This window comes from Notolepis coatsorum (assembly GCF_963971535.1).
Source record: "Notolepis coatsorum genome assembly, chromosome: 17".
NCBI lineage: Eukaryota > Metazoa > Chordata > Actinopteri > Aulopiformes > Paralepididae > Notolepis > Notolepis coatsorum.
In genome coordinates this window covers 60,294,503-60,366,591 of record NC_140181.1, presented here as the reverse complement: position 1 = coordinate 60,366,591, position 72,089 = coordinate 60,294,503, and the positions used below count along the sequence as shown (strand labels likewise).

General features: G+C 45.1%; 1 protein-coding gene across 1 annotated transcript; it reads right to left on the bottom strand.

Annotated features, from left to right (window-relative positions):
- Positions 1–23,576: 23,576 nt before the first annotated feature.
- On the bottom strand, positions 23,577–71,186 carry LOC311244354 (endothelin-3-like). The gene is made up of 4 exons (XM_084333820.1): positions 71,057–71,186; positions 70,637–70,874; positions 23,863–24,006; positions 23,577–23,681 (listed from the first exon to the last, which is right to left on the bottom strand). Exons 1-4 carry the CDS (start codon positions 71,121–71,123, stop codon positions 23,627–23,629), a joined length of 504 nt encoding a protein of 167 aa, XP_084189946.1. The 5' UTR covers positions 71,124–71,186; the 3' UTR covers positions 23,577–23,626.
- Positions 71,187–72,089: the final 903 nt, after the last annotated feature.

Sequence of the window (72,089 nt, the reverse complement as noted above, 5' to 3'; positions counted from 1 at the left end):
CCACCAGGCCCTGGTGCGTGATTACACAAACAAGCCGCATTTCTCGGAGACGCTCTCTGATTGGCACTGACGCGTTTGGCCAATCCGTGACGAGCTGTGTCTTTGCCCATTTCCTCGTCAAATAGCCTGCAAACTACCTGGCGTAATATCGCCATGCTCTAAGACAAACTCTAACCTTAACCAACTTTGAAAGAGTGCCTAAGCTTAACCGTCGAAAGAACTTGCCGTCACGCTCTAAGACAAACTCTAACCTTAACCTACTTCGAAGAGTGCCTAAGCTTAACCAGTGTAGAAACAGGCGTCGGCCAATCAGAGAGCGTCTCCGAGAAATGCGGCTTGTTTGTGTAATCACGCGGCCCTGGTCCACCTGCATCACTGAGAGCTTCTCAGCTAGCCGGAGTGACTGGATGGTGATGAAGGCGCTGAACATGACTCTTGCGGTGCTATGCGGCCTCTCCAGGTGTGTGCAGGCTCTGTGGAGCATGTACAGATCCAGCTCTTAAAAATCGAACCTCTACTGCAAGGGCGCAGTATCGTTAACGCCTCGCTAACAGCACTGCCAGGTTAATGGTGCATGATTATCGCAGTAGCAGAGCAGAGCAGAGCTCGGAGACCTGAGAGCTGCATCTGTAGATGATGGTGCAGGGAGTCAGTTACCAGGGGCTTGATGTGCTGCAGGACCTCTCAAAGATCGTCACAACATGTGACATCAGAGCACCAGGCCTGTAATTATTGAGAACGCTGGGGGTGTCCCTGTTTGGGTACCAGGACAATGCAGGAGGTCTCTCGGAGCTTGTAATATTCATGCCTTGAATATGTCATTTACGACAGGCTCGCTAGGCGCACCTTTCTGTTATGAATACCTGCACACGGGGTCCTGATGATCAGTTGGCTGCTAGCCCTGGATAGAGTCACACTCATGTTGCTCACTGTGCAATAAACAAGTTAACGTAATCTCCTCGTCCTGAATGATTATTCTCTAAAGCTCGAATACGACATGGTGTCAGAAGCGGGATGAACATGGATATCAACGGAGTTCCATCGCCACGGATGAATTGGGATTCTCTGGACTTGCCGGGAGAATGGAAGAAGTTCAGACAGCACGCAGAGCTAATGTTTTCGGGCCCACTTAAAAAGAAAGGAGAGGACGAGAAATGTAGCTACCTGTTACTGTGGAGCGGAGAAAAAGGGAGAGACATTTACAACACATGGACTCTCAGTGCAGATGAAGCAAAGGTATTGAAAAGCTACTATGACAATTTCGAAGCATACATACTTCCAAAAAGGAATACGATTTTCGCTAGGTACAAATTTCATGAAAAAACCCAGCAACCTAGCGAGTCGTTTGAACAATTTGTCACTGCATTGAAACTACTTGTGAAGGACTGTGCATATGTGAACAATGATGAGATGGTTAGAGACCGTATAGTGTCACTCAGCAAAAGTAAGAGAGAAACTTTTAAATGTCGGATCAGAGTTGTCGTTAGACAAAGCAATAGATGTAGCTAGAGCCCACGAGCTAGCACAATCTCAGATTAAAAGTTTTACTGGCGCCACGAGCAGCGAGCATGAGCAGCTCGTGCACGAGGTGCACAGACATGAGCAGAAGAATGCCGCACAGAGGTATCGCCCCAGAACAGAGTGGACAGAGAGAGTGCACAGAGCGAGTGACACAGACACACGAAGGAACTGTGGATACTGTGGGAACAGAGCACACAAGGAAGGAGATAACTGTGCGGCAAGAGGAAAACAATGCACGAAATGCAGAAAATGGAACCACTTTGCTAAAGTTTGCAGGGCAGGTAGCTTCCAGAAAAAGTCAGTGCATGAGGTTAGCATGCGCCCTGAGTCAGGCGAAGAGTCAGACGAACTGTATGTAGACACCGTAACAGACAGACGGTTTGATGAAACAGAACAAGCTTTCGTAGACATACAAATAAGAAAACAGGGCACAGAGCTTAAATTTAAGCTAGACACAGGTGCACAAGTAAATGTAATTCCCTTGAGAGAGTATCACAGTTTGCAAGATAAATGCAAAATCCAGCCTACTTCACGCAGACTGACAGGATATGGTGGAGAGAAGCTCGTAGTAAAGGGCACGTTGAATTGTAAATACAAAGAGCGTGACATGCTATTAGACTTTTACATTGTAGACACTCAGGCACCCCCAGTTCTAGGTTTACAGGCATGCCTGAATATGGACCTCATTAAACTAGTGTTGTCAGTCACTGCGTACACAGACAAACAAACCATCATGGAAGAATACCACAGAATGTGTTTAAAGGAATCGGACTGTTCCCGGGAGAGTGTCACATCCATATAGACCCAGATGCCACGCCAGTGGTCTGCCCACTGAGAAGGACACCGCTCGCCCTGCGTAGCCGCCTGAAAAAGGAGCTACAACATATGGAAGACACACAGATCATCACCAAGGTCATTGAACCAACGGAGTGGGTCAGTGCACTGGTCATTGTTGAGAAACCACGCACAGGCAAGCTCAGAGTATGCTTGGACCCAAAGGAGCTAAACAAGGCTATCAAGCGTCCGCACTACCCTCTGCCGACACTAGAGGACATCACACCCAGACTAACAGGTAGAGATGTTCCGATACCATTTTTTCCTTTCCGATCCGATTCCGATACCTAAGCTTTGGGTATCGGCCGATACCGATATTTATCCGATACCAGTGCATACATTAAAAAAATATATATATATATATAAATTATACTTTTTTTTTTTTTTTTTTTTTTTTTTTTACAGATAGCCTACTGTTATACTGTTTTTTAGTAATAACTAGAAAGTAATGGTATTTATTCAACAACAGGTGATTGTATAGATTTGTATTAGTATCATTAATCAATGAGTATGGGGCTGCAGCACTGCAGATATACCCTACTCCAATGATCCACACGGACATTAAACGGTGTTGCACTCGCTACCCAGTGGCTCTGCAGATATACCCTACTCAGTCTGTAAGCTAGTGGCAGATAGAACGTTCGAATGTTGTGATTTTCAATGCAAAATAAATATTCAACATTCTCTTTTGAAACTCCGCCTCAGACTCTTATCCTTTGGCACTTGGAACTTGCTGTACTTTGCTTGCAGGTCTGCAGCCATTATTGCTGGATTATGAATAGCACCAACTTTAGACACGGTAACGTTATCAAGCTAAGCTAGCTGACCTAGCTCGTCTTCCCGCATTGACATTTGATAACGTTAGTCAGCTAACGCTAGTCAGTAGCTACTTAACTTAAATACGATTCACCATGGGTGCATTATTGTTGATAGACGGTCACGGACAGTGTCAGGTCCTGGAGAAAGGACAGGCGATCATCTGATTTGATGTAACGGGCGGATGTTGTTCCAACTAGCTAGCTTTTCAGCTAATGCTATCATAACACCAGCAAAACACATCCCGTCCGAGCTCCCCGTCACACCGCACTGTCGGGGACAATGGAATTTAAGAAAGTGTATCTGCTGTTAAAATGACACAGCATCACACTTTAAAACACGTTCATTTTATAATCCTCACTCTCCGCAGGACTCGGCAGGAGATAAATTACATCATGGGATCGGAGGCTACAATTCACGTGTATCGGCCGATACCGATACCAGCATTTTAGGCAGTATCGGCGGCAATATCGGAACAACTCTACTAACAGGTGCACGCTATTTCAGCGTACTGGATGCAAGATCAGGATACTGGTCCATCAAGCTCTCTACAGAATCATCAAAGCTGACGACGTTCAACACACCATTTGGACGGTACAGGTTCCTACATTTACCGTTTGGACTCGCATCTGCTCAGGACGAATTCCAATGAAAAATCGACGAGACATACGAGGGTTTAAACGGAGTAGCAGCTATAGTAGACGACATCCTCGTCTATGGCGCGACCAGAGAGGAGCACGACAAGAATCTCCATGCAATGTTAGAGAGATCACGGGAGAGAGGCGTCCGGCTCAACGCAGACAAATGCACCATCGGAGCCACCGAAGTGAGCTACTTCGGGGCACGTCCTTTCAGCTGACGGCATGAAGCCTGACCCAGGCAAGATAGCTGCCATCAAGGAGATGGAAGCGCCAAAGAGCCGTGCAGAGCTGGAGACCGTATGGTCAACTACCTGGCAAAATTCGCCCCGAGCCTCTCCGAGATCAACGCACCCATGAGACAGCTGCTGAAACAATCAAATGAGTTCCTGTGGGACACACAGCATGATGCTGCGTTCCAGAAGATGAAAGACATACTCACCAGTGAACTGGGGCCGGTCCTCATTTATTTTGACCCGGAAAAGGAGCTCAGCTTGCAAGTAGACGCATCAAAGTATGGGCTGGGTGCTGTGCTGATGCAGGAAGGAAGGCCCATTAGCTACGCATCCAGATCACTCACAGACAGCGAGGTCAACTACGCACAAATCGAAAAGGAGATGTACGCAGTCCTGTATGGATTCAAACGTTTCCATCAATATGCCTATGGTCACCATGTTATGGTGCAATCTGACCACAAGCCCCTGGAGTCGATCATGAAGAAGCCTATCGCTGCAGCTCCACCAAGGCTACAGAGGATGATACTACAACTACACAAGTACAACTTCACGATCGTGCATCGCCCTGGGAAAGATATCCCAGTTGCCGACACGCTATCCAGGAAATCACTCGCCTCTCACGACGACGGACTCAGTGAAGGGATGGACCTTCAGGTACACATGGTGTACAACAGCCTACCTGTACACGACGACAGACTACAGGAGATCAGAGAAACAACAGACAATGACACACAGCTCAGGCTGCTTAGCCAGGCTATCATGGAGGGATGGCCTGAGGAAAGAAAACAATGCCCCCAGAACATCACTGAATACTGGAACCACCGAGATGAACTATCCAAAACGAATGGAATCATCTTCAAAGGGGAGAAAATAGTCATCCCTACCATCCTCAGAGGAGAGATGCTGATCAAGATCCATGCAGGCCACATGGGCATGGAAAAATGCAAACTGAGAGCATGAGACATCATGTTCTGGCCTGGAATGGGTAAGCATATAGAGCAAATCGTGGAAAAGTGCTCAATATGTCAAGAGCGCCGCCCATCAAACATCAATGAGCCCATGATGCCTCATCGTATCCCAGACCGTCCCTGGCAGGTTGTAGGGACAGATCTCTTCAACTGGAACAACCAGGACTACATTGTGACCGTCGACTATTACAGCAGGTTCTTCAAACTAGACAGACTCCACAGCACCACATCAGCGGCTGTAGTCCACAAGCTAAAGGCAGCCTATGCCAGGCATGGCGTCCCGGAGACCATTGTCTCAGACAATGGACCACAATATAAGTCTAAAGAGTTCGAGGCATTTGCCAAGTCGTGGGAGTTTACACACGTCAAGCCCACATTATCCGCAGAGCAACGGACTAGCGGAGAGAACCGTAAAGACAGCAAAATCACTCATGGACAAGGCTAAAGCAGACGGGAGAGACCCCTACCTAAGCCTCCTTGAGTATCGTAACACCCCAGTCGACAACTTCAAATCGCCGGCACAGCTGTTGATGAGCCGCAGCCTGCGCTCAACCCTCCCAAGCACCAACCAACAGCTGCAGCCAGGGGTAGTCAGCCCCAAAGATGGACAGGACAAGCGAGTGCAGAGACAACAGCACCAGAAGAAATACTATGACAGGTCAGCTAGACCACTGCCCCCACTACACAGCGGAGAGTCTGTCAGACTCCAAGAGTATGGACGCTGGAGGCCAGCAGTAGTCATACAACCAGCCGACACTGCGTGGTCATACCACGTTCGTACCCAAGATGGACGCGAGTACCGCCGTAACCGCAGGCACCTAAGGGACACAAAAGAAGAACACTTCCAGGACAGCGACGGTCTGCCAAGTACAGAAAGCGTCGATCAACCACCTGACACCAACGCCCCTGAACTGTCAGAGGACTCAGAAGCGAACTCAGCTTCATACTACACCAGGTCAGGCCAAGCAGTGAAGCCTCGGGACATACTAGACCTGTGAATGTACAGGGTGTAGGCGGATCGCTGCCCTATTGAAAAAAAATTTAAATAAAAGTGAAATGTAACCTTAATACTGGTCTTTACCCCATAAAAAAAAAAAAAAAAAGGGGAAATGTAACTGAATATTAATGTCTACTGAAATGGATGACTTACTATGTTACTGAAATGGATGACTTACTTACCCTGTTTACCTGTCGAATATGCTCCCATTTTTAGCAGGTTATTCTGTGAATAAGAGTTGCATACGGTAAGAGCTGTGAGACAGACTATACTATAAGCTTTGAGTACATACCTTATTCACTGCTGAATTGTTCAAATATTCAAGCAGGCTGTTCCAGATTAAGAGTGCACACGATACGAACTGTAATACCTTTGATACAAGAATATATATATATTTTTTATGTTTAACATATTAATGCTTACCTGTTTACACTGCCTGGTCCTGACACAGTGTAACGCACATGGTTAATGTTTACAAAGAATGTCTTACATAGTAATGCATAATCTTTCTTTATTTCAGTCTCTGTTCATAGCTCATAAAGCTTTCTTTAAAAGAAGGAGGATGTAATATTCATACCTTGAATATGTCATTTACGACAGGCGCGCTAGGCGCACCTTTCTGTTATGAATACCTGCACACAGGGTCCTGATGATCAGTTGGCTGCTAGCCCTGGATAGAGTCACACTCATGTTGCTCACTGTGCAATAAACAAGTTCACGTAATCTCCTCGTCCCGAATGATTATTCTCTAAAGCTCGAATACGACAGAGCTGGGGTACCTTCTTCAGCCTTAGGGAGAGGCTGAAGAGGGGCTGGAACACTGCTGCCAGCTGCTTGGTGCACGTCTATACAAGATGAATTTTCAAGTAACATTCTGTGCATTTTGCATTCATTGACAAAAATTTGCTAGGTCTGGTGTATACGCACATACGCCTGTCAACTGGGCTCCCTCACTGTACATGGTGACATGCATCTTTTACAGATATTAATGAGCTGGCAAAATGTAAACATTTTGGGAATTAGGTATGTTTTTAATTTAAGGTTTGGTTATTGTTCTAATATAACTCAAATCCAGTAAGCGGATGTCACTGGTGGTTGTGTTGGAAAGCAGCCTACATTGCGCTTTCTCAAGCCTGCAGGAATACTTTTCCTCTACTAACCCTGTCTCTCCCTCTCCCTAGTGTCTCTCTCCTTGTGTTATTCCCCTGCAGACCCAGCAGACCCAGGCTCCTACTTGCAGTCCAATCTCCCTGTGTGTCACCAGCTGTCTTCAATCAGTCAGAATTACGTAGTGGCCGCCCTGGCCTCTACCGCTGTGTGCTGGACTGAACCGGTCCGACCCATGGGATGCCTGTCTGTAAAGGGTGGGCACCTTCCCGGACTGGAAGCCTGGGGACGAGGCACTGGGGAACTCAGATCGGAGTGCCTCTCTGGAGGCATGTAGGAGAACCGTGTTGGGTGAATCTGTGATGTCGCCAGACTAGTTGAGGTAACTCACTTTCCCGGCGGTGACAGTGTATCCACCGTGATGCTGCGGGTGGGCTGCTCTGTGAGAGTGGCTTCTTCTTCTGGATGAAGCTTGATGTGAGAGGAGGGGTGAGACTCAGCTGGCCGGTGTTGAAGGTGGCGGTCTAGGCGGGCCTCTGCCTCTGCCTCTGTTGCATGTTAGGTAGTTGCTATCTCATCAAAGCAGACCCGAAAAGACCTTTCCTGAGAGAGGGGACCGGTGAAGAGTCTGGTATTCTGTGTCCCAGTCAGAGTAGTCTGCGAAGTGAAGCAGGGTCATTGTGTACTGTGTCAGTTGTGGCTATTCAATGACAATGACACTGTTGTAAATTCCTCACTATTTGTTATGCTGTGTATTGTTATTTCCATTCAGGCACTTCTTTGATGGCCCAGGGGTCCTATTATTTATAGTCTGGCATCTCTCTGGACAGCCCAGGGATCCTAATGGGTTTAAATACAGCGGCCATCTTGCCGCCCATGTGTTCCATTGCTGTCTGCTTTCCCAGTGAGAGAGTGCGTTCATGAAATAAGTAAGTCACCAATAGCCTACAAATATAGTGCCTATGGTAATGATAGATACATGTCATATGTAGCCTGCCTTGTGTGTTGAGATACTGTGACATGCATGTGTGACTATGATTTGGTTTGCTACGTTGTGTTGATCCATGCTGCTAATTGAGCTATGCTAATGCTAATAATGCTATAGCATCTCTTCAGTTGTGTGTATTCTGGATGCCATTGCATTCTGCCAATTACTTGTGTTATGTTTGGTCCATGCGGCCAATGCTAATATGCTAGATAGCATCTTTAGTTGTGTGTGTGTTCAGGTTATGATTAGTAAGTATGTACCTCTGTTAATTATTGTATGTTCTGCTTATCTGTTGCAGAACACTCACTCACTCAATCACTCACTCACTCAATCTTTCTTTGTTCCATCCAGCACTCTGAGATATCACTCTCCTTCCATCATGTGATCCTAATTAAACTACAAAGGACTGTTCTCTGTGTCTGTGTCCGCTCTCTGACCGGGGTGTGCCGTCTGGATGAAGTGGCTCCAGCAAACATTGCAAACAAACATTATATCTTCAATAGACACTATGTAACAACCCATCATCTACACTCACGGCGCACACATCCACATGTACACACTCACTTTAAACAAACACTCACCTTAACATCCACTTTACTCACTTTAGATACTTTAACACAATACTTTAAATTATATTCATATATTATTAAAGAGATTTGCACTACATTCATACCTCATTTGCACCTTACCCTAAGTCTCCTCATTTCTGCATTGTACCTCACTGTTAGTCATTTTACTCTGTGTATGTATATTGAACATTCCTTTACTTACTTTTTACCTACTTCTTAATTACTTTTGTACTTACTTTTTTTTACTGTATGAAGCACACTCTCAGGGGCTCATACAGAAACAAGCATTTCATAAAGTATTCTGTATTTTATTGTGACAAATAATAAACAAACTTGAAACTTGAACTTGAACTACCAGCATCTGGGTCAGGAGGAGAATTGTACCAGAAGTCTTGGTCTATATATCTAGCTCCCCAGAGCTCAGCATGTCTTTCTCCCATTGCCATTGATGACAGGGCAGAGGGCAGCAGACGTATGCTGTTGGCAGCTGCTCTGCTCTAAGCTGGACAAGCTGCTGGTGCAGCCACTGCTTGGATTGTGGCTCCCTGTCTGGATGCCAAACAACATCTGGATACAGAAGGGCAGCCGGAGAGTTCTCCAGGAGCAGGATACCCACTAACTGGCTAGACATTCGCTTGGCTAGGGCGGAGTGGGGCACTGGAAGGAGAATCTCATTCACTGCCAACACAGCAGCCATGGTCAGCTCTGGGAAGTCGAGGCAGAAGCAACTAGAGAGCTGGTGGAGTCAGCGATGTCGTCTTGCTCCTCCTGGACTGTAACAGGGGCCAAGGCACCAGAGGCGGGGTGAGTCGACGCCACTGTCAATCTTGTCGCTGCACTCATTGTCAAGGGACGAGAGGATAGCTAGGCACTCCCACATTCTGCACCAGAAGATCTGGAGTGCCACTTGCCAAGTCTCCTGTACTTCGACAATGTTTTTGGGGATCCTAATAAACATAAACATTGTCGGAGTACAGGAGACTTGGCAAGTGGCACTCCAGATCTCCTGGTGCAGAATGTGGGAGTGCCTAGCTATCCTCTCGTCCCTTGACAATGAGTGCAGCGACCAGTGGCGGCTGGCCACTAGGGGCGCTCGGGCGCCGCCCCCCCCCCCCCCCCTGGTTAACCCTGGTTAAAAGATTTTTTTTTAGTTTTTTTTTATAGCCCTATAAATAATATAAACATGTTTAAAATGAATAATATTTACTAATTTTAAGTGTTTGTGTTTCCAATGCACAATATAACGTTAATATATCAAATATAAATAATCGTTTTCCTGAACAGGAAGTGACTCACTGTCTGATAGAGAATACGTTCCGTTACCGTAGCCGCATTTCTCCTCGCCGCATTTCTCTCGGGCTAGACGCAATATCGCTTTGAGTGCGCGTGCACGCCGTGCACTGTTTCATCGCTGTATCCGTCGCAGCCAATCAGTGCGTAACGCGCTGTGCGTTGAAATATGATGTATTATGATGGAACACGGGCGCGTTTTGAAGCGGTCTAAGCAGCAGCGTCTATAATTTCCGTAGCCGCATTTCACGGAGACGCTCTCTGATTGGCCGACGTCAGTTTTTTCCGTAGCCGCATTTCGCGGAGACGCTCTCTCTGATTGGCCAATGCCAGTTTCTGTTGTAGCTGTTGTGTTATTGTGATGCAGCTATTTGTCTTAGAGCGTGACGGCAAGTTCTTTCGACGGTTAAGCTTAGGCACTCTTTCAAAGTTGGTTATGGTTAGAGTTTGTCTTATAGCATGGCGATAGGAACGCCAGGTAGTATAGCTATATATGGATGCAGTGTGGACATGCATGGACAATGGACATCAACACAGTCTGGACAGTGGAGTGGATATACTTTATCAATGCTAACAAGCTAATAGCTGGATGCAGTCTCGACCACGTAAACAGTGAGTTAATTCGGTCTCTCTCTCTCTCGCTCTCTCTCTCTCGCTCTCTCTCTCTCTCTCTCTCTTTCTCTCTCTCACTCTCTTTATGCTGTGTTTTTGTTTTCGTCGCGGGTGGATCATAATCAATTAAGTGGATTATGGCTTGTTCAATATCGTCTATGTTTGAATGAATGAATGAATGAAAACTTTATTTAACAGATTGCAGAATGGGTACAATACAGTACGGCTCAATACACACAATTGTTAAGGGGATGCAGACCAGAGAAAGACGTTTGTCTTGTTTACATCAGGGTCCCCCATTTTCGATTCATATCGATAGTTTAATAGCTAGCCTTGGCTCGTTTAACAATATGCAAAATATATACAGCCCTGTACCCATACTGAAGTTATTCTTGGTATATAATACTACACATACACTAGGTCTGATTGTGTAACCAATCGATTCCACGTCGCGCTGTGTGTGAGAGAGAGAAAGAGAGAGAAGGAGAGATAGAGGGGGATACTAATGAATTCCGCCCCCCCGTGAAGAATTCACGAGCCGCCACTGGCAGCGACTGCAGTCATCTCATTCAAGGGTACTACGACTATGCTTGCACCTCATGGTACCAAAGCACCTCAAAGGCACTAAAAAACAAATTACAAACATCTCAAAACAAGCTAGTCAGACTACTACTTGACCTGACTCCTAGAACCCACCTCACCCCTGCCCACTTTGACAACCTAGGATGGCTTAGAGTAGACGACAGAGTACAGCAACTTGCAATGGGCCTGGTCTACAAGATACACTACGCGACCAAGGTACCCATGTACATGTCAAAATACTTCCCAAAGGTCAGTGAATACCACGATCACAACACCAGAGGGAGCTCCACAAATCATGTAAAACCCAGATTCGGCTCAAACAAGGGACTAAACACGTTTCGCAATTATGCCACATCAATGTGGAACGCCCTGCCTAAAGCTGTAAAGGAATGTGAATCACTACCCACCTTCAAAAACACTCTCAAAAAACACCTACGTGAGACTGCAATTCGAAACTGGCCCCTACAAATGTCCTAACCTAGTTGTACAGTAAATGACCAAGTAAGGCTTTGTCAATATTCCAATGTACAGTGTAAAATGTGTGTGTCCCCTTCCCAACCCCCCCCCCCCCCCCCCCCACCTCCAATGTACAGCCCTCACCCAACCCACCCAACCCCACCCAACCAACCTCCTCCAATGTACAGTTTCTATGCCAAATGTATATACACTCCTTTGCTGGACACTTTTGTATCACAAACAGTACTGTATTTGCAAATCTGATATGTCATAAATGTATAGATGTAGCAGTACTGTCTATCTGTATGTCATGTATGTCATATATGTTATGATGAATTGAAAATGGGGGACCCTGATGTAAACAAGACGAAAGTCTTTCTCTGGTCTGCATCCCCTTAACAATTGTATGTATTGAGCTGTACTGTACCCATTCTGCAATCTGTTAATAAACTTTTCAATCAATCAATCAATCTGAGTCCAAGGCTCACCTATAGGCACACCAGGCAGCAGAGAAGGAGATCGCCAGGATTCAGGACCACCGGACAGGAGGCGCTACAAGATTAGTGCCTTTGGCCCTGAAAAGAGCTGTTGGGACATGTCACTCTTCATTATCTTGAAGTCACCATTGAAGAAGAGGAATTAATGTGTGGTGCAAACCAATGTGTGAAAGGAATGGGGGTGGTGATTTCCGCCGCCTATTATAGCAGGTCAAGTGAGTCCTGGTAGGTGATTGGTGCACGTCAAATTATTTCAGCATAAGGCGGAACTCACACAGAAGGTCCACTAGGCAAAGCAAGATGAGAACAAGTGAACTTTCTCTGTAGTATCGTTTTACTTGAGTTGAGTTTGTCAGTATTCTTCTTATCTCAGATACTGGGTAGTGTTAGATTGGAGTCATTATTTGCCAATGTTTCATTTTCTTTGGTTTGAGACACCTTGTAGATTTGGTGATGTAACTCCCTGACTATGCATGCTACAGCATATTACATTTACACACGTTTCATTGTGTGATCCACACCTTTCCCACAAGCCCTCATTGGTGTTTCTATGACAATCCATGGCAGAGTTACTACGAAGTAAATTAGGGTAATGTGTTTATATATAATTTCCTATATGCATCAAGATATTAAAATCCAGAATACAATCAAATAAATGTTTCCCCTATTAGATACTACTAGCATGTCAAGTGTGAAAACATGAGTTTATATAGGGTGTATAACAATCTATCTAGATATGTCAGATATTATTGGCATTAAAATGTAATATCAGAAATTATCGGTATCGGTTTATAAAAATAAATAAAAATGTAACCTTTATTTACCCAGGCAAGCAAGTAAGAACAAATTATTATATACAAAAGCAGCCTGACCAAAAAGCTAAATCCTTTTGAGGGAAGGGGGGTGGGAGGCTGCAACAAAAACAAGGTTATGTACATGCATACAAGTAAATAAAATACATAATCACTGTAGCAATAGTATACAAGGAAAATTACAATAAATAAGGGAGAGAGAGGGAAAAAGAGAAAGGGAGAGTGAGAACCAGAGGGAGAGAGAGAGAAGAAAAGGGGAGATGCACAGATAATGTTTACATTTAGAATGCCTTGTTGAATACATCCAGTGAAATTAACCCATCAATGCATATACTTTTATTGTCAAAAGTATGCATAATGTTGTGTTAATTCCACGACAAGAGATATGCAATATAATATCGGTATCGGTTGATATCGGTATCGGAAATTAAGAGTTGGACAATATCGGTATATTGGATATCGGTAAAAAAGCCAATATTGAACATCCCTAAATCTATCAATTAAAAAATGTTGCAGTAAAATATTTTCATACAAGAATCCATTTCATACTGTAACTGTATTATGGGAGACCTGAGAGATGAGGAAAGTGTGTTTTGTTCTACTTCCGGTAGGGGTATCTCAAAAACGAAGGCCCTTTTTGACAGTTTGCCACTAGGCTACATCATTCCTTTTCTCACTGACATCTGACTGACAAAGATTTGCGATATAAACACCACTTTCACAGTCTCTTGGAATCAAATGGAAGACTGTAAAAGAGGCTACATGACCGCTTGTGAAACAGAGGATGGCAACCCATAATCTGATTCGACATCTGTTGCTTTGTTTAGTCCGAGACCTTCATCTCTCTCCTGTGTAGTATATGGAAAACGGTGCTAACCACCTTGCCACCATCAGTCAGTAGGCAGGCTGGGTATGAATCCTCCTCCACTCCCTGGACACTACAGCAAGTAGTATCATTGGTTGACTTCATCCCGAAGAATTAGAATGGTTGCTTGAGCTTTAAACACCCCCTTGCATGTTACATTATGTGACCACGACCTGCCACATGTCTCCAATTTCATTTTCCCGATTTTTCCAGATTGTGAAAGTACAGAATTTAAGCTTTAAAATGATGTGTCATATGTTGAAATCTGAGAATGTTTGTAGAAGATCATTTGAATCTTGTAATACAACCAGCCCAGCCACTCCCCTCAACTGAATAGCATTAAGTATGTCAGTAAGTAGGGCGGCTGAGTGGCGCAGCGGACTAAGCCCTCGTCACCAACGCGAGAGACACTGGTATTGAATCCGGCTGTCAGCGTTGCCTCCGGCTTGGCCGGCCGTCATACTGGCTCAATTGGCAGAGTCAGCGGGAGGGAAGCCGTGGGTGGGTCCGGGTCGTTGTTAATAGCGACTCCTACAGTTCGGTCGGGGCGCCTGCACAGCGAGGGAAGGATCTGGAGGGAGGTAGTGTGACCTTCCACACGTTACACTCTCCCAGTGAGAGTCCGTGCTGCCAGGTGAAAAGAAGTGGTGGCCTGGGTACACATGTGTCGGAGGAAGTATGTGATAGTCTCCGCCCTCCCAGACCGACGGTAGGGGGTAGAGTGCGCAACGACCAGGAAGGGGATTGGAAATTGGCATAACGACTAACATTGATTTTTTTTTTTTTTTTTGTATGTCAGAAAGTGTCAGTAAGTGCTGTCACAGTAGATACTGTCATGACTGTGAAAATAGCTGTTATACAAGCTTAAAATAAAATAGACGCACATTAGACACTGGAACAAGTTCTCTATTGGTTTTGGTCAAAATATGCCCCCCTTCTTTATTGTCTCTGTCCATAGGGCAGTCACAATAGCTGCTGTTCACTCAAGGAGTGGCCAGGCACAAGTACTGTGATAGTTTGTGATTTGGCTGCATGCAGTAGCCCATACAAGGCTGCTTAGAGGCAGCAGAATGTAATAGATGGCTGGGTGAGTGTGGTTAGCGCCCGTGCTCCCTCAACATGTTTCCCTTGTGTTCAAAGAAAATAAAAGAAAAAGCAGCATTTGAGAGAACACATTTTCTCGAAAGGGCAATATTCCATTGAAACTCACTCAAACTCCCGCCATCACTCCTTTAGTATCATCTTTTTTGGCAAAGCAGAGGGGGCTCTCCAATTATTGTCAACAACCTGCCATTTGTCCATTTCATGGTCACCGGTGGAGTGCAGAAAAGGCCATACATTTTTACTGAGCAGCTGCTTGTGCCCGAATACAAAACAACAAGCTGTAAGCCTTGGTAAGGGACCACAACGCATGGCCGGGAGGTCTGCACAGACCTTTCCCAGGGTACACTGTGGGAATGAGGCCTTGTTTACAGAGCAACTTTATTGGTACTCACTTCAAAAGTTCATACTGGGGCTCCGGGGAGCATTTAGCAGACTTAAGGAGACATTCCAAGATGATAGGTGGCATTAGCGGTCCAAAGGGTCTAGTAGGCTCCATGTTCTGCGTGATGAGGTATTCTGTCTACACACGTACATGACAGAAATACATCTCTGAAACCATGAGCTGATTTTCAACAGTGACCAAAAGTGGAATTTAAATCTACCACTGTGTGTTTCCCGCAGAGGTTTTCAGGATATTTAATGAGATCTGTAATTTCCCTCGGCCTGAATAACAAAAGAACAGAATAAAATTAAAAAATTAATAATAAAATAAAAAACTAATTAAAAGCAACATTCATACTGGAAGGATACAATGTAATCATTGTTTCATTAGCTTTAGAGATGCCTTGCTTCAGATAAATGCATTTAGTAGGCAATAGCCAGTGATTGGTGATTTCATACCTGGTTGCACTGTGTTTGAATGACGCCACGTGCACGCGCGCTCCTGGGCACGTGCGTGCGCTCCCGCGCATGCGCATACATGTTCCCTCGCGTGCGCACAGAATAAAGACAATGCCTAATTGCCTCTAGGAATGGAATGTAACACATTTCATTCACAAGTTTTGTGTGAATGTATCTGAGGACGTATTTGAACACACCTGACGACCTGAGCTATTGTTATGCAAAGTAGCCAGGTGGGTACTTGGCAAGTTGGCGCATCAGTCGAGTGCAGCGCATTCTTGTGTGCACGGGCCTGCACATCTGTGCATGTGCGCGCACATGCTCCTGCTCACAGACCTGGTTGAACGGCGTGCAACCCTGTCCCATGACCAACGCTCCACTGGCAATAGCTTATTCATAATAATGCACAAAAACATTAAGTGCAAACTGTGATTGGTTAGAATTGGTTAAAGGTCCCATACTTCACTAACTTCCTGTGTAGCTTATATTCCCAGCTCAATAAGATACTGTACACTTCAGATGAACTGGGTAGAAGTAGCCTTGACATTAGAAAGGCTTATGATCACAATGTGGTCAATTCAAATCCTCAGGCCTGTAAGGAATTTTGGTCTGGGTTATGAAACTGGAGCCTGGGGAATTCTAAGTCAATCTCCACCCATAGATAACAATAAGCTGCCATTGAGCAAGGCATGTAACTCTCAGACTGCTTAATTTGAGTCACAATACTTTAAGTGTACGTGCAAGTGTGAGCATTCCCCCAGGATGCTGTTAATGAGTTTCTAGTCCATTTCTACCAAGTAAAACAAGGGTTAAAAGACTGCAGTTGACCTTATAGATTTAACCCTCAGATAGGTTCAGCAATAAAGCCCCAGGCTATCCAGCTGTGCATTGTACTGTACCTCCCACAACAAGACCACCATTTCCCATGCCATGACCCCAAAACCTCAAGTCAATTACGCCCAAGATGTTTGGTCCGCTCAAGCAAATTTCGACGGGTTTCTTGGACATTTTAAAAGTTTGCAATATAAAGAACATTATATTATATTATTATATTATCATTAGGTTGCCTTGAAATGTCGTATTAGCATAGTTAGCATTTGAAACCTTGGGACACAAGTTGCATTCAAGTGGGAACTGAGTAGTTTCCAATGTAATGACCTTGGAACTCCAATCTCCAGGCGCTCAGGAAAACCTGGAAACCCTGATGCAGGCTATGATTGTTATTATTAAAGAGATTAAAGATTAAACTGGACTTTTTGAAGAAGTCTTTATTAATTGTACACATTGACATGTCGTCATGCAGCGACACACATGCGATGGGCGGAACACAGGACACACAAATGCAATTTATTTGGGTCGCCGATAAAATTTAGTCTCTGTGCTTTACCCATTCGGTCGTCCTTCCCCCCCCAAGGGCAGCCAGGAGCAGACATGGGCTGCGGCGTGGGGCCGAGCCCGGGGGCCAATCCAAGTGCTCCTGTCCGTCTTCGTCAGGGACGCAACAGCGTTAGCGATCTGTTCTGCATGTTTTTCCATTGGGTTTATATTCTGGAGGGGAAACCCTTGTGAGCACGGGGAGAACATACAAACTCCACACAGAAAGGCCCAGGAGATACCCCACCTGGGTACCTGGCAACACGGTGGTCCCCAAGCGGGAATTTAATTGGACCTTCTAGCTGTGAGGCGACAGTGTTACCACACTACTTCTGTAGTGTGGTAGTGAAAGGGTAACCATCTATAAATGATAAACAGTGCATTTATATAGCGCTTTAGATTTTTTTTTGTTCCACACATTCACACACGGAGGAGCCAACCATGCAGAGGCAACCATGCAAGGTGCCAACCTGCACATCGGGAGCAATTAGGGGTTAAGTGTCTTGCTCAAGGACACTTCGACACGCTGCTCTACCTCCTGTCGCCCCCGTCTGTAGTGTGGTAGTGAAAGGTTAACCATCTGTAGTGTGGTAGTGAAAGGTTAACCTTTTGTAGGGTGGTAGTGAAAGGGTTAAGACACAAAATGGCTCACGTTTCAGAACATGTGGTTGAGGACCTGGTATAGTTTGATAAGCTTTGACGGCTGTAAATTGTAAGGCCCCCATACTATATTCATATTCAAGAAATACATTCATGTTGCCAATGTTAATACAAAGCTGTGTGTGTGTGTGTGTGTGTGTGTGTGTGTGTGTGTGTGTGTGTGTGTGTGTGTGTGTGTGTGTGTGTGTGTGTGTGTGTGTGTGTGTGTGTGTGTGTGTGTGCAATGCATGAAGCAGTTATGGTGTTGGTTTAGGACATCTGTTTGTGGTGGTTCTGTCTGATATTATGGCGTGCCATGACAAACAAGTCTATATACGTTATGGTCATTTCCACCATATGTCACCATGAATACCGTGTATTTCCGTATTTGGCTGCCTGGTGCGCCTGCGCTGTGATGTGATCAGCGCAGGCGCACCAGGCAGCCAAATACGGAAATACACGGCTCGCTCTGAGTACCACTCGTTTTATAAAAATGATTTAAAATGTTTATTAGCAACTCCGAGCTTTCAGACCCCAGCGCGTTGGTGTGTGAAACTCTAATTGTACGCTGGGTACCTTTGAAATTCATATCTGATATATTTTTTACCCACCCCGAGCTTATAAGCAGTGCTTGGTGGTCCAAATGAGCCTGCGAGCTATATAGCTGCGAGTGACTGCGGATTCAAAAGCCCCTGGCTTGCACATAGGAGTCACGGAAGGGGCTAGGGTCCTAGTGCCCCCCCATGTTACACTATGTTATGCACATGTATTTTATGTTAATAAAATTGCATTTATCTATAGTCCTAATTCTGTCACTGTTTGATGTCACAAAGAAGGGTGTATACGAAAGCTGTCTACAACATTTGTAACAGGTGATGAAAAAGTAAACAAATAATTAACTGTATTAGACATTTGTTAATGATGAATAGGCTTCACTTCAGATTAGGGCACACAATAGCATCTGCAAATGATTTATAGATGAATGTCTTAAAAAATCATTTGTTGAACATGAACAAATAAATGGAGGTACAGTATAGTAGTTTTTTCATATCCATTTTTCAAAGCATCTACAAATGTGTTACTACACATTAAACAACATTATTTAATGATGAACAAATCAAGTACAAACAATGTTGATAATGAGTTATAAATAATGTAGAACTAATTTGTAAATGTTATACAAATATAGTTATAAATGATTTAATAATTAACGAATGTATATAAATGATTTGTTCATGATTAGTTCATCTACAAATACCTTATAAAGGTCTTATAACTGAGTGTTATTATAAAGTGTTACCGACCTTTTTAACTTGGCAGGAGACACTGATGCCAGGGGCAGGGCCCTCATTTATCAACAATGCTTAGAAAGTGTTCTATTTTTGTTCTTAAGCACAGAATTTAGAATGTGTGTACGTACAGAAAAATCGGGATTTATCACACGTGCGTACACAGGTTCTACGCACACTCCGTGTTGATAAATACCATTTGTTCTACGCTCCGCGCTCATGCACGATTTTAAGTATTTGCATATAGAACCGCCCGTAATTAACCATATACGGTAATGAAACACCCCCATGAAATGTGGAAAAGTGGACTAAGCCGAGCGAAGCGGGCTATTTAAAACTGAATCAAACCATAAACAAGGTGGCCTGTTGGGATGTTAGATCCTAATGTAAAAAACTGTGATTTTATATGTCTGCACTTTATGTGCTCATTTTATGCCTGTCTTTATTCTGTTGTGAAGCACTTTGAGTTGCAGTTTCTGTATGAAAGGTGCTATGCAAATAAAGTTTATTATTATTATCCTCTGTACAATGTATTTGATGCTCTGCGAAGCTCATTTAGTGATTTTTTGATGCCTCAATGCTCTACTGAGCTATTAAGAAGGTCCTTTGTTCCTGCTGCGGTTAAGTTATTTAATGAACACCACTAGCTCTGTGTTGGGGGGCTCTCTTTTTCTCTTCTTTCTACTGTGTTATGTAACTTGTACTGTATGTTATTGTTTCTTGTTTGTGTATTTGTATTCGCTCTGGTGGCAAACCATGTTTCCCATTGGGGATTAAGAATAAACCACACCATACCATAAAACACACAGGAATAATATCAACTACACATGGTACCAAGTGTGTTAACAATGTTTTTATTCCATCTAGGAAACAAGACATCCAGCTGCTCTTGTGGGGGCTGATTGGTGACAAATGGCAAGTTACATGAATTCCACAGTGGCTTCTGGTGTCATCCAGAGGCTGTTGGTGGGACTTCCAGAGGCTGTTAGTGGGACTTTTTCTAATAAAAAAAACCCAGACAATCAGATACAAATACAGTCATTTTGGTTTGACTGGGAATTTTTCTAGACCACATTCTTTCCCTAGGGGATCCAACAAGAAGGCCTGGGGTTTCTCATTAACGTTCAGATTGAAGATATACCTCCTTTATTTTGGAGAAGAAAACAAATACAGTAAAAAAAATATATATACAAATTAAACACAATCCTTGCCACCAAGTTTTAGTAAATTGTTTTAATACTGTATTTATAACAAGACAACCCCCCTCCTCCATATATCATAATTATCTCTGATCATGGTCATCATCATCGTCATCGTCATCATCATCATCATCATCATCATCATCATCATCATCATCATCAACAACAACAACAACAACAACAACATTTAGCTCCATCAGAGCAGCCTAAGCATAGAGAATGTTTTGCTTTGGTGCAGAAGTTATTTTAAGGCTCAGAAATATCCTTAGTAGACACAAAACCATTAATATTGCGGTTATTCTTAGCATCATTACACTTGTATATCTTTCATACATCTTGCAATGATATAGTGTGCTGTACATGGCAATATATAGCCTATTGATATATAAACTAACTATACATGATTAGTACCCACATAAAACTGTTGCTATATTTAGAGGGTTTTTAGAAGTAAATACGTTTTGAAAAGGCACTGAGCATTGTTCAACTGTTGGCAGCCTGTGATATACTAAAGGATAACATATTCACCTTCACCACACACCCGGCCCCTCATGCACACATGATATCATTTTTATGCATTCATTATGAAGTTAATGTCAGAGATCTACTAAAATAGAAGTTCTGATTATTCGCAAATTACAAGCTTTGCTTTCAACAGGGATGCATTTCTTCAAGAATGAATATGTACTCAATGTTTACGTTTCACAATAATGTTTCCCAATTTTTTTTTTGTATTTCAAAAGTCTTTACAACAATTGACCACAGTGAAACCTGCTATACCCTGTTGTTTTGTTTGTACACGCTATAGAGATTTAGCTTACCACAGAAATACTGTAGTGATTTATAGTATGCTGGTTTCTTTTTCATACACACTAGAGATTTACCACGGAAATGTACAGTATGGTGAATCACTATAGTATTCCTGTGAATCTATACTGACTCACTACAGTGCCTGTAAGAAAAACATAGGAATACAGGAATAATTTTTGTATGGGAAGTTGTTACAACCTTATGTTAAATCCATGTCTCTGAGGAGCATAGAACGAGGAAATATGTATGTAATATATTGTCTTATGGTGTATACTGTATTATGTATGTGGTGGACCCTTGAAGTGCAAAAAAAAATATGTCAAGCATTGATTAAATATTAGGCCATGTCCACACGTACACTGATATTTCTAAAAAAAACAAAAGAAATCCTCTCCACACCAACAGTGTTTTAGAAAAAAACTAGAGCCGGGCCGTTCACGCAATTACTGGGCTAAGTTAACGGCAGACTATTATCGCACGATAATAAAATTGACGCCGTTAATCTATTCTCAAAATTGGGTCTGGGAGCTAATTACATTAGCTGATGTATACCTGGTCGAATTACTCTGTGTGTGCATAGAACTCCTGTGTGGGGAGACACGTTGTGGGCGTGTTTGTTTACAGTCGCTTCGCCAATAAACATACTAGTTTCAAGACATTGCGTCGGTCTGAGAGAAGAATCAAGCATCGGAAATACATTTGGACTGCAGTATTCTGTTGTGGATGGTTAAAACCTTTGTTTACATATTGTGGTGTGGATTAAAACGTTCATTTATGGACCCGTTTTCTGCCTGAAATCAAGCTGGCGGGCTTGTTCAAAGTTGAACACAGCTACAACCTCCACTCCACCACAAGTCTCTGTAAGTAAGCTAGCTAATGGCTAATGCTTCCTTACAGTACTGGCAAGTATTTTCATATCTTAACCAACGTTGCAACTTGCAAGTCGCTTATAATGAAACATTCCAACGGCGACATCAATTGTTCATCAATTCATTCAACCTAGCGTGCACTTATTTTCAACCTAGAACCTAAGCGTGCGCGCACTCTCTCTCTCTCTCTCTCTCTCTCTCTCTCTCTCTCTCTCTCTCTCTGTGTGTCTGAGGGAGGAAGGAAGGAAGGAAGGAAGGAAGGGGTGGGGAGTGAGGAAGAAAGGGGGAGAATGAGAGACAGAGAGCAAGAGAGATTAGTGGAAACTGTCAAAATGATCAACAGATGTTGACTGTAAGAATCTGTAAGGGCATCAATGGGAGCAATGATTTTATTTTTTAAGTAACTAAATAGTTACTTTTCACAGTAACACATTACTTTTGGGTGTAAGTAACTAGTAAAGTAACTGAGTTACTTTTGAAATGAAGTAACTAGTAAAAAAAATTCAGTAACTAGCACAACACTGCGTAGAACACATATTTGTAATGCCTTCGGCAGACTTCAAATGAGCCATTTTAATCTAGATTAATCTAGATTAACTCCAGGATTGCAGATAGATTAATCTAGATAATTTTTTTATCTATGCCCACCTCTAAAAAAACGCTCACATAAACTGGCCTGATGGCAGGCTGCAGGGAGCTCCCCGTGGTCCTGATTGCCAAGAAAATACTGCCTTTTAAAAAATATCCATATACAGTACGTGTGGACAGGGGCATTGGTCATGATGTTAGTTTTAGTTCCGTTTCACCCGTTGACACGTATACAGGCAGAGAAGAGTTTTAAAACATCTCCACCCTGGAAGGAGTTTTTGAAAAGCTCCATTTTCTGTAGTTTTTGTGTGGACGGGAGTCCCAAGAAATAGCATTTTCTAAAATACCGTATATGTGTGGACATTTTCAGTTTGAGAAGATGAATACAGATTTTCACCGGTGGCAGCTCAGAAATGTATGAAATTTGAAATAAGTTTGTAGCACAACAAACTGCAAAACATTAAGGGGGTGAATACTTCCCAAAGTGACTGTATGTAACCTCACATGATAAATAATACAGCATGTTCCATGATGTAGATATTATAGCCAGAGGGTTCTCATTTTGAGCCCGGGGGGAGCCGGGAGATGTCCTTCATTAAACTAAATGGCTTCCTCTCACTTTCCATATGTGTTGTCGTGGCTCATCTCCCACCTCAACAACATGTTTTTCTCCCTCTTTAACTTAGAAGTCTGTTCGGGGCATTGTAGTGTAAGACAGAGTCGGATAAGACAACAGAGCACACGACTACGCTCTCTTACAGTGTATAATATTTGTATATTAAGGGTTTTGCTTGATTAGGCCCAATAGATGCCAGGTCACTGGCTACTATATTATGGTAGAAGTGATCCTCGCGCTCGTCTCAGAAGGGAGCAAAGAAGAAGAAGATAACCTCCTGGGATCTGCATCGCGTTTCCTCCGGAATTCATGGAACCAATCAGACTGATGGAAGATACATTTTTTCCAGGAATTATGTTGCAGTGAAATGTGGGCATTGCCACGCTCCAAGGTTCACCCCTTGACAGTGATTGTACCTGTTGAGGAGCTTGTGCCAAATTGAGAGTACAGGGCAGGGGTTAGGTAGAGTTCCATTGCCCTGAGGAGAGGAGACAAGGTGGGGGCAAATGGTCATCCAGGGCCCAGGCCCCCGGGGATAGTCCTGTTTGGTCCGCTCTGCAGGGGGCTTAAAAAAGAAAAATTTGGGATTAGGGCAATAAAAAAGGATTATTATTATTATTACACACTACTCCTCAATGGGAGACTAAATAAAGATTGAAGAGGATCAAATAGTTAAGTGTTTTTCTGACCAGGTATAACAGAAGTTCACCACAGTAATGTGGAATTGTGTGGGGTATAGGCTTTACCTTGATTGACAGAAGGCATGGCACTCAGTGTCTGCCTCAGGCCCCACGCAGACGCAGCGCCCAGTCCCCGACCCCTTGTGTTCAGCCGCACGTCTCCGCCGCTGAGGTCCGCGGTAGCTGGACATGCCGTAGGGCACTGTGCGTCTGTGATGTGGAAACACAAAGCGATAAGAAACCCTCTTTCCAGTGGTACTGACACTGCTACTTCACAAACTCACTGCCACTTTACTTTACTGCTATTATTTATTTTAGTTTACTGCCGTATCTATCATCTCACTGCCACTTTACTGCCAATATTGTATTCTACTGCCATTATTTATCAGTTATACTTACTACGGTATGTACCACTGCTGCTAAAAAAAAATTATAATAATAAAAGATTTGCACTAAGTTCTCTTTTACCTCCTATATTTATTTCAATCATACATTAACTTTTTAGCCACTGTTTATACTGTATATAGTCCTGTATAGTGTACAGTATGTACATTGTGTCCCATGTGTTACTTATGTTTATAGTGTCCTATATGTTACTTTATGTTTATATTAGATCTTTTTCTTTGTATATACACCGTGGGAAGGGGGAAACTAAATGTCACTTCTCTGTATGTCTTGCACATTATGAGAAGCGACAATAAAGCTGACTTTGACTTTTGACTTTGACTTTGATAACACAAGCAGAAAGTCCACAGGGAGCCCTTGTAGAATAATCTGCTGATAGACAAACCACAGAGCAGGTTTTTACATAATGATAACCTCACTTTGATCTTGACAAAATGTGTCTCTCTCTCTCTGTCATTGAGGGCGAAGTGGAACCTTCAAGCTCATTAACGCATCGGAGGAGCTCCACATGGCTTTGTCGCTAATTGATTTAACGAATAGCCAGAGGCTCGTGAGGATCTTTAAAACGCTGACCTGACAACTGTGACACTTGGGGAGTTGAATAGATATGCTAGGAACTACTCTTCACTGAATCACTGACAGTGATTTTGTGACTGACATAATATGGCCCCGGCGTCACATTCTCACGTATGTCCCACAACCTCTGTATCTGTTCTTCACACATAGACACCCTTAATCATGTGTCTGACATGCACTGTGTATGGCCCTCGCCGCTAACCTTAACCCTAACCATAACCATTAACCCTAATCATAACCATTAACCTAACCTTAACCCTAACCATAACTGTAATGTGGGTAGTGTAGAGGTGAAAGTGCTTGCCTACCACTACAGCGACCGCTGGTTTGAGCGCCGGTTGCAGCATTTATTTTGGGGGGGAGTTGGGTTTACGCTCCCAACTGGTACTGCACCTTAACTGCATCTCCATACCAGCGTGTCCTTTTCATGCACCATAACTTTTGCGTGACACTGACACACTATCCTGTAATGGACCAGCGGGTGTATTTCACAAACGGACGTGATAGGGTTGATTGGCGGGCATGGTATGTTAGGAATTAGTGAATGTTTGAGATAACATCAGTTATACATGTTAAGAATTAGTATCAGTTCTACATTTGAGGCTGTTTCAAAACAGGCAAAGCACGCTTTTATGGATTTTGACATTATGTGTGATTGTTTGTGAAATGTGAAAAGAGTGGACCGAAAAGGGAGTCTTTGTTTCTTAAGACTTAGATGCCCTCTTGGATAAAGTTAAGCATAAGGTTTTGGGGGGCATTAGATGCCTTCGAGCATAAGGTTTAGGGGGGTTAGAGGCCCTTGGGCATAAGGTTTAGGGGGGCATTAGATGCCCTTGGACATAAGGTTTAGGGGGGCATCAGATGCTTTCAGGCATACGGTTTAGGGGGGCATTAGAGGCCTTCGGGATAAGGTTTAGGGGGCATTAGATGCCCTCGGGCATAGGGTTTAGGGGGGCATTAGATGCCATTTGGCGTAAGGTTTAGGGGGGCGTTAGATGCCTTTGGGCATAAGGTAATTTAACAGTAGTGGATGGATGTTGGGGGGATGAATTCTATACTTCATCAGAGAGACCGATGCACCAGACGTTGTTTACCTAGCAGCACTATACACTATACAGTACCAGGACATCTAACCCTCCCCCTCTTCTTTACATCCCTCCTTCCCTTCCTTCCATTCATCTCTCATCTCTGACGATTCCTGGAGGATTTGCCTCAGAGGTTTCTGCTCTCTCAAAAACAAAACAAGTGTTAGTAGATTTAGTAGCAAAGACGAGCTCAAATGAAAACCAAATGTGAGTGTCTTTGTTGTTGCTTCATGGACTTTGTCTTCCTATGAGAACCTATGTTTGTTTTGTGGTGGGACTTTTAAGCACAGAATTACATGAGACATGGATAATTATGAGGCGCCATATTTCAAATGACCTCTCATTTATGGTGGCCAGTTTCGAATTGCAGCCTCCCGTAGGTGCTCTTTGAGAGCGGTTTTGAATGTGGGTAGGGATTCACATTATTTTACGGCTGTGGGTAGGGCGTTCCACATTGTTGTGGCATAATTGCGAAACGTGTTTAGTTCCTTGTTTGTGCCGAATCTGGGTTGCACATGATTTGTGGAACTCCCTCTGGTGTTGTGGGCGTGGTATTCACTGACCTTTGGGAAGTATTTGGGTACCTGTGTGGTGTAGTGTGTCTTGTAGACCAGGCCCATTGCAAGTTGCTGTACTCTGTCATCTACTCTGAGCCATCCTAGGTAGTCAAAGTGGGCAGGGGTGAGGTGTGTTTTAGGAGTAAGGTCAAGTAGTAGTCTGACTAGTTAGTTTTGTGATGTTTGTAATCTTGTTTTTAGCGCCTTTGAGGTGATTTGGTACCATGAGGTGCAAGCATGCAGATTATGGTGGAATGGTTGTTGATTACGGATTGACCAAAGGATATCAAAGTATTGAGTTTTAGAGTTTCTTGTATGATGTTCCACGTGTCAGGAGCACAGAAGATAAAAGTCTAAATGCACCGTCTATCCGTCAATGAACGGACAGAAGTTTGGCGGTAATTACTGTCCGTTGGTTTATTTTTAATGTTCGCAGAGACGAACTCTACATTAACCCTGTCCAACAACAGGATACTCCTCATTGAAAATGTATTAAAAACACACGTAGATGGTCAGACACAACGGATCAATGTAGCCGCATACCATTATACAGAACACAGAGAGGGAACAAATCTACCGACAACTTGATGATAGATGTTGACTAGCAATCATCTCCATAATCCAACAGACAGTCCAACACAGGAAAATTGCTTCAACAACTCTTTTTCTGCTAATCATGAAGCTGGCTCTATGCCAGCTCTATTCCTACACAAGAAGCCAATCTTTTGCCGCAGTTTCCTGGCAAGAACACCCACATGACATAGGCCCTTAAGCAACCACCTTATAATACTACATAATTTTTGGAATGGAATTTTGGAACCTATGGAACCCGTTCTAGTGACTCGCTGGTCCTTAAGGTCCCTCGAGTTTGCTTGGAACAGGGTAAATCTGCATTTTGCTATGATGCCCCTAGCTCATGGAATGAACTCCAACACTCCTTAAAGCTTGAGACTGCTCTTGCAGAGTAAAAAACTAAATAAAACTTGATCTCCAACCTTTGTCAATCAAGTTGTACATGTTTTAATTGATTTGTTATCCTTGCTTGGATCAGATACAATGCTCATTCATAATGCATAAGGCTCAAACCTAAGTAAGTGATCTATTTTTGCTATGAGGTAGAAGCCTCCTGAAGTGAGAGTGCTTCTCACTGAACACTGCTAGAATTTAAATGGCTATATAGCTACAAGGCAATCTAGATTCAAAAGGCACATTCCATTCAAGGAAAGATCAGATCAGAAACGCTGATCTGGACAAAGATATCTTGTTTGAGAGGTGACGAAATCCAGTGAACTTAAATTCCCTCGTAAAAAAAGATATCAAGGGACATTGAGATATTAAACACTTCTTGCTTATTGAATATAAAAGATGATAACAGCCACATGTTGGGTATATTTAACAAGTATTTATTTCCAGTGGTCTTGAACAAAGGGACAACACTAATTCGATTAGATTAGATTCAAATGTATTGTCATTATACAGCACAAGTACAGTACAACGAAAATAAGTTTGGCATCCAACCAGAGTGCAAATGTAAACAGTAAAATGCAACAGAAATATACCATGTACAGGTTAAACTAGGTACAAATTAGTACTACTGAGTGTAGTGCTATCAGATGTATGTAGAGTTGTATTATATAAATAGAGACAGTATGACTACTACAGTACTGGCCAGCAGCGTAACTAGTCACCTTGCTGCCGGGTCCAACATTATTATAGTTCAGATTGAAAATTGCACTGGGAAATGGCAAGTTTGCAAGTAATTGTGGTCCATAGAGTAGGAAAGCTCCAGTCAGCGTTCGTATCCCGGCCAAAAAAAGACAACATGGGTTTAAGATATTCTGTCAACCCCCTGAGATCCATTATAGGCCATCGTAAGCTACATCACCGACGATGATGAGGAGGAGTACAGAGCCCTGGTGGAGAGCTTTGTGGGGTGGAGCGACAGCAACCACCTCCAACTCAACACCAGTAAGACCAAGGAGCTGGTGGTGGACTTCCGGAGGGGCAAGAAGAGGCCCCCCCCCGATTCCCATCACCATCCGAGGGGTGGAGGTGGAGGTGGTGGACTCCTATAAGTTCCTTGGGGTACACCTGAACAATAAACTGGACTGGTCGGATAACACAGAGGCCCTCTACAGGAAGGGACAGAGCAGGCTGTTCTTCCTGAGGAGACTCAGGTCCTTCAACGTGTGCAATAGACTGCTGCAGTCATTTTACCAGTCTGTAGTGGCCAGCGTCCTCTTCTATGCTGTGGCATGCTGGGGAGGCTACATCAACTCAAGGGACACCAACAAGCTCAACAAGCTGGTGAGGAAGGCTAGCTCCGTGGCGGGAGTCGAGCTACCTAGACTAGAGGTGATGGCAGAGAGGGGGATGTGAAGGAAGCTGGCTGCCATCATGGAGAACCCCTACCACCCCCTCTACGACGATCTAGTCAAGATGAGAAGCACGTTCAGCCACAGACTCATACCCCCCCGACACTCAACTAACCGCCTCGGACAGTCCTTCATACCAGCGGCCATCAGGCTCCACAACAGTGGGCAGTGACTAGCGGCCTCCAGGCTACACAACAGGGGGCAGCGACTGCTGCCAGACATTGACCTAGGACTAATAGGAACCCAAGGAGGACAATAACACTACCTTAGGCATACTGCACCTTATGTGGATACTGTGAATAATGTATATTTCAGTAGATAGTAAATTATAACACTACCTTATGCATACTGCACCTTATGTTTTCAGTTAGTTAGATAGTAGATAGTAAATTATATTTACCTATTTGTTTACACTGCTTGTGTTGTTTTTACTACCTGTACCCCCCCCCCTTCCCCCATGCTGCTATGATGCCTGAATTTCCCCAAGGGGATCAATAAAGGAATATCTTATCTTATCTTATAGTGAAGGTAATCTTTTTCCACTTCTCTGACCACCGTACACTTGGCTAGTATGACACCGAAATGTGACCGTATACACTTACACGTGTATGATGTTATTTAATTTTTTCATTTCAAACCTTTATTTAAACTCGAAAGGCGACCTAGGTCTACCTCACGTTGAGTGTACATACAGAGTTAAGCAAAAAACATTTATAAAAGGCATATAAAATCACAACAATAAGACAAGTAAGGATAACAATAAAATAAAACCTGTACAACTTGATTGACAATGGTTGGAGATCAAGGTTATAAACTCTGCAACAAAGGGGAGAATCTCAAGGACTGTTGGAGTTCATTCCATGAGCTAGGTATCATAGCAAAATTCAGATTTACCCTGTTCTGAGCAAACTCGAGGGACCTTAAGGATCGACCAACCAATCACTAGAACGGGTTCCATAGGTACCAAAATTCCATTCCAACATTCCATTATATAGCCCAGAGGCAGAGGATGATATATCAAAACATGTCCTAAAAGAGACTTGACTGGGGGGCAGGTGGCGCACAGAGATTACGTTCGTCACCAACACCGGGAGACACTGGATTTGCCTGTTCGAATCCAGCTCCCGGCGATGCTATCAGCTTGGCTGGCCTCTCACACTGATACAATTGGCTGTATCAGGGGGTGGGAAAGCTGAAGGGTGGGTCCTGGGCGTTGTGGACAGCGACCCCTACAGTTCGGTCGGGGCGCCTGCTCAGCAAGGTTAGGAACTAAGGAGAGATAGTGTGGCCTCCCACACGCTACACTCTCCCCGGTGAGAACCTGCGCGGCCAGGTTGGCCTGCCCCAGGCTGCACATGCGTCGGAGGAAAGCATGTGACAGTCTCCGGTCTCCCGGACCAACAGTAGGGGAAAGTATGCAACAACCAGGAAGGGTGGGATGGGAGAAAAAATCGGGAAAAAGGAGGGGAAGAAAGATATATAAAAAAAAAAAAAAAAAAAAAAAAAAAAAAAAGAGACTTGACTGACAATCCTGAGGGTGTGTTTCAGAAATTAATTAAATTCCACAGGGTTGTTAAGTATGTGATGACAAAGTTTGTAAGGATAGTAGACGATTGGCACAGACTTAAAAAAAAAAGAAAAAAAAGGAAAAAAAAAGTGCCTGTATTGCCAATCGTCTATAGGCTCTCCTTACAAACTTTGTCATCACATCCATAGCCTCCGATTTACTACTGTATAGCCTCTACTGTGACCTGTTTACAATATCTAATAGTAACACTGAATTACTATATTTCTCATGTATCAACAAATAGCAACATTTATACAACGGCATGCAAATTTCTCGATTCTGATTGGCTGAAACAGTCCATTTACACGTCTTTATTGGCAACAATCCACGGTCCTGGGCTCAGGACCCGCCCACAACCGAATCACATATCACTCCGCCGGCTCACTCCGGGAGAAAACAAGATCGCGGACAACAAATGGATATGTTGATAGCGCCATAACGACTAAATATGAAGCGATTCTGTCACTGCGAATGTGTTAGTCCTTTAAACAATGTTGGATGATGTAATTCAGGGGTTCCCAAACTTTTCAGGCCGAGGCCCAGAAAATGAGGCGTCAGAGAGCCGCGGCCCAATGCACATCGTCTAGCTTTTTTTTTTTTTTTTTTTGTCAGGTGACCGAGTTTTTAAGCCAAATATCACTTCAATCCTATTAAGTTAGTTCAAGTTAGTTATTCATTTATATGTGCTATTTATGAGAGGGCTAACTTGTTGCAAAATAATAATGATAATAATAATAGCCTCATTAAAATACTATTGTTGCTTCGGTTGTTTTCAGCGTTTTATGTGCATAATCTGTTATTTAGTTTGAAATGTTCGTTGAAATAAGTAGATTTTGTTTATTTATTAAGTTAATATAAAACCATATAGTCACATTTTAGAATACAATAGAATAAAATTTTAGAATACAACTAGAAACACTGTCCTGTCCTGCTTCTAAGTTCAGTGGCCTGACAAAAAAAATTAAAATAAAAAAATAAAAAATAAAAAATAAAAAAAATAATTTTTTTAATTTTTTTTTATTTTTTTAAAATCATCTCGCGGCCCACCCGTGGCTGCTCGCGGCCCACCTTTGGGTCGCGACCCCGACTTTGGGAACCACTGATGTAATTGATGGGTCTTGAGTCATTCTAGAACAAAAGAAAAATCACGATTTGATTGATTGATTAATTTGCATTTCTTTTTTCAATTTCTTTTTCCTTCTCTCTGACTGTCAGCGCTAGCTCTAGTCTCCACCCACCGCCACACACACACCCCACACACACACACACACACACACACACACACACACACACACACACACACACACACTCCTGTCTGCAACGCGGGGGATAGTCAGACTGAGAGAGAGCTGGGTGCTGCGCTGTTCTAAGTGAGCATGGCCTATTGAGTTCATTGATTGATTGATTGCTAATTTTATTACTGTACGCTTGGTTTCCAACTGGTTAAGTTTAGGCCCTCTACAGTAGGTTTAAAAAAATTAATAAAAAAATAGGGCGAAGAAAACGTTTTTTTCCTATAGGGCAAAGAAAACATTTTAATTTGTTTTACCTACTTTCTATAGAAGCATCTAAGAATGAAGTTCTATGGAAAGTAGGTCTGCATTCCCTTAACAATTGTGTGTATTGAGCCGTACTGTATTGTACCCATTCTGCATCTGGTAATAAAATTTTCAATCAATCATTCCAATAATACACAGTTGGATGTGTTAGTTGGTTGGATGCACTTCAAGCTGCTTCCACATGAGGCAACTTCTCTCAATTATTCCAATAATACACAGTTGGATGTGTTAGTTGGTTGGATGCACTTCCGATCTGCTTCCACATGGAGGCAAATTGTCTTTTTTGTAGTTGTGGGAACAACTTTTTCTGGCGGATGGTTTTTTCAATAAATCTTAGATTAATGTGTGTTTATTGTATAGAAATAAGGTTGGATGAATGTGGCAGTTGTATAAAAGCTTTACACCACTTGCAGTCGTGATTTGTGAACAATAAACCATGCCTAGGGGGGTCTAACGACCACCCCTAGGCATGGTTTATTGTTCACAAACCACTCCTGCGCGTGATGTAATGCTTAAGTAGCTACCATTGCCTCTTCCATTGCCATGTACGAAACAATGGTTGGCAATGTTATAGGCAACCATGCTGGGAGACAGAGAACTACACAAACATGCCATGCAAGGCCTCTGTTGAGGAGGACAGACCTACGTCCCCGGATCAGGTGAGGAGTCACCTTCCTTCTCCACACTTGAACAACAGATTCGCTGATGGAACCCAAAGCCCAAAGATAGGAGACATTTGTATTTTAATTTGTACTATGTTCCCTGCCTTGCTCTGATTGACACGTGATTCATTTGGGCTTGCAATCCCCATTGATGTAACTGGTGTTAAAGGGATAGTTCATATTTTTGGAACCGTAGCCCTATTTGCTACTTACCAATGATTATGTCGATTGCTAAAATCCTTTTTGAGCTCTTCCTCATACTGGCTTTGGATAGTTGGCCACAAACCAATGCAAAGTCAATGGTGTCTGTCTGTACAAGCTGACTGAAATGTACTCCAGAGTGCACAGAAAGTAAATTACAGCGAGTCATCTTTTACAACATGATCCCATTGACTTTGTATTGGCTTGTGGACCTAACTATGTGGGACAGTGGAGCTAGTATGAGGAATAATAATAATAATAATAATAACTTGGAATAATATAGCTCCTTCCAAGAAACCCAAAGCTTTACAAAACAACAAAAAAGCCACATAAGACATAAGCTAAATAAATAGTAATAACAATAAAGGACAGGGAGATTACTAGAGGCTGCAGGCCTTTGTGAACAGGTGGGTTTTCAGGACTGTCTTGAAGGAGTCCAAGAATGTGACAGAGCGGATCTCAGCCGTGAGAGAGTTCCAGAGGGTGGGGTCCGCCACGCTGAAGGCTCTGTACCCAAAGGTTCATAGGCGGGTGAGGGGGATGGAGAGCAGATCTGTGTCTGAGGATCACAGCCTCCGGGAGGGAGTGTAGGGGTGGAGGAGGTCAGATAGGTACTGGGGGCAAAGGGCATGGAGAGATTTGTAGGTAAGGACGAGGATCTTATATTAGATACAGGACTTGACCAGGAGCCAGTGGAGGTGGATGAGGGCTGATGTCAGGGCGGGGTGCGGAGGAGAACCCTGGCAGCTGAGTTCTGCACAAACTGGAGTCTGTCCAGGGTGTTGCTGGGTACCCCAGAGACAGGACTCCATTACAGTAGTCAAGGAGTCTGTCCAGGGTGTTGCTGGGTACCCCAGACTGGACTCCATTACAGTAGTCAAGGAGTCTGTCCAGGGTGTTGCTGGGTACCCCAGACAGGGCTCCATTACAGTAGTCAAGGAGTCTGTCCAGGGTGTTGCTGGGTACCCCAGACTGGACTCCATTACAGTAGTCAAGGAGTCTGTCCAGGGTGTTGCTGGGTACCCCAGGCAGGACTCCATTACAGTAGTCAAGGCGTCTGTCCAGGGTGTTGCTGGGTACCCCAGGCAGGACTCCATTACAGTAGTCAAGGAGTCTGTCCAGGGTGTTGCTGGGTACCCCAGACTGGACTCCATTACAGTAGTCAAGGAGTCTGTCCAGGGTGTTGCTGGGTACCCCAGACTGGACTCCATTACAGTAGTCAAGGAGTCTGTCCAGGGTGTTGCTGGGTACCCCAGACTGGACTCCATTACAGTAGTCAAGGAGTCTGTCCAGGGTGTTGCTGGGTACCCCAGACTGGACTCCATTACAGTAGTCAAGGAGTCTGTCCAGGGTGTTGCTGGGTACCCCAGGCAGGACTCCATTACAGTAGTCAAGGAGTCTGTCCGTGGTGTTGCTGGGTACCCCAGGCAGGACTCCATTACAGTAGTCAAGGCGTCTGTCCAGGGTGTTGCTGGGTACCCCAGACAGGGCTCCATTACAGTAGTCAAGGAGTCTGTCCAGGGTGTTGCTGAGTACCCCAGACAGGGCTCCATTACAGTAGTCAAGGAGTCTGTCCATGGTGTTGCTGGGTACGAATGTTGCTGGGAAAGAATGTTTTTTGTGACTGACTTGATGTGGGACTGAAAGGAGAGTCCAGTAGTAGAGTCCAGTAATATACTCAGGTTGTGGACTTAAGAGGACAGGGAGATGGAGCAGCCTTCCACATCCAGAAGTTCTCTCTCGTGCTTGCTGGCCTTGTTTGAAGAAGACATCTAGGGCCTCTGGGTTCTCCAACTTTTGGATCCAGTGAAATCCATCGCCTATGGCACAAATAAAAAAAATGTCCCCCTTTCCCTTTGCCAGTCCTTGATGCGGCATGTGGGGTTAATGGGAAGATTACATTTCACCAAAGGATTTTACGTTTGTTAAAGTACCCATTTTTAAAAGACAAATTGCTAACCCTAAATGACCGGATGTTTCAGAGAATTCACTGGCGCTGGTGATGTCGGGTGACTTAAGCCAGTTTTCTTTACACTGCAGCTTAAAAGTAAAAATCCCCTGCCTTGTCAGAGAGAGAGAAATGTACAGTATATTATAAGGCTTTGTTCACAGGACCACAGCTGCATGAACCACAGATGACGCTAGGAGTGATCTATTAAAGGTGACATGCATTATAAATGTCATTTTTCAGTCTCTAGCATTGTATTATAGTAGTAGGAGTTAGTATCAATGTGTTTTAGTGTCTAAATACCATATTGGCGGATTGCTCTGATTCAGCTCAGATCATTTCCTGCTCCAGTAAATTAGGCCATCCTGATTTGAAGGCCTGCGTGACGTTACTCAGGCTCTGGGTAGCAGACAGTGATGTGATTGGCTCTGTGGTTGTAGCTAATGCCCGCCCACAATCTCTCTCTCTCTCTCTCTCTCTCTCTCTCTTCCTCTCTCTCTCTCTCTCTCTCTCTCCCACCCCCTCCCTCTCTCTCTCTCTCTCTCTCTCTCTCTATCTCTCTCTGTCTACCAGTCGCAGACTGTGGACTGACTGTCACTCAAAGTGCTTATGGGCGGAGCCAAGCCATAACAGCCTGAAATCTTGAAGCTGAAAAATGATGGTTTTGAGTACTTGATTCGAAATATAAAACAATGCATTTTTTTGAAAAAACCCTTACAGATGTCTTCAATAGACTCACAGGAATTGTGTAAAGTTGCCCAAATAGTGCTAGGAATAGCAACGCATGTCCCCTTTAATAAATCTTCCTATAGTTGCAGCAATGACAGGAGACGCAGGAGCAGCCAGAAAAGAGAGATCTAAAGAATGCTTACCTGTAGTTATTTGAATTGAGGTTAGAACTGCCTAATGCCAGAGACGCAGGAGCCTGGCTGTTCACACCAGAAGATATTTCTCCGCAGCGGTCAACAAGAGATTCTGCTCCAACCACATGTAGAGGCTTGCAGCTCGTAGAGGCAATAGAGCAGATTGTCTGCCACGGAGCTCCGGTGTGACTCTGGTGTAAGTCATGCGTAGAGCTGTGACAGCGTAACTGGCGCTCCATCATCCCATCTACACTTGGCGGCCTACTTAAAGACCTTCACATCCACACAAGTATGGTTTTCACCCACCACCAACACAGCCCCAGCAGCTTTGGTTCTACTCTGTACTATAATGCAACTACCCTAATATTCTTACTCTGCAAGCATGTTATGTACTGTACTCTATGGGGGATGATTCATTCACAGTGCTCCCTGCTGTTCAGTTTCAGTCAGCTGTTATGCTTCATCCTTTCTGTCTGCTGTTATGCTGTTAATTCCGTTGTACTGTACTTGTGCTGTGCAATGACAATACAATTTAAAGGGGAACTATTTTGCTATTTCTTTCACTATTTGGGCAATTTTACATTATTCCTGTCTATGAAACACATATGTAAGGTATTTTTCAATCAAATTCATTGTTTTGTATTTTTAATCAAGTACTTTGGTGCACAACTTTCTCCCCTTACAAAATCCAAGTTGTTTTTGGCTGGGCTCCGCCCATACTCGCAATGCGCTTTGAGTGACAGTCACCCACCTGCACTGGCAGATACCTTTGGGGAGAGAGAAAAAGAGAGAGAGAGAGAGAGAGAGAGAGAGAGAGAGAGAGAGAGAGAGAGAGAGAGAGAGAGAGGGAGAGAGAGACAGATAGAGAGGGAGAGAGAGATAGAGATGGAGAGAGAGAGACGAGAGCACAGAGCGCGACGCGCGTGTGTAAGCAGGGGGAGAGACAGACGAGAGATCGCTCCGAGAATCGCAGCGTATAAGCGCCTCTCTCTCTCTCTCTCTTTTTTTTCTCTCTTTTGGGGAAGTGCAAGTGTCTGACAGGGAAACCGCTTCCACACTTTATATTTATTGGCAAAGAATTTGCACTACAACGCCCATACCTCATTACACCTTACTGTAAATTGTACCTAAATTGTACCTCATCCCATTTCTGCATTGTACTGTATAGTATATAGTATATTGTATTGTAACTCAGTTACTTTTCTACTCTGCATTGTACATTGTATATATTGAACACTTTTTGTCTACGTACTTGACTTCTATTTTATACTTACTATACTTTTTATACTTATCTATTTTTATCTAGCACAATCTCTGGAGCAAAACAGAAAGAAGCATTTTATATAAAAGTATTCTGTACTTCTAATAAAGAAACTTGAAACTTGAACTTTATTGAACATTATTTCCACTCGCTCCGTTTTGGTCAATGTTACACTAACTTCCTCGAATGGTTGATTGTGGGTGGTGGCTGCAACCACAGAGGGGGCTGAGATATGCAAATCAGCATCTCTACGTAGACAAGCGAGGCAAGGACTTCCGGTATGGTGAGCAGGGCGTAAGACGTGCTTTCCCTCTCTCCCTCATGTTTTTTTAAATTGCACGTTTTAAGACTCCAAACCTTCATAGTTCTTTTTTATATACAAGTATCGATACAGCTACTGTAACTAACTATTTGGCGTCACAAAGATGACATCCAAGACTCCAAAACCAAAACGGGGCGATGTTCAGAGAGAAGAGGAAACGGATGACGCTGTTAGCAAGGCCTGGCTGGCTACCCTGCTTGAAAACCACAAAGAGGCTATCACTTCCGAGTTTAGAAAAGCCATTACCACTCTGGAAAATAAACTTGACCAAATTAAATCGGACGTGGCCGACAACAGACAGCGGGTCAAGTCCCTGGAGGAGAATGCAGAATCTGTAAGCGAGAGAATGGCGTCGCTAGAGGCTACATGTGCCGAACTGAGTGCTAGCCAGAGGCTAAAGCTGAGGACCTCGAGGCTCGAGGGCGGCGGAACAACCTCCGGATCATTGGACTACCAGAACAAATTGAGGGCCCAAGACCAACATCCTTATTCGCCACCCTTTTATCCCAGGTTTTTGGGGCAGAAACCCTCCCTACCCCTCCGGAATTGGACCGCGCACACAGGTCGCTAGCAGCTAAGCCGAAGCAGGGTGAAAGGTCTAGGCCTGTTATCGTCAGGTTCCATAATTATCAAACCAAAGAACGGGTGATCCGGGAGGCCAGAAAGAGAAGGGCAGAGATGCTGTACAACGGTCAACAAATTGATGAGGATTATACCCCGGCTGTGTTGGAACAGCGAGCACCGTACCGCGAGGTGATGGCACAACTTTACAAACGAGGGCTGAGGCCTAGTCTTCATTACCCAGCCAAACTGATGATTATGGAGGAGAACGGGGACAGATTACGCTTGATGACTGTTGGTGACGCTGAAAGGTACCTCAAGGCTAAGCTAGCCTAGCGTGGACGGCTATCTAACGAGTACCTAGGGGTAAGCTAACCTGGCGCCGGCAGCAATGAACGAGGAATATAGAATGCGAGACTGAAATTATAGACATTGGCTGGGCTAAACTGGTCAACCACAGTAGACCTGACACTTACACTTCATGGGGAGATGCTATTGACATTAATCGGACTGGCTTTTGGAACAGAACTTTATGCTTCCCAAATAGCCGACTAATAGCAACTAAACACAGTATATTCCAGTGCTATATGTCCAAGCCCATGTCCATCCCATTGCCGTTGTGTCCTTGGGCAAGACACTTAACCTACTTGCCTCGTATGAATGTGTATGCATGTGAATGAATGTTGGTGGTGGTCGGAGGGGCCGTAGGCGTTGATTATTCGCCACGCTTCCGTGAGTCTGCCTCAGGGCAGCTCTGGCTGCAATTGTAGCTTACCACCACCGGTATGACTGTGTATGAACGAATAATGGACTCTGTGAAGCGCTCTGAGTCAGAGCAACAGTCAGTCAGAGAAGAGCGCTATATAAATCCAATCCATTATTATTATTATTATACTGTTTGAGACAACAGAAGTGCAGCATAAATTAGACACTTTTTTAATGAAATCCCCACTCCTATTCTGCACCAGACAATGAGTTAGCTGACTAGGGGAATCTGAGTCGGCGGCACAAGTGATACACAGGAAGTAGGGATGTCCCGATCCGATCGCGTGATCGGGATCGGGGGCCGATCACGTGATTTACCTTTTTTTTTTTCAACAAACATGACCATGTTCACGTCTTAAACTCATACTGAGGCCTTAGTTTTGGTTTTAAATTGCATATCATCATTCACAAACGCATTTCCTTTGATTTAATTATACATCAAATGATTTATGTCAAGGATGAGGGACATCCACTAGTTGCAGAACTTGCAGTCACCTGATTTTTACAGACTATGGCGCCATTGCTCTCATGAAGCAGAAGGTTGGAGGCAGAGTTTTTAGATTACTCCAGTTGCAATGCCTCGCTTGAATGAAGTTAACTTTTCACCTGGATAACGTCAACATTCAGGGTGAATGTAATGTGAGAAATTGGGATGGGAGAGAAAAAAAAATATTATTTATAAATTTTTTTTTCTTTTTTTTCGGATCGGGAAAGATCGGTATCGGTAGATACTCAAAATCACATGATCGGGATCGGATCGGGAGCAAAGAAATTTGATCGGGACATCCCTAACAGGAAGTATATATGTTGGTGTAGACATGGTCCAATGTATTGTTGCTCCTACAGTATATGTTGGTGTAGACATGGTCCAATGTATTGTTGCTCCTACAGTATATGTTGGTGTAGACATGGTCCAATGTATGCATCAAAGAGAGCATTACGGATGTGGTGACGTTGTTTCTGACCAGAGAGACGACGCTGAACTCTGTCTGTCTTCTGTCTGCTGTGTCTTTCCTTTCTCTCTGCCATGTCTGTCCTCTCTCTGCTGTGTCTGTCCCCTCTCTCTGCTGTGTCTGTCCTCTGTCATGTCTGTCCTCTCTCTCTCTGCTGTGTCTGGCAGCGGTTTATTCTATAACAACAGGATACTGTAAACTAAGTAAACAGAACACACAGTAGTACTAGTAGTAGTACACACTGATTGCAATCTGCTTGCATAAAAATATTATAAAAAATCACATTCTGAGGTCAGTGTTAAAGTGCCACATGGAAGAGGTCTGGTTAGTGGTTAGAGTTAGAGGTGGTCTAGGTCTGGTTAGGGTAACTTAGGGGTAGTTAAGCATTCATTATAATTTATTATTATTATTTAGATAGATGGATGTAAAGGGCTAGACCAACTCTTAACCCCTATCCGGACCTAGACCACCTCTAAGTCACAACCCTAACTTAGGGGTTAGAGTTAGAGGTGGTCTAGGTCTGGTTAGGGGTTAGAGTTAGAGGTGGTCTAGGTCTGGTTATACTGATCCGATACCAGTGCATACATTACAAAAAATTTAAAATAATATTATATAAATTATAAAACTTTTTTTTTCTTTTCTTTTTTACAGCTACTGTTTTATATATACTGTTTTTTAGTAATAACTAGAAAGTAATGGTATTTATTCAACAACAGGTGATTGTATAGATTAGTATTAGTATCATTAATTGACAACTATGCTTAATGAGTTCACCCACGGAAAGGTTGTTGGCACATTGGTTCCACACGGACGTTATACGTTGTTGCACTTACTACCAGAAGGCTCCGTTTAGGTTAGCTACTGTAGTAGCAGAGGCTCTGTTTTGTGATTTTTAATGCAAAATAAATATTCAACATTCTCTTTTGAGACTCCGCCTCAGACTCTTATCATTTAACACTAAAAGCGAAACATTGTCACCGGTATGGCTGTCCGCATTATGTCATTGTGTGGGAGAGGTCGATCAGTTAGCCACGTTAGCGTGAGCTAGCAGTTAACGCAAGCTAGATGGAAATACAAACAATGTAACGTTACTGGTGAAAAAGTGATTTACCTTAGAATACTCCTTTGCCAACTTGCTGTACTTTGCTTGCAGGTCTGCAGCTAGATTATGAATAGTCCCAACTTTAGCCAAGGTAATGTTAAGCTAAAACTAGCTTTTCAGATAGCTCTTCAGCTAATGCTAATAACAGAGCTCCCCGTCACACTGCTCTGTCGGGTCGATGGCATAATAATAATGTGTATTATTTGAAAAGTTATAATTATTTTGTCTCGTCTTGTTTTAGTCAACAATATCAACATACATGAAGAGACATTTCGTCCTGGTTTTTGTAAATTACATTTTTGTGTCCTCAGTTGTGGTCAACGATATTTAATTAACTATTTAGTCACGTTAGCGTCACATGGTCTTCAATAACGTGACGTCACGTCTCGTTGTCATCATGAAAAAAACCTTTGTTGATTAACATCTTTCGTCATAATCTTCTTTGACAAAATTAACACTGCATAATATCATCCCAGTTATTGGGGTAGAATCCGGCGATCTGGTAAATACTCTACTAAAGACAAGTCAAGATGCATCTCCATAAGCTGAATGGAAGAAAACCAGCTGGCAAAGATGGCATTCTCGCCTGGCTTCTTAAGACTTACAATAAGGAGCTTGCCCCTTTGTTGACCCACCTGTCAACCCACCTGTCCACACAATAGAAAGACTTGCCGGTCTGTGCAGTACCTAAGCATAACAACCCCTTGTGTCCTCTGGACTGTCTTCAGATCTCCCTTCTAAGCTGTATTGAAAAGGTGTACAGGGGCCTCCTATAGGATGTATTGCTACAGGAGCAAGGAGTCTAAAATACATATTCAAGGATGGCATAATGCCGTTGATCCTCACCCTAACCTGTGCATGGCAAAGCCTCTTTCATTGATTCGGTACCATCAACCACTGCCAGCTTTTGCAATCACTCAAAAGTGTTTCGACATCTGGCTTTCAGTCCGCAGCTACCTTGATGGCAGGCAGCAGGCTGTCAAGTGAGGCAACTTCCACTCAAAGCCTCAATCAGTGCCAGCTGGGGTGCCTCGGGGAGGGCTCCTATCCCCTCTTCTGTTCATTTTGTGTACTAGTGCAGTGCCCGTTCAAAACATGGCAGTTCGGAGTGCGTGCCTCTTCAGAACTGGCTGAGAGCTTGGCCCCCAGAAGTGTTGCTTTCAGCAACACAGTTCTTTGTTCCCGTTTCCCACCCCCTAGGCAAAACAACAACAAAAAAGGTCCTGGGTTCAAATCCCAGCAGGGGGCCTTTCTGTGTGGAGTTTGCATGTTCTCCCCGTGTTTGTGTGGGTTTCCTCCAGGTACTGTACTCCGGTTTTCCTAGGCATAATCCTGTCATTGCCCAGCCAGTAACGATATACTGGCATGATTGGCATCACTGAATTTGGTCCACGGTCGCCGCACGGTGTGGCTGCACACTGCTCCTAAATAGTTTGGATGGGTCAAATGTAGAGGTCGAATTTCCCCAAGTGGATTAATAAAAGTATAACTTCCTTAAGTGACATGCCAAAACTTAAAGTTATTTGTTATGGCGCCACCACCTGGCCAAATAGTACCACATTCGACACTGCACTTCCTTGGTTTCTCAGCAATACACACGGCAAGTGTGAGGTCACTTGGATGAAAACGTTGAGATATACGTAAAATGAATTGTAATAGCGCCACCATCTGGCCAAAAGCCACAAAGGACATTGACTGCACTCCCTTGGGTCCTCAGCAATACAACTGCCAAGTGTGAAGTCAAACGGATAAATGGTTCTTGAGATATGCGAGCTATGAACTCAAGCGTGAAGTCGATCAGATGAACGATTCTCTTGGTAAGCGAGCCACAGACAGACAGACAGACAGACAGCCATGCGGTGCAGAGATTCCTTCCTTTATAGTCAGATGAACATCTGCATTCTAGTGTGAGTGTGGCCAAACAAGCAGGGCTTCCACCTGATGTCATGTTGTTTCAAATGTGCCACTTCTGGCGGCACAGAGAGATGGAGCCACTTGCCAAGAACTCAAACGTCTGTTGAGGCAGGTTTCTAATCCCCGTATTTGAAGCTTTGAAAACATCACAAAAGCCAATATGGCTGAGAACTACAAGACTGCACACACAGCTGACAAGTCACACAAAAATACATCAGCAGTCTTTTCTGCCAAGATATAAGCTATGCTTATAGTGATCATCCAACAGTAACACAAATTGCAACTACAAGTGGCTTTCTTGCTACTGGTTTATTTTAAGGCTTCTGTTTCTCCAAATGAAAAAACGAAATGGAAAAACACAAGCCATATTAGCTTTAGCTTAAAGGTCCCCTATCTTAGGGCGGCTAAGTGGCGCAGTGGGCAAGGCGCTCGCCACTAACACAGGAGATGCTGGGTTCGAGCCCAGCTCTCTGCGTTGCTACCGGCTTGGCTGGTCGTTCATACTAACACAATTGGCAGTGTTAGGGGTGGGAAAGCTGGTGGGTGGGGATTGGACGTTGTGGACAGCGACTCCTACAGGTCGGTTGGTGCGCCTGTACAGCAGAATCAGGAAGTATCGGGGGCAGCGTGAGCCTCCCACGCGTTACTCCTCACCAGAGATCGCGCTGTTCAGGTGAAAAGATGCGACAGCTGCCTCCTCGTGTACCGGAGGGGACACATGATGCAAGGCTTGGTCCTCACTGCAGCCGACCAGTGGGAGGCATAGTCTAGCAACGTTCGAGACAGGGGAGGGGAGAACTGAAGGGAGAATTGGCGAGGCGAAATTGGGATGGGAGAAGAAATAGAAAAATAAGGAGAAATCTTATAAATGGCATTTTCCAGTGGTTTGCATTGTTTTCTAGCAATGTGGGGTTGTACCAACACTGACTAGATGTGAAATCTCTACCCAGTCCCGTTTCTTCAGTTCAGCTGAGACAACCCCCCCCCCCCCCCCCACCACTGAAATTAACCATTCTGATTTGACTCGCTCACTGACGTAAATAGGCGCTGATCTGCCACCGCCGGCCCACAATCAACTGTGATACGTTTACGCGAACCCCAGCTACTAGGACGGAGAGGCTTAGGCTCAGCTTCTTCCCCCAGGCCATCAGAGCCTTGAACAATGAACATTGAGAGCCACAGAAACTGAACTATCCACATACAAGCACACACAAGCACACACAAGCACACACACGACACGCACGCTGAGCACGCTCACACACTAGCAGCCACTTTAACACTCATGCCGCACACACGCACACTTATGGCCAAGAGGAAAGGCCACTTTAAATTAGTATAACAACAGGAACAGTGTATTGCACTACTAAAGCTACCTAGCATGTCCTATATGCTCTGTAAATACTATGTACAGATACCGAGATGTCACGCCATGTTACCTGTTTATTGCACTGTTGTTTTTTATTGGATTCTATTATATGTTGTACCACTGTATTTTTATTGGATTCTATTATATGTTGTACCACTGTATTGCACATCGTCGCGGGCAAGACCACCCGCATTTCATTGTATACTTGTATGCCGTGACAATTAAAACTCTTGACTTGACTTGACTTTATATGAGCAGCGAGTGGAAATAATGCGGAAGCGGTTTCGACAGCAGAGACCTTCAGCTGTTCCACTCTCAGCACTTCCTCAAAAGTGTTGACAACATAGCTCCAGAGTGCTTATAAATCCCAGCTTTACCCCCCTGCGTTGTTTCTATGTGCAGTGAAAACTTCAATGCTTTGCAATGCACCCTCATAACGTTAACATAACGTTAGCTGCTAGCTAGCCTACCCAATCACACACAGAGAAGCAGCTTCACTAGATAAAATGGGTGGGAGGGATTCGGGGACTCGGGGGGGGGGGGGGGGGGGGGCTCTCGCTCTCTCTCTCTCGTGTCTGCTAGTGCAGGTGGGTGACTGTCACTCAAAGCGCATTGCGAGTATGGGTGTAGCCCAGCCAAAAACAGCTTGGACATTGGAAGGGCAGAAAGTGGTGCTCCACAGTACTTGATTAAAAATACAAAACAATGAAATTTATTGAAAAAAAACTTACAGATGTGTTCCATAGACTCACAGGAATTGTGTAAAAAGTGATTTAATTTACTTTCCATGGGACCTTTAACACATGCAGGCCATTGGGATTAGACTATGAGGCCAGCTTGAGGCCAGCTTTTCATTACAAGTTTTCACTGTGCGTGAAGTTGTTTGTAGAGCTAAATCTATATTTTATATTATTGCTATGTGTCCATTGTCATTGTCAATTGACAGTATAAACCTTCCCTTCAATATGCCATGAATTTTTTCATCAATACGTTCCCGTTTTATAGCGTTTTGAATATGAACTATATACCGGAATGGTCTGGGGTAATTCCTGCAAAGCTAGTTATAGGGCGGTAAGCTAATAACGTTAAATCGATTGGCGTTTCGGCCCTACACAAGCTAGAGTTAAAAATCAAAATGCATATGATCGGTATCATGTTCCACCATGAATGCATGAAGGAGGGGGGGGGGGGGGGGGGTCGTTTCTGATGATTGATTACCAATAACGGCATTCGTTATTGCAACATCATACGCTGACCGGGTGGATGGCTATGAGAACAAGGCCCGATCAAGCTGAAATTGACGTCAAATCGCTCTTAACCTTACACACACAATGTCAATTTGTCCCGACATGCCAAGTAGGTAGAAAGAAAATAAAAATGTTGGCAGGAAAAGAAAGAGGACTAAGGAATGCCTTCTCGACGTCTCGCTGGGCTATTTCAAGTGCGGTATGAGTTGGTTGAACAAAGAAACATTCAATAAATCAGGTGTATGAAAGAAATACTGTGAAATGAAAAATGTTCCCTACATTTAAACCCTTTTTCTGCTAGTTCTCATCCGTTTATCAACATGTGTGGAGAAAAAAGAAGCTATCATTTCCATCTATAGTCCTATGTACTGTAACGTTTCATAGCTATTTAAGTTTATTTAGATTATAAAGGGCAGTGTATAATGACAATCGTTTGCATTAAACAAATGGATGGGTGCACCAGATTTAGCTAGAACTTCTAGAAGCTATCATTTCCATAGATAGTCCTATAACGTTACATAGCTATTTAAGTGTATTTAGTTTATAAAGGGCAGTGTATAATGACAATCGTTTGCATTAAACAAATGGATGGGTGCACTAGATTTAGCTAGAAGCTAAACGTCCTAACGTTATAGCTATTTAATCACAATAGTGTCGCAAGTGTTTTTGCGGGTCCAGTCCATGGAACGTTGACAGAATTAGCAAAACACCTTATCACCGGAGGCATAAAAGTAATTAGGATACTGTTCTGCTCTGAATTGAGGGCTTATTGTGGAATTGTTTAGCTTCTTGACGATGTTAACGCTGAAGCAGCCAGACGCTTGAGCACCGCGGCTGTGTTGTGTGTAACACGCTGTAGAGTCCCCGCCTCCCCGGTCGCGTGTGCACCAAACGTTCCACCCAAAAACGAAATTTCAGTCCAGATTAGGCCAAATTCTGCAATATTCCACGTTTTGCAGTTGATTCCATTTTTATTGGTTAATTCCACGATTCCGTCCGCGATTCCGTGAACGCGGATTTCATATGGCTCTACCGGTCTGCAACAGGGGAAACTGCATTCTCGAGACAGCGCCAATACCAGGATCTGGCCGGTACTGCACTTTCGGAGTCCCAATATGCCTTTTCCAGCCAAGATACAGCTCCGTGACAACATCCGGGATATTAAAATGGAATACAAACAAAAACAACCTTAACACGTATATATATACGTGGTTGGCCGTCAAGCGCTGGCTCCCAATCACGTATATATACGTGGTTGGCCGCAAATCGGTTAACATAAAACAATAGCATGCACAGCATGTGAAATAACATTTTACCAAAGTAAAATACAAACAAACAACAAATACCTTGTTGGCTGCATGCTACAAAAAAAGGGAATCATCTTTTGTCTTCAGATGTTTCCTTTTAACCGCCACATCAATTAAAGTATTGACCAGCACCTTTCACCAGAGCTATGATGTCCATGCATGCTGCTTGCTTGCAGGTGTCACTTTTAGGCTTATACTGTACATAACTTTGAGCTGAGACTTAAAAACAAAAGTACTATTACTTGTAGTAAATTAAATAATGTATAAATAAAAAATGGAACTTAAATACATTCTCAATTATGACATTATGTTTAGAAAACGTAACATAATTATATAAATTGTAAACCATATAATGGCAACAGTTACAGCAACACTCACTTTTTTATGGTACTTTGAACATTTTATTTTACTTCATAGTGTAACTTCATCTTGTGATGTCATGCTGTTTTCTAATAAACTTGAAACTTGAAACATATGTAGTCAATACACCCACAATATCCAATACATCTACAGCCGTGTAGTTTGCCAAAGAGCAGCTCCACTGGAGCAGTTGTGGATTTAAGTGCCTTGCTCAAGGGTACTTGGATGAGGGAGAAGAGTATGGTTCCAGATTTTCTGAACCAACTGCCAACTCAAAACCAACAACCCTGACATAATAATGCTTGCTTCTCTCATGCGCCCCTAACTGGCCTGTTGTTGGATGTTATTGTATCCTTTCATCATCTGTGTACAAAGTCAATCATTATGTAGGACAGTTGGAGATCCGCATCCTTTAAAACTCACTCTCCGGTTTGTTTTGATTGCAATCACATGCCGATACACCACTTAACCTTAAACACACAATGTCAATTTGTCCCGACATGCCAAGTAGGTAGAAAGAAAATAAAAATGTTGGCAGGAAAAGAAAGAGGACTAAGGAATGCCTTCTCGACGTCTCGCTGGGCTATTTCAAGTGCGGTATGAGTTGGTTGAACAAAGAAACATTCAATAAATCAGGTGTATGAAAGAAATACTGTGAAATGAAAAATGTTCCCTACATTTAAACCCTTTTTCTGCTAGTTCTCATCCGTTTATCAACATGTGTGGAGAAAAAAGTTCACGGAAATCATTTCCTTTTCATTTTTGTCAAGGAATCCATTGTTGCGAACACCCAAATAAATTGTCCAATTGAGTTTTTTGAGCACCCCGCCCCTCCTCCATATGAATAACTATGGAAGCAAATGAGTGCCAGAAGTATTTGAATTTAATCAGACACCGCATTTATAGCATTGAAAATAATAACTTTGAAAACATGTATCTGAATTTGAAAACATGTATCTGAATTTTTCAGACACCGCATTTATAGCATTGAAAATAATAACTTTGAAAACATGTATCTGAATTTGAAAACATGTATCTGAATCTATCACACCTATCACACCGATCCCACCGATCACACCTATCACACCTCTCACACCTCTCACACCTATCACACCGATCCCACCTATCCCACCTATCACACCTCTCACACCTATCACACCTCTCACACCTATCACACCTATCACACCTCTATACCCATTCTGCAATCTGTTAATAAAGTTTTCAATCAATCAATCAATCAATCCAGGCCTGTGACGTCACTGTACCCATTCTGCAATCTGTTAATAAAGTTTTCAATCAATCAATCAATCAATCCGGGCCTGTGACGTCACTGTATCCATTCTGCAATCTGTTAATAAAGTTTTCAATCAATCAATCAATCAATCAATCGGTCACTGTACCCATTCTACAATCTGTTAATAAAGTTTTCAATCAATCAATCAGATCAATCAATCAATCAATCCGGGCCTGTGACGTCACTGTACCCATTCTGCAATCTGTTAATAAAGTTTTCAATCAATCAATCAATCAATCAATCCGTCACTGTACCCATTCTACAATCTGTTAATAAAGTTTTCAATCAATCAATCAGGGCCTGTGGCGGTCACGTGTACCCATTCTGCAATCTGTTAATGAAGTTTTCAATCAATCAATCAATCCCGCAGTGCATCAGCCAATGCCCGCAGTGCAATACTCCAATTCAGCCATTGGGTGGGACGGTCACTTGACCCAAATCACGTGACCCAAATCAGCCAATGGAAGCGAGGGGCCTCAGCCTGCTGCTGCTGTGGTGGTTTGTGGTTCTGCAGCTGGATACCCGGATGTTGGTTTTTTACATCGAATTCCATACACCGCAATTATGCATCGAATTTTTGACATCGAATTATATACACCGCAATTATGCATCGAATTGAATTTTATTATGCATTCGAATTGTTTTATTAACACTGCATTTTTATTTCGCATAGGTAAATTCAGAGCAAAGAAATTCAGATACATGATTTTCAAAGTATTTATTTGCAATGCTATAAATTCGGTGTCTGAAACTATAAATGCGGTGTCTGAAATAATTCAGATACAAAAATGCGGTGTCTGAAAAAATTCAGATACATGTTTTCAAATTCAGATACATGTTTTCAAAGTTATTATTTTCAATGCTATAAATGCGGTGTCTGATTAAATTCAAATACTTCTGGCACTCATTTGCTTCCATAAATAACATCTGTAAATGTGCAGGTACTTTAGGATGTCAATCAAACATCAACCAAATCAACCCCACCCGAGGGTCTGTTGCATTTGGAAAAATGTCAAATCGCTGACATTCCTGATGCTCTACATGCCCTTTCCACAGAACTCTGGTCTGAAGGGGCGTCACTGATCTGGCCAATGCCACACACTCAACTCTGCCCACTAGGGATGTCCCGATAACATTTATTTTAATACAAGTACTTACATTTGGGTACTTGCCGATATCAAGTACCGATATGAGTACTTAATGACTTTTTCCATCCGATGTTCCTCACTTTATGACTGTTAATATATTAAATATATAATATGACGCTGTTGCTCAAAATATAATATAAATAATATAAAATAAAGTAAATAATACAATAAAACAATAAACATTGAACTTTGTGTTTTCCTGAACAAACATCGGCGCTGAGTAATAGTATCAGAGTCGTTTCATGAGTATGAGTACATTATACAGCACAGTATAATATGTGTGTATAAAAGTGAGAACTCATATCCATGTGCACTCATTTTTGTACTTTTATATTGTATTTGTATTTATATTTCATATTGTATCTATAGTGTATATAGATCAGGGCTCTACGCTAACCTTTTTCCCAAGGAGCACATGTGCTCCTAAATGAAAAAATTTAGGAGCACACAAAGAAATTTAGGAGCACCCAAAAATATTTAGGAGTTTTTTTCTTTTTTCAAAAAAAAATTTATATTTGTACTGTGCGTGCATGTGTGTAAATGAGCTCTTGCTACAACCCTGCATGTTTACATTTTGTATTTTGTACTTGATGTACATGTGCTGTCCCTATCAAATAAACTATCAAATCAAACTACTGCTACAAAAGGTTCAGTCACTTAACTTTAGCTTTTGCCCCTTTTATGCATACAATGCCTATGTTTTGGCTGTGTTGCTCTTCTAGAAAAATAATCCTTTCAGGGTTGCCTATTGAAATACTGTACACCTCCAGTACAGAAACATTGTTTATGAGTTTGCGTGTCAGGTAGACCATTGATTGACAGTCGAGTCTGCCAATTACATCACACCGACCGCTTGCACTCCAGCCGTCCGGCGCTGCAGCTGGACCCTAGCCCATCTCTGCTGTTGATAACGCTAGCCAAGTTATTATACACACAGATACACAGTGGGCCAGTGACTTTGGTGTAGGGGTGTAACAATGCATCGATCCTAAGGGGGAAATTCAACTGCATCGATTTGAAAATGTTAGAATAGATTATCGCAATTTTAATGTGTACACGTTATGTTATTGTCATGTCCGTTACAGCCAACACACCGACATACGCTACTGCATCAACGTTATGATTAACAAAGCAAGGCATTCGTTTTGTTGCATTAACGTTATATTACTATTGCTATCAATAAATCTAGGTGTTCTAAAATCTATTGCTATTGGTAAGAGAGATACTATATAATAAGTTAGTGTCTCGGAAAACGAGAGCCCTGATCGCAATGGCGGAGTTTCAGGAAGTAAACAAGCAAAATGAGAGCTTCCGATTGGTCATTTGCTTTATTTCCCATGAAACCAGTCACTTCACTCTACTGTGATTGGACCGTTGGCTTGAGTGCAATGTGGGACTTGTAGTTTTTTAACGATTCTCAGCGGAGAAATAAAAAGTTCGACTGAAGGCTGTAATCTGCAGTCGCACACCGTGCGCCTAATTGACTTTTGAGGTTCGCACACAAATATTTTTAGGGACATATGCGAGCAATATGGTCGCACTGTAGAGCCCTGATATAGATACTGGACTGCATAGGACTGTGAAGCTCTGTATACCCCCCCCCCCCCCCCCCCCCAGTATCTCCCCCCCCCCCCCCATGCTGCTTTGACACCTGAATTTCCCCAAGGGAGTTAATAAAGGATCATCTTATCTCTTATCTTATCTTAGTATCTGGTATCGGTGTCGGGACACCCCTACTGGCCATCCAGATACATGCACTGGACAGGGAAGGTAAAAATGTATAAACCGCTGTCATTATCCTGGCGGGTTAGTTAGGTAGTCAATCGCCACGTGCAGATCCAACATAGACGGAGCAAAGCATAGATATATAAAGGCTAGATGACTCACCCGCGCTGCTGGCCAATGGAGACCGACGTTGCCACATGGCGGCCATTTGTGGATGTACTATTGAAATAACCATAGCTTGCAAAATGTTCAACCGATTTTCAAACGGTTTGGTTTGTTATAAACGTCAGAGATGTAGTTATCATACTGCATACTTATAATGGACTTTCATATGAAAATAATTGTAACCTGTCCAAGCATCCTGAATCATAGCCACGTTAATAACGTTTGTAATAAACCAAACCGTTTGTAAATCCGATTTCAGCGAGTTAAGAGTATCTTAGTTTGTGCCTTACAACAGCTACCATAGAACATAGCAGAATAGTTGACTGTGACAAGATGGCCACCGGTGAACTATGCTGGAGACTATGCCTTGCACCATGTAGTATATATATCTATGGAGCAAAGGCCCTCATTTATCAATGCTGCGTATGCACAGATATGTGCGTAAACCGTGCATACGATCATTTATAAGCAAAGTGTGGGATTTATCAATATGAACGTGTGCTTGAGATTGTGCATATATCTATGCACCGCTCCATCCGTGCGTACATGGCACCAAGCGGTAGAATAGGAAAGCTGCAACAGACGGAATAAGCTTCCATGCATTATAGTTTCAACACCGAAGTTGAAGAAATACACTCCTCGATGTCAGTTTTAGTATTTAATGACAAGGATGAGGACACCCTGCAATAGAACAAGGACAGCGACGTCACATAAGCCGACAAAGTAACACCAACATCAATGCATGGCAACAATACAGTTATATATCGTATAGCTCCGCTCTGCATCATACTGTAATACTCTTCCATATCAGTATTAGCACTGAATACATTTTCACATGCACTTACACACCTCATCTGCCTGGCCACACCCCCATCCGCTCCTCTACATAAGCAGGGGTGTGGCCATACTAACAGCTCCTTCTTTGTTTTCACCACGGCAAGTGTCTGTATACACCACTTTGAGACTAGTGAAATATTGAAGAGGAGCTGCGTTGACATTGCTTCTTGTTTTTTCTCTCTCTCACCAATTTAAGAGAAAAAGCTAAGTTATAATGTCTTCTTCGGGGGGTTTGAGCGCTCGCAACGTCACCCTTCACCAACGGTTCTCCATTGCCGCCTCCGCCGTGTGTCGTGGGGCTGCGCTGACTCCGCGGTCGTGGCAATCAGACGCACCCGAGCGGCGTCCGGTGGAGAGTTTGCCTCTCCGAGGTTGGGTTAGAACCTCCGACTCGGTGACGGGATGCCCTGCTATCAACCGCATCAGATGGTGGCACCACAATGAGTGGCAGCCTCCCGTACGTGAGGGACGCGGGCTGCGTGGAGGAAGGTGCGCATGGGGAATTGCGTACCTTGTTCCCGGAGCTCATGGCGGCAGCCGCAGCCGCTAATGGCGTGCCGTTGCCGCAGCCACTGCCTGCACCTGTCCCCGATGACTTGATAGGTCATCTCTAGCAACGTCGTCCTGTGAGGGAGACGGCGTTGTCTGCCCATTCTTCCCCTCAATGGAGGCCTACGTGCGTCAGGGACAGGTAATCTCCCGCATCATCGGCCTTACCCCCGCCTACGTGCAAGTCACGCGGGTGGTGGGTTTGATTGAGGGATTGAAGGAAGGGGTGCCTCGGCTTGATGGCGTCTCTCCTTTGTCCTGAGGTGGTGTGGGAGCCGTTGCGGAAGCCGGTTCCCCAAGGGAAATCGGCTAGGCAGTTGGCCAACTGGAGTGACCAGTCATTCATCGCCTCGACACAGAGCCTAGCTGCGACATCCAACATCGCGCAGCTGGCGCGCTTCATGTCAGGGATGATGGTGGGCGGTGCGGTGCTGGACGCTCATCATCAGTTCCTGCACGCCCAGGCGGCTGGAGCCATCCTGCACCTGATACAGCTGCAGGCAATCGCCGCCGGGAAAGTATGCGCCCTGGCCACTCTAACCCCGATGCTGGGCTCTTCGGGTCTGCAATGCAGCTGATGACGGCTGCTTGCAGGGACATGGAGGAGGACCGTGCAGTGCTCCAGCCCCATTTTCCCCCACCCGATGTTGCCGGTGAGGTTCGACGGAGGCCACGTCGTCGGGGATCCGCGACCGTCGCCACCGCCACCACCGCCGCCACTGCTGGACCTTCGGCCAAGAAGGCCAGGAGGAGAGAGGGTGCCTCGACCGCCACAGCCAGCCAACCCACGCCCGGAGGCGACGGTAGGGATCGTCATGTCCAGGCACCCCAGTACCGTCCCTCCGGGCCTGCTCCCCGTGGGGGCAAACACAGAGCTGTTCGCGGCAGGCGCCGCTAAGTGACTTTCTCCCCCTGATTACCCCTGTTCCCTTCCCCGCCCCAAATATGATTTTTGTTACACTAATAAAAGGTCCCTCCTAGTAGAGGGACTATTTTTTGTTACAAACTGTGTGTTTATTCACTGCATATGTTGGGGATACGATGTGTAGAACCCTCGCCTAAGTTGTGGGGTTGATAGGAGAGCAGGACTTTTTTTTATTTTTATTTTTTTTTGGTTTATCTTTTTTTATTGGATGAATTTGTACATATTTATACATTTTAGTTATCCAAATTATACAACTTCCATTTCCTTCCCCATTCCTATCCACTAATCCCACCCCATCCCACCCAGTGAGGGCAACGACAAACATACATGTAAAATTAAAAATTAAAATAAAAAATAAAAAAATTTAATAATTAAACATAAATACAGATGTGACAGACAAAGCTACGCAAAAAGAAATGAAGTAAAATTAAAAGAAAACAAAAGAAAAAAATATATATAAATAGGAAAGACCGTAATAATAATATAAGTAATACTCTCCATTTTAGTAGCGTAATTTCCAGATGGTAAAACAAATAAAATGGAAAGTAAATTTAACACCCTTAGCAGACCACCACAATGCCATCTCCCCAGCCATACGTGGGCTAGCAGTGTCAGGAAGGTAGATAGGGGAAGGAGGGGGGTCATGGGGTCCCAAGTTTGGAAGGAGTCATATGGGTTTTGAAATGAGATAGGAAGGGCTGCCATGTTTTGTGGAAGGTATCTGTGTGGCCTTGTGTTGTAAATCTGAGAGCAGGACTTTTTAGTCATTAGCTGGTCGCTACATATATATGTGCTTAGCAAGGCCTGTAGCTAACACTCGGTCGAAAGGCTTTTTCTTTCCTCATCCTGAAGAAATATGTTTCTTCCTATAGTGGTAAAAGTTTACCGTTGTCTGAGGGGGTTGTGTGTTCTGTTACATTGGAAACAGTGGCATTGAGTCCACAACACTGGAGTGTTGGCCTGCAGAAGTACTCGTGTGTGTAGCTTGTACCACGGTCTTATAGACCCTCTCTCTCGATCTTCTGTGTTTTTTTCTTGAAACATGAAACACGGGTGTCGTGTTCACACATAAACCTCTGCCTTGTTATAAACCCTGTTCGCAGACATGTTGTCGTCTGTGGCTAGCGTGCGTTGGGTTAGCTTATCCTGATAGGATATACGCTGCTCCATTAGCATGCTGGCTACATAGGTATCATCATGGCTTGTTTACTATCGTATACGGGGTATGGGATCATGAGGGGGTGAACGGATAAACCCCTCCTTCCCTCTTTTCTGATTGGTCGGGGGGTTGGGCCTTCTATCACGGCACAGGTTAGGGACTCCCTCGCCTGTAATGGTCGGTTGAGTCATGGGATTCCCCCCGCCATAGAGTACGTCACTGGCCGCGCTTCTATTGGTTGCTGACTTCCGTGAGTTCTTTCCAGGCTCCATGTGTGGATCTCTGTTATTGTCAAGTTGGTGTTGCGGTGCATAGGAACTCAAGAGTTCTGCTACGCTCAGTATATATGTATCTTGAGCCTTTGGTCACGTGGCTCAATGTTACATAAACTTTTCAATTTATTGCTCACGTGGGAAGTCTCTCTGGGGGTTCCCCGTCCCCTCTTTATGGAGCAGGTTGACGGGGTATTGTTTAGGGAGTTCCCTGACTCCTCGCCTGTAATGGTCGGTTGAGTCATGGGATTCCCCCCGCCATAGGGTACGTCGCTCCCCGTCCCCTCTTTTATGGAGCAGGTTGACGGGGTGTTGTTTTCCCTCAGCCGCGTCGTATGGGACCCATGTCCGTATTTTTTTCTGTGAAAAAAGCGGCTTCTTGTCGTTCTCCCAGGCGGCTTGGAGGAACGGTATCTGGGTTCTTGTTAGAATGTCCATTGATATGTTTTGGGTCTCGACGTGTACATAGTGCTGGCCCTGGGTGCTTCTGATAGGAACCATGCATGGGCTTGCGCGCCTTGGTTGCTCATCATTGAAACTGCGTTTTTATGGGGCAACTGAGATGGAGTTTGTCTCTTCCGAGCGCCAGTGTACTAGGCTTGTCTCGACGAATTCTCGTTCATCTCTGGGCGATGTTAACAGAATAGATCAAAGCATTGGTAGAGGGGTCTCACGCCCTGGGGGCGCAGTGCTCTGTGTTCTGACCGTCTGGGTGGCGGTGTTATCCCTCACTGTTGCTTGGTCCATGTTGTGTTGTACCTTGCGCCGTGCTGAAGGAGCCTGGTCCTTCTCCATTCTTTTTCGCCCCTCTCTTCTCCTGCTTAGGCGGGGCTGGGAGGGGGCTGTTGAGGTGGTTCTTGTAGAACTCCTCTGGCATCCCTGTGTACGTCCCGGTCCACCGGGCCCGGGTTCGAAATTGTTTTCGTCAACCTGTTGGGCTGGGTTAACCCCTTCTTGAAAACTGAAACACTTGTACTGCGGTATAGCCAGTGTATACCCGCAGTTGTGTTTTGGAGTTTTTTCTTGGGGGGTTATAGGAACAACCGCCTCATGTTAGAACCAAGGGGGTGGTTGGTTCCCTGGTGTGTTGGTAGCGGAGTCAACTCTCGGGGTAGGCCGGGTTTGGCCCTGTCTACCTGTGAGTGTGCCCCCGCACCTTTCATGACGTCTGCCAATCATGTCAGCCTTCTCTGCCTCGGCCCCTCTAGAGAGTCGAGGGGTTTTTTGTGGAGGCTGCGACATGGTGCACAGCATGCCAGCATACGCCCCTTCCGCCGGGGTGCTGTTTCAGCAGACCCCTTTGGCGCCTGTCTAGTCTGCAGTGCTCCAGGCTCAGGTCGAGTGGCCTGTTGCCTGGATTGAGGGATTGACCTCTTTTGGGGGTCGTCTCCCTGGTGCGCTGCCTGGTCCCGCTGTGGGTGTAGCCGCTTGAGTGCTTCGGGGCGGCGTGCTGTAGGGGGGAAGGGCCTGCTCTTGGATGGGCCCTGTCCGAATACGCTGGCGATGTGGGGGGTGGTGTCACTAGTGACCGCCTGGTGGGGTCTCGATGCTGCGGCGTCGTTGGCCTCTCCAGGCCCCTTTTCCGGGGGGGTCCAGTCCCTTCCTGGGTCTGGGTCCTCCATCGCGCTCCGCTGCTACGGCCTTGCCACGGGGTTGGGCTTTTGCTCTTGACCCCGTGATGTTAGGGGTTGTAACAGGGGTTTTGTTCCTTCCGTTCGTTCCCTAGTGGCATGTGGGTTGCGCGTTTGTGTAGTCGTGGGTAAGTCCCACGGTCTGCTCACCCTGTGAGTTGAGTTGCTAATCTCCTCTTCGCACAGTCGGATCCGATACCATCCCATCCTCCATTAGGGGGGTCCGGGGGCTCGGGTCCTCCCCGGGTCTGATGGTTGTGGGGGACCTCAGCGGGTACATTTGTCGAGCTCTCGCTCTGCTTAGCTCCTGTATTACAGTATGACGCAGAGCGGAGCTATACGATATATAACGTACGGTTATGTATAAAACCATATGAGTATAGTGACGCTCTGCGTCGGACTCACTGAGGACCCCGTGGTCTTGCCTTTGTGGTGAAAGACTTGGGAAGGAGCTGTTAGTATGGCCACACCCCTGCTTATGTAGAGGAGCGGATGGGGGTGTGGCCAGGCAGATGAGGTGTGTAAAGGTGCATGTGAAAATGTATTCAGTGCTAATACTGATATGGAAGAGTATTACAGTATGACGCAGAGCGTCACTATACTCATATAACTATGGTTATATACATAACCGTATGTTATACATAAATATATATCACTATATAATGCATGTAAACACTTAATAGTTAAATAAACAGACTCACATGAATGAGTGAATGAACACGTCTAACCGACGCAGAATGAGCGAATGTCCGTGAAACAAAATGGCCGACCAGCTAAGCCGGTCGGCAATACTAATGAGACGCTGCCCCATAGTGGCCGACGATAAACTCTTCAGAAGTGTTCGGTATGACTCATAATAAATTATAGTTAATTGTAAAATAGAGACATGAGTTTAATTGTTGTCAAACTCTATAAATAGCATTTGGAATAGGTGTTTCCGAATAAATGCAGCATGGCTTATCTTGCATTATCGGAAGATTTGTCACAAGCGTGTTTTCAGAGATAGGGCAGATCTATTTGCAGAGAGCACAATAAGTAGAGTCCGCTACCCGAGACACATTTTCTTAACTTTTTGCCGCAATTTGGGACCCAAATTGGAGTGTGAAACAAAACGCACGAATGCCATCCCTGTGCATATTCAAGATCTCTCCACCATGGGATATTTTGGCCACCGGCACGTTCGAAGCGTGAGATTGGAGTGGAGGTCTGAGGATCTGGTCCATCAGACTCTGAAACATTGGCAGGAGCACGGTGTAGAACTTGGAGATAGCATTTAGCTGGCGGAAATCGTTAGAAAACCTTGGGGTTCCGTCTGGCTTAGGGACCAGCACAATGGGACTACACCACCCACTGTTGGACTCCACAATGACTCCCTCCTGTAACATGTCCTTCACTTCTTTACTCACTGCCTGTCTTCTGGCCTCAGGGAGCCGGTAGGGACGAAGTTTAACTTTTTTCCGCTGATCGTGGGGATGTGGTGGTATATGACCTTGGTTCTTCCAGGTTCCGTAGAAAACACATCCCGATGGCGTTCCACCAACTCTCTCAGGTCATTCTTCTGGGGAACACTGAGTTGGTCTCGCATGGGGACTTCGAGCGGTTGGGTCCGGACTGGTATCTGTGGTGGGGTGAATGGTATATTTTTTCACCGGAGGACGCCTCCCCGGCTGTCGCACTCGATAATTCACCGGTCCCACTTTCTCAATCATTTCATATGCTCCGTGCCACTTGGCTAGAAACTTACATTCAGAGGTGGGAACCTCTGACTAACACTCTATCCCGATGTGAGGTGTGGACTCAACTCTAGAAAACGAATGGCTTGTGGATGCGCCAGCCGACAGGTGTAGACTGTACAGTAGGTTGTAAAGAGAATTCTGATTTATTGCTTCATTTATTCTCGGATATTGTCTAGTCTCACCGTGCAGTGGCGTGCACACATGTGACTCCTACTGTTTTGTTTGGCTAATGGTTTTACGTGCGTCGGTAGGGCACGTAAACACCTATCCATTGCCATTCGTTTGATTGGTGAAATGTTCTGGGGCTCCGCTAATAGCCAGTTGTTCGCTAGCCGCAACAAGTCATGTTGTTGTTCTCTGGGGGTATCAATCATGATACCGCTGAGAGCGAGTGAGGAACGTAATCCCTGAACGTCGCAGTATTTCTTTTTTTTTAAATCATACATCGTGTCCTCCAGCGGGGCGGTGTCATTATACGCTGTTTGGGCTAGCCCTGATAAGAATGGGGCCAACAAACGAACCCACTGTTCTACTGGCCAGTGTTCATGTTCAGTGGTGCGTTCAAACGCTGATAAGTAACTTTCAATGTCATAATCACTATTTAATTTTACCAGGAAATGGCCGGGGTTGATATTGCCCGTCTGCCTTTCAGCTCTGTGGGTCTCTGCACGGAGTAGTGAATCGAGCGCTTCTAACCTTATATTTTCATTGTGTTGCTCATGTGTGTGTAAACTCGTCGTCATTGTAAATGAGGGAAACCTCAATGTCCTTCGAGTTAAAATAAAGGTTACAAACAAAACCTCCATTTCTCCGCGGTCTCGCAGGTCTCATTCAGTATTGTGTCATGGCATTAGGGATGGGTACCGAATTCTGTACTTGTAAAGGTACTTACCGAAACACGTATACCGAGTATCGATTAACGTGAGATACCGTTGTCGGTACTGTAAAAAAATTGTTTTTTACACTTTTTTTTTTATGTCAACGTTCACACGCACAATATACGCTTGACTTGATTCAACAACAAACCAGTGCATACATTAAAAAAAAAATTATATAAATTATACTTTTTTTTTTATACAGCTACTGTTTTATATATACTGTTTTTTAGTAATAACTAGAAAGTAATGGTATTTATTCAACAACAGGTGATTGATTATGATACTAATACAAATCTATACACTGAGTATGGGGCTGCAGCACTGCAGATATACCCTACTCCAACGATCCACACGGACATTACACAGTGTTGCACTCGTTACCAAGTGGCTCTGCAGATATACCCTACTCAGTCTACAAGGCTCCGTTGGAGAGGATCTGTTGTGATTTTTGCACAATAAATATTCAACATTCTCTTTTGAGACTCCGCCTCAGACTCTTATCATTTGGCACTAAAAGCTAAACATTGTCACCGATATGGCTGTCCGCAACATGTCATTAATTGTGTACGCGAGGTGGTTCAGTGACGACGCTAACGTGAGCTAGGTTAGCTAGCATGGAGCTACCGGCAGATGGAAAGACTGTAACTTTACTGGTGAAAATGTGATTTACGTTGGAATACTCCTTTGCCAACTTGCTGTACTTTGCTTGCAGGTCTGCAGCCATTATTGCTGGATTATGAATAGTCCCAACTTTAGCCAAGGTAACGTTAAGCTAAAACTAGCTCTTCAGCTAATGCTAACACCAGCAAGCGAACCCATCAGAGCTCCCCGTCACACTGCTCTGTTGGGACGATGGCATTTAAGAAAGTATCTGCTGTTAAAATGACAAACAGCATTGACACTTTAATTCACGGTCGGTTAAACACATGTTTGTTTTATAATGCTCACAGCAGACCGCAGTGTTGTTGATAAATTACGTGGGGCCGGGGGGATTTAAGTTCAGCAAAAAAAGGTTCCGCACCGTTGCAATCGTACGGTGCACAGCCCGTACTGTACCGGAGGACCACATTGACGCGGTACAGTACGTATCCAAATGCTAGGGCGTATTTATTTACAGAGTCAAAAGATGGAATAGGGGGTGCTCCAGTAGCACACCATGTTACCGCGCTTGCGCGGGACTCCGTGCTGCGTCACGGATCTGGTTGACTCCGAGTTCGATTCCCGGACTCGCCGTCATTTGCCGAATGTCTCCCCCTGCTCTCTCTCCCGTTTCACCCTGCAACTGTCGGTCATGCTTGACCAGAAAAGCGATAAACGCTAAAAAATAAAGTTTAAAAAAAAAAAAGATGGAATAGGTACAGTAATCAAACAAACGGGGAGACTGCCTCCGGCAGAGTCATCAGCCGCTCTGCAGAATCCTCCTGGCGACAGTGGTGGGAATTTGGCATATGATGTTGTAGCGGCTCTGCAGATACTCCCAGCTCTTCCTCGAGGTGGGAAACGGAGAAAGAGATAGGTATCAGTGTCTTCCCCAACACACAATTAGCAGAGTCAGTGCAAACAAAAGATGTCTTCAGTGCTTCTTCTATAACACACAATCCGGCTGAGTCCAGTGCAAACAAAATTATATCTTCAGTGCTTCTTCAATAACACACAATCAGAATATCCAGAGCAAACAAAATGATCTCTTCAGTGTTTCTTCAATAACACACAATCAGAACTTATCCAGAGCAAACAAAAGGATATCTTCTGTGTTTCTTCAATAACACACAATCCAAATTATTCAGAGGGGTTTGATTCCACTCACCCAAGTGCAACGCGTAACGGGTAACAAGGCGCAGCTCCAAACAGTTCTCCACAGAAAGGTCCTGGAGAGAATATAGACCAGGAAACAGCAACGGGAAAAAAGCAGGCAAAGCAGTTGTATTCCAGAACGACCCGACAACGATAGCAAGAAGGTCTGTGTATATAAAGCCTTCAGGGGCGCTAATTACAAACTGTGACAGCTGCGTGATGAGATCGATACTTGCTCCAAAAGCGTGTGGCGGGGAATGCACCAATCCACACGGCACCTTAAAGGAACGGAGCGCGTGGCGGGGAATGCATCAATCAACATAGTACCTTAAAGGAACGGAGCGTGTGGCGGGGAACGGACCAAACCTCACAGTACCCCCCCCTCCACGGGAGCCACCCGGCGACCAGCCCGACCCGGCTCGCCCGGACGGGCACGATGGAAGTCGGTGATCAGGCCGGGATCCACGATGAGCTGGCGGGAGACCCAGCTCCGTTCCTCCGGGCCGTACCCCTCCCAGTCCACCAGGTACTGGAACCCCCGACCCCGCCGTCGAACGCCCATCAACCGGCGGACCTGCCACTGGGGGTGACCGTCCACCATCTCGGGAGGAGGTGGTTCCGGAGCAGGAGGCATCAGGGGACTGAGAGAGACAGGCTTAACCCGGGACACATGGAAAACGGGGTGAATGTGCATGGACGCAGGAAGCTTAAGACTCACCGCCGCCGGACTGAGTACCTTCAGAACCTCAAAAGGACCGACGAACCGGGGGTTAAGCTTCTTGGCCGAGGACCGAAGTGGAAGGTCCCTTGCGGAAAGCCACACCCTCTGCCCAGGGTGGTACGTCGGCGCAGGGACCCGGTGCCGGTCTGCCCCACGACTGGCGCGCTCCGATGACCGGAGCAGCGCAGTCCTGGTGATCTCCCAGACCCGACGGCACCGGTTGAGGTGGTCCTGTACGGAGGGAACTGCCACCTCCGACTCCTGTGCAGGGAAAAGAGGGGGTTGGTAGCCCAGGGATACCTCAAAGGGTGAGAGGCCGGTGGCGGAACTGACCATGGAGTTGATGGAGTACTCGACCCAGGGAAGGAAACGGCTCCAGGAAGCGGGTCTCTCGGCAGCCACACACCGCAGAGCAGACTCCACACTCTGGTTCATCCTCTCCGTTTGTCCGTTAGTCTGGGGATGATAACCAGAGGAAAGACTGACCGTTGCCCCCAATCCCTTGCAAAAAGCCCGCCATACCTGGGAAGTGAACTGGGGCCCCCGGTCCGAGACGACGTCCTGGGGAAAACCATGGAGGCGAAACACGTGGCGTGTCAGGAGGTCCGCCGTCTCGGCCGCCAAGGGAAGCTTGGGAAGGGCCACGAGGTGAACCCCCTTGCTGAACCGATCCACCACGGTCAGTAGGCACGTGTTCCCCTGGGAAGAAGGAAGACCCGTGACGAAGTCCAACGCCACATGGGACCAAGGACGGCTCAGAATGGGAAGCGGCTGCAATAGCCCGGAGGGTGCCTGGTGGGAGGCCTTGCTGCGGGCGCAGACTGCGCAGGCCAGTACGAACACCTTGACGTCGTTCCTCATGGTGGGCCACCAGAATCGACGAGCCAGGAAGGAGAACGTGCGATGAACGCCCGGGTGGCAGGCGAACCGGCTGGTATGGCCCCACTGGAGGACCCGGGACCGGACCGAGTCGGGGACGAAGAGACGATGAACCGGTACATTGCCTGGAGCGCGATGGAAGCGTAGGGCACGCCTTACCACCCCCTCGATGCCCAAGGTGACTACTCCTACCACCCTGGCCTCTGGGAGGATGGGAGTCGGGTCCTCAGTGGTTGGAGCCCCCTTGGAGTGTAACCGGGACAGGGAGTCGGCCTTCGTGTTGCGGGAACCAGGGCGAAACGTCAGCGAGAAGTCGAACCGACTGAGGAAGCTGGCCCATCTTGCCTGCCAGCCATTGAGGCGCTTGGAAGCACGGATGTACGTCAGGTTCTTGTGGTCCGTCCAAATGGTAAATGGCTCCTCGGCCCCCTCTAGCCAATGACGCCACTCCTCCAAGGCAGCCACAACCGCCAGCAGCTCCCGATTGCCGATGTCATAGTTCCTCTCGGCAGGGAGGAAACAACGCGAGTAGAAGGCGGACGGATGTACCTTCTGGTCCGTTGCCGACCGCTGGGATAAGATAGCTCCTAGTCCAGTATCCGAGGCGTCCACCTCTACGATGAACTGTCTCTTGGGGTCTGGATGGAGCAAGATCAGGGCGGAAGTGAACCTCTTCTTGAGGGAGCGGAACGCAGCACACGCCGCTGGGGACCAGTCGAACGGCAGGGCGGGAGAGGTCAGCCTGGTAAGCGGTTCCGCCACTTGACTGTAGTTCCGGATGAATCTTCGGTAGAAGTTGGCAAACCCGAGGAAGCTCTGTAACTCCTTCCGAGAGGTGGGTTCCGGCCACTCCTCCACGGCCCGGATCTTGCGAGGGTCAGCTCGGGTCAAGCCTCTCTCCACGATGAAGCCCAGGTAATCGACGGAGTCGGAGTGGAATCGGCACTTCTCTGCCTTGACGAAGAGCCGATTGTGGAGGAGGCGCTCCAGCACACGCCGGACATGCTGGATGTGTTCCTCGAGGGTCTTGGAGAAAATGAGGATGTCGTCTAGGTATACTACCACAAACTCCTCCAGCATGTCACGAAGGACGTCGTTCATGAGCGCCTGGAATACCGCCGGAGCGTTGGTGAGGCCGAACGGCATTACCGGGTACTCGTAGTGGCCCCTGGGAGTCTTGAAGGCGGTCTTCCACTCATCGCCCTCTCGGCTACGGACTAGATGGTAGGCACTCCGGAGGTCCAGCTTGGTAAAGACGGTAGCCTGGGTGAAAGGCTCGAAGGTGGAGTTCATGAGAGGAAGAGGGTACTTGTTCTTAATGGTGATCTCGTTGAGCTGGCGATAGTCGATGCAGGGTCGAAGGTCTCCGTCCTTCTTCCCAACAAAGAAGAAACCGGCCGCCACAGGAGAGGAGGAAGGCCGAATGAGTCCTGCTTCCAAGGACTCAGAGATATATTGATCCATCGCTGCCTTCTCAGGGACGGTTAGACTGTAGAGGCGGCTGCCGGGAAGGGGAGCCCCTGAGCGGAGGTCGATGGCACAGTCGTAAGGCCGGTGAGGCGGAAGGGCCTGAGCCCTGGACTTACTGAAAACCTCCTCGAGGTCGTGGTACTCGGGGGGTATGGTCGAGAGGTCCGGAGGCGGCTCACAAACGGATCTCCGGGGCGAGGGACAGGACGCCGCCTGAAGACACTGGGCATGACAGGAGGAGCTCCACCCCCTGATGGTACCGGAGGACCAGGCGATGTGGGGTTCGTGCAGCGCGAGCCAGGGCCGGCCCAGGACTACTGGGACAAGAGGGGATCTGGTGATAAAAAACTGGAGTCTCTCAACGTGGTTACCAGCAATGGTGAGCAGGACAGGACAGGTGCGTTGAGTGATGTCAGCCAGGCGGTGTTGGTCCAATGCGAACACCTCCAATGGCCTCACGAGGTCCTCTAGTGGAATGTTGGCCCGGGTAGCAAACTCGAAGTCTAGGAAACTCTCGTCAGCACCCGAGTCAATGAGTGCCTCCACCGTGGCCCGTTGGTCCGCCCAGGCCAGGGTGACGCTCATCAGACGGCTAGGTGGTGCACGGCTCTGGGAACGAGAAAAACAGCTCACCAGGATCTCCCGGGGTCCCGGCGAGCCTGGTCTTTTTTGCCGGGTGGGGCAGTTGGCGATACGGTGTCCATCCCGACCGCAGTAGAGGCAAAGGCCGGACCTGAACCTCGCCTCCCGTTCAGCTTGGCTAAGATGTGAACGTCCCAGCTGCATGGGTTCCTCCCCGGGCACCGAACGGGAGGGGAAGGAACCACCAGTCGTGTTGGGAGCAGGGCGGACCGCAGTACCGTCACGAGTACGGGGGGTCTGGGGAACCTCTGGAGGTCCCTGTCGGGTTCTCTCACGTCTTCTCTCCTGGAGGCGTCCGTCGATGCGAATGGCGAGGCTGAATAGGTCCTCGAGGGACTCAGGTTCCTCACGGGTCGCGAGCTGGTCCCTGACAGTGTCGTTGAGCCCCCTCATGAAGGTGAGACGAAGCCCTTGATCGTTCCAACCGCTCTCCGTTGCCGCCAGTCTGAACTCCAGCACGTAGTCGGTGACCCCGCCACTGCCCTGCCGGAAGGTGCCCAACCGGGCTCCAGGGTCCTGGCCACGGGCTGGGTGGTGGAAAACCCTGCGGAGCTCAGCCACGAAGTCTGGGTAGGAAAAACAGAAATCAGCCCCCATTGCCCAGGAGGCAGTGACCCACTGGGCTGCCCGGCCTGAGAGCAAGTTAGTCATGTAAGCCACTCGGGCTCCCCTTGAAGTGAATCGGCTGGGTTGATGACGAAAAACCAACTCACATTGCATGATGAATGTGGCACAATCTTCGAAGTTACCATCGAACAACCGTGGTTCGGAGAGACGGGGCTCCCGAGGTGCGGGATCGGGAGGCGCGGGGCCTGCCAGGGCTGCGGGTGATGCTCCGGCCGAGGCTCCTGAAGTAGGTGGGGTTACAAGCAAGGTGTTAACGGCTTCACTCAGCGCTTGTAATTGGAGGAGAATATTAGTCTGCTGATTACCCTGGGCTGTCTGCTGGCTAGCCAGAGAGCCAAGGGACTCCTGAATAGGCAGGACCTGGTCTCGGAGCTCCTGTACAGCAGCCGCAGTCGCACCTAGCTGTAGGCTGTGGTCGTTGGTTAACTCAATCTGGACCGCCAACGCTGTTCTGACCCTGTCTGTGTCGGCTGAGGTCGTCATGGTCGGGTCGTAATGTTATGGTTTGTAACCGACCTCAAACGCAACGGCACAGACAGGAAGTTCAGAGTTAGCCAAATGCTAGGGCGTATTTATTTACAGAGTCAAAAGATGGAATAGGTACAGTAATCAAACAAACGGGGAGACTGCCTCCGGCAGAGTCATCAGCCGCTCTGCAGAATCCTCCTGGCGACAGTGGTGGGAATTTGGCATATGATGTTGTAGCGGCTCTGCAGATACTCCCAGCTCTTCCTCGAGGTGGGAAACGGAGAAAGAGATAGGTATCAGTGTCTTCCCCAACACACAATTAGCAGAGTCAGTGCAAACAAAAGATGTCTTCAGTGCTTCTTCTATAACACACAATCCGGCTGAGTCCAGTGCAAACAAAATTATATCTTCAGTGCTTCTTCAATAACACACAATCAGAATATCCAGAGCAAACAAAATGATCTCTTCAGTGTTTCTTCAATAACACACAATCAGAACTTATCCAGAGCAAACAAAAGGATATCTTCTGTGTTTCTTCAATAACACACAATCCAAATTATCCAGAGGGGTTTGATTCCACTCACCCAAGTGCAACGCGTAACGGGTAACAAGGCGCAGCTCCAAACAGTTATCCACAGAAAGGTCCTGGAGAGAATATAGACCAGGGGAACTATGTGAGAATGCTATTCATCGACTACAGCTCGGCATTCAATACCATAGTCCCCTCCATACTCATAGCCAAGCTCAGGGACCTGGGCTTGGGCTATGACCTCTGCCAGTGGGTCTTGGACTTCCTGACTGGCAGACCCCAGGTGGTGAGAGCAGGCAACTGCACCTCCTCATCCATCACCCTCAACATAGGGGCCCCCCAGGGCTGTGTTCTGAGTCCCCTCCTCTACTCCCTGTACACACACGACTGTGTGGCACAGCGGAGTAGCAATACAATCATCAAATTTGCTGACGACACAGTGGTGGTGGGCCTGATCTCTGCCAACGACGAGAGGGCCTACCTGGAAGAGGTCAAGGTCCTGGCGGGATGGTGCCAGGAAAACAGCCTCTCCCTGAACGTCAGCAAAACAAAGGAGATGATTGTGGACTTCAGGAGGTCGGGGGTCAAGGACTACAGCCCCCTCAGCATCGACGGGGCACCGGTTGAGAGAGTCAACAGCTTTAAGTACCTCGGAGCCTACATATCCGAGGACTTGACATGGACCACACACATTGACAGTGTTGTGAAGAAGGCACGACAACGCCTCTACTTCCTCAGGCGCCTAAGGAAGTTCCAAGTCAGTCAGAAGATCCTTAAGAACTTCTACTCATGTACAATAGAGAGCATCTTGACCGGCAACATCACCTCCTGGTTTGGGAATAGCACTGCACAAGACCGAAGCAGACTACAAAGAGTGACACGTTCAGCCGAACGCACAATTGGAGGGGGGCTCCCCACCCTCCAGAACATTTACAACAAGCGTTGCAAGGGCAAGGCTAAGAGAATCATTAAAGACTCCAGTCACCCGAACAACTGCCTCTTTGAACTGCTGCGGTCAGGCAAGCGATACCGGAGTCTCAAGGCGAGCACAGAAAGACTCAGAAGAAGCTTCTATCCCCAGGCCATCAGGCTGCTAAACGAACAATGAATGAACACTACACAACAACAACCACCAAACGCACATAGCACACACATCCACACGCACACACTCACTTTAAACAAACACACTGTAGCACCCACTCCACACACTTTATAGCACACACCCACTTTAAACAAACACACTGTAGCACCCACTCCCCACACTTTATATTTATTGATGAAGGATTGCACTACAACTCGTACACCTTACTGTAAATTGTACCTAAAATTGTACCTCATCCCATTTCTGCTTTGCACTAGATAGTACTGTACATTAGTACACTGCATAGTATTGTATATTATATGGTAACTCAGAACATTGTACATATGTCTATACCGAACACTGTGACCTCATTTTTCTTCTTCTAAATTACATGCTATATTATGTTATTTGATACTATCTTGTCTAGCACAGTCTCTGGAGCGTAACAGTAAGAAGCATTTTGTATGAAAGTATTCTGTACTTCTGTATGACAACTATTAAAGAACTTGAACTTGAACTTGAGGAAACAGCAACGGGAAAAAAGCAGGCAAAGCAGTTGTATTCCAGAACGACCCGACAACGATAGCAAGAAGGTCTGTGTATATAAAGCCTTCAGGGGCGCTAATTACAAACTGTGACAGCTGCGTGATGAGATCGATACTTGCTCCAAAAGCATGTGGCGGGAATGCACCAATCCACACGGCACCTTAAAGGAACGGAGCGCGTGGCGGGGAATGCATCAATCAACATAGTACCTTAAAGGAACGGAGCGGAGCGTGTGGCGGGGAACGGACCAAACCTCACAATATCTGTGTGTACGCAGCATTGATAAATGAGGGCCATGTTCATGCGATCCGCTAAGCTTCAAGTGTATTCACATAATGTTCTTGAAGAGTTTGACCTGTTCAATGGAAAATAAGTGTCTTTCTTTCCATAACTTGCATAGCTTGTCATAATAACTCTGATTTATTCCAATGTTTACAAACATTACTAATGCAGACGAGCCTCACAAAAGCTATGTGCAAAGGTTATGCAGTCATACCCTGTTGTCCTTGTATAAAACGTTCAGACAATCAATTTCAGATTGACAAAAATAAATCTTAATTAATCTTAATCCAATAAATCAGCGTTATTTCTCCCAGTGAGGTGCCCCTTTAAAAGTACCCTTAACACATCAGCCCACTTCCATTCATCCATCTTTATTCCAATAAAGATAACTCCCAGTGAGTGACACAGATAACGTCTATAGGCCCACGTTACGCCTCATCTGCAGACCATTACCCTGCTCTGCATCTCAGGCCTCTATAGGAGTTCTCTCTGATCTCTGTCCATTCAGCCCTCTGCCACGAAACAATGCTCTTCCAGCTCACTGGGATCCATCAGGCATCACTGGCCGATGACAGGGCACCCACTTTCATATGTCTACTGAGCACATCCATACTTCCAAAAAACATAATGCTGCCTAATTTGACTCACAAATCCTCACAGGTAATCCTTGAGGTTTGATCCGGTATGCCCAGGCTACTGAGACGTACTGTATCAGCCTTGATCCTTTGATCCGCTCTGGTACATAATGGAAATCCATTGAGGGTCGTCTTTGATATTGAACTGAATGAGAACCCACTCTCTCCTTTAATGTATGATTTGCCACAGGGCTGTGACTGCATCAGATGCACATTATGATGTCCACCTGTATGTAATAGATTTGGCAGTGAGAGGCCAAAATCACACAGACATTACATATGCGGCTCACGCCTATGATATTCAACAGATCACGGACGTGTCACATGACGGGTGAAATGTCATTCATTTAAAATGGACTGGCACTGCTTAAGAATCTCAGGCATAAGGACGTTTGATTGACATACTTAGATCAGTATGTATCATGAGGTTGCTTTGCTTAGACCTGATTATAATGCACATATGCACTGTGATGCTGTATGCACCACAACTTACTTCTAACTACTGATTTTATGTATTTATTCCATGGTGATACTCTTGTGTTTTGACAGAAACACATGGTCATTGTGCACTAACTTGAATTTTGGCGAGGGCTTCCCTGTGTAATTGGATTTTAATAGGAACAGCATGAGAGAGACAGAGGAACAGATAAGGGCTAATGTTTTTTTCTAAGGCATCCTTAGATGAAAGTTTAAGGGCAACCTGGTTTTATGCAACTAGGCACTGGTCTTAAAAAAAGAATAAGAAAAAAAAACTCATACTGTTCTCCACATCAGCACCATGGACAGTGACCATCATATGAAGGAAACTAGTCATAAAAGATACAGGCCTTCGGGGTAGAGGGGCAGGGGAGGAAGGAGAGTGAGTGAAATTAAAAACACAGGTTAGGGGGGGCATAATCCGGGGGAGCACTGTACACTTGCAATAACAAGCTTCAGTTTAGCCTACTAATGCATACATTTGACCTGGTAGGCTACTTTCACGTATGCATGCTATGACTCAAAAAGTAGGATGTTTGTGCGATTAGGCTACACCCCAGGGAGGCAATTACAGGACAGATAGATTTGCAATGGAGTTTTGGCTTTGGGACCCCATTGTAGGATATATTATGGAAAATAGTTTTGTCTGAAAATAGTTTTGTCTGAATGTTAGTTAGGCACTGGGGTAAAAATTACACAAGTAGCCTATACTCCTTGCCCTTTGGGTTTGACATTTTCAGGTTAACAGGCCTAAACAAGCTGTTCAGAACTATTGCCAGCCATGATGTCATAAGAGAGACACAAGCAATAAATTACTGTTCATAATCAGTTAGCTGTGCTTTTTGTCTACCTAATTCCCCCAAGGGGACCAATAAAGGAATATCTGATCTGATCTTATCTTATCTTACCTTACTGCCAACTCTTTTACACTTGGGTGTCAGGTAGACGGGCAGGGAAATAAATAATTGATTTAAAATTCGGTGTGTGCTATACAAGGGAAGAAAGAAGTGCTGGAAAATAAATAATTAAAATTAGATTTAGATTTAGACAACTATAGTACTATATGTATGAGTGGAGATTTTGAGGACAGCTCGTGTGCCAATGTAAAAGTATGAATGCGTAAAGTGTGATGTGATGTGAATGAGTCTTAAAGTTCAGGCAGACTCTAAATCTAAAGGCAATAGTGTGCAGACCAGGAGCGGTCGTGTTCAGCCTGCAAGTGTTGGGGAGTTGTATTTCTAAATGTTCTACAACACGAAATCCTCCATCAAACCAAACCATGCACCCATCCTTGCATAGGCCACTTATCTTTCCACTTATATGAAGGCTATATTATAAAAAGTAGGTTATCTCTCGTATACACCAAGTTCTCCACTCATTATAAAAATGCTGAAACATTAAAAGCGTCTCTTACTCGGGAGTGTTGATCCAGATGATATCCAGGTGACAGTAGTAGACACACTCCTTATCCTTGTAGGAATAACACGTGCAGCGCTTTGACCTCGTCCTTGCTTCCACTACTTCAGACACTGCGGGCAACACGGTGGAGCCCCAGGAGGAAAGCGCAAGGTCCGACTCCCCCTTGAAAGAGTCTGGGAGATCATCTGGTCGGACTTCGGATTTGACCTGGGCGCCCGAGGTCAGGAGGATACCTTAATAAGAAAATGTGTAAGTAAATAAATAAAGTGCGTAAAAATGCGCCTTGGAATGTTTTTATTTTTATTCAAATGTTTATTAATATGACAAGTATAGACATTCAATTTCATAGGAAGAAAACTATATGTGCGTATACATGGCATGGTGTGAAGGTTGGTTGCAGATTTAACAGGCTTACCTTGCGAGAGAATTAATGCCAGTCCCATGGAAAGCATGAGTCTCAGGTCGATGGATATCCTTGCCATATCAGTTAGTCCAAAAGTTTGTCGTTACAAACATGCAGCACACATTTTATATTATCCGGCAAAGGGTATCGAGTAAAAATCCATGAAGCTCTCTGAAGGACCACGTGCCATTCTGTTCATCTCATATGATCCAGACGTATAATAACTCCTCGGGAGACAGATTTCCACCATTGATTATTTTCGTCATATTTGATCAAGCCTATGCGTAATTGGCAAATGAGTGCGTCATTTACGATTCCAAATAAATTGAGCTTATGGTTATAGCAAGTATCCCCTCAATATACCATATCAGTTCGGAAACGCAGAGAAATCTGTGCACTGTCGTACTATACGTAAAGGTGGCTCGTCGTGGCTGTACACCGAATGATGCTCAACAAAAAGTATAGTCACTCCGCCTTCAAACAGCATCAAAGATGTCTTGTGATTTGTGAGTCCTAGACGCGTATCGGCGTATGTACCGGTAGCTACCGGCTTGTCTGTCTGCTGTGAGTTGTTGGTGACCCGCCCCTTTCCTCCTCCTCTCTCACATACATACAGTACATGCCTCATAGCTGCAGCCGATGTGAGGACTGAGGAGTGGACTCAACTCTAGAAAACGAATGGCTTGTGGATGCGGCAGCCGACAGGTGTACAGAGTCAGACTGTACAGTAAGTTGTAAAGAGAATTCTGATTTATTGCTCAGATCCGATTTTTTGTTTGGCTGTTCACGTTATCTTTAAAATGTGGCCAATGTCAGATTCCAGTGTGAACTGGTCACGCTGCTGAACTGACCCATATGCGCAAATCAGTGGCGGCTCTACCACTAGGGGCGCTCGGGCGCCGCCCCCCCTCAGCTCCTACCCTGGTTATATGAGAGAACAAGAAAAATAAGTTTTTAGTTTTTTGTTTTAAAGCCCTATAAATAATATAAACATGTTTAAAATGAATAATATTTACTCATTTTAAGTATGTTTGTGTTTCCAATG

Coding starts and splice junctions, on each gene's coding strand:
- LOC311244354 (XM_084333820.1), bottom strand. CDS start 71,123: ATGGCAAGGATATCCATCGACCTGAGACTCATGCTTTCCATGGGACTG. Junction 24,007..70,636: donor ATCTGGATCAACACTCCCGA/GTAAGAGACGCT, acceptor TCCACATCACAG/ACGCACAGTGCCCTACGGCA. Junction 23,682..23,862: donor CATGCCTTCTGTCAATCAAG/GTAAAGCCTATA, acceptor TTCTTTTTTAAG/CCCCCTGCAGAGCGGACCAA.